The 72,089-nt window shown below is 32.7% G+C and overlaps 4 protein-coding genes and 1 non-coding gene across 9 annotated transcripts; 2 read left to right on the forward strand and 3 right to left on the reverse strand.

Moving 5' to 3' along the window:
* Nucleotides 1–13,089: 13,089 nt before the first annotated feature.
* LOC114184887 (uncharacterized) lies at nt 13,090–40,313 on the forward strand. 2 transcript variants are annotated; one of them, XM_085673985.1, is made up of 4 exons: nt 13,090–13,313; nt 35,114–36,769; nt 37,116–38,161; nt 39,790–40,313. In XM_085673985.1, exons 2-4 carry the CDS (start codon nt 35,282–35,284, stop codon nt 39,905–39,907), a joined length of 2,652 nt encoding a protein of 883 aa, XP_085530111.1. In that variant the 5' UTR covers nt 13,090–13,313; nt 35,114–35,281; the 3' UTR covers nt 39,908–40,313. The 2 variants fall into 2 exon arrangements, with proteins under 2 accessions (XP_085530111.1, XP_027928071.2); XM_028072270.2 differs by lacking the exon at nt 13,090–13,313 and adding an exon at nt 34,591–34,927.
* Nucleotides 13,135–18,717, forward strand: LOC114184251 (uncharacterized). Its single transcript, XM_028071536.2, has 4 exons — nt 13,135–13,313; nt 13,507–15,162; nt 15,536–16,581; nt 18,181–18,717. Exons 2-4 carry the CDS (start codon nt 13,675–13,677, stop codon nt 18,296–18,298), a joined length of 2,652 nt encoding a protein of 883 aa, XP_027927337.2. The 5' UTR covers nt 13,135–13,313; nt 13,507–13,674; the 3' UTR covers nt 18,299–18,717.
* Nucleotides 19,346–19,437, reverse strand: TRNAY-GUA (transfer RNA tyrosine (anticodon GUA)). The gene is given in 2 exon segments: nt 19,346–19,381; nt 19,401–19,437. It is a non-coding gene; the product is annotated as a tRNA-Tyr (tRNA).
* A 5,895-nt stretch (nt 40,314–46,208) lies between the features above and the next one.
* LOC146886032 (uncharacterized) lies at nt 46,209–48,400 on the reverse strand. Its single transcript, XM_085672961.1, has 2 exons — nt 48,171–48,400; nt 46,209–48,129 (listed from the first exon to the last, which is right to left on the reverse strand). The coding sequence occupies exons 1-2, from the start codon at nt 48,398–48,400 to the stop codon at nt 46,209–46,211; spliced, it is 2,151 nt and encodes a 716-aa protein (XP_085529087.1).
* Nucleotides 48,401–61,162: 12,762 nt separating this feature from the next.
* On the reverse strand, nt 61,163–65,050 carry LOC114184934 (CBL-interacting protein kinase 2-like). 4 transcript variants are annotated; one of them, XM_028072346.2, is made up of 3 exons: nt 64,839–64,986; nt 64,718–64,746; nt 61,163–63,149 (listed from the first exon to the last, which is right to left on the reverse strand). In XM_028072346.2, the coding sequence occupies exon 3, from the start codon at nt 62,754–62,756 to the stop codon at nt 61,362–61,364; it is 1,395 nt and encodes a 464-aa protein (XP_027928147.2). In that variant the 5' UTR covers nt 62,757–63,149; nt 64,718–64,746; nt 64,839–64,986; the 3' UTR covers nt 61,163–61,361. The 4 variants fall into 4 exon arrangements, with proteins under 4 accessions (XP_027928147.2, XP_027928145.2, XP_027928148.2 ...); XM_028072344.2 differs by lacking the exon at nt 64,718–64,746 and having other exon boundaries at nt 64,839–65,050; XM_028072347.2 differs by lacking the exon at nt 64,718–64,746 and having other exon boundaries at nt 61,163–63,108; nt 64,839–64,993.
* Between the last annotated feature and the right edge of the window lie 7,039 nt (nt 65,051–72,089).

The raw sequence follows: 72,089 nt of genomic DNA on the forward strand, positions 1-72,089 counted from the left end.
TGGTAATATATTTTTATTATTTGAATTATTATGTGTTATTTAGATTATTTGTTTTTGAATTTATTGTTTAGTATAACTTTTTTTGTAATTGGTTTATTGAGATTTTGAATTTTGTAATTAGTTTATATGAACAAATTTAGTTTGTTTAATGGTGAGATTAAATTTTGATTCTGGTTTTAGTTCTTTTTTTTTTGTCCAAATTACATAGTTAGGAACTAAAAGCCTAAAACAAAACAAATATTAAAAAAATACTAGACTACGGTAATTGGAATAATCGTAACATATAAATCATAATAGACTACGATTATCCTAATAATTGGTATAACCGTAGTTTATAAATAATAAGAAACTATAATTATAGAAAGAATCACATTTTATAAGTGATTTTTAGACTACAGTTCCAATCATAGTCTAAAAGATTTATTTTTTACTACAAGATGATAAACTACAAATTTATATTTATAACAGTTAAAGTTAAAGTAAGTTTGAAAATAATTATAGTCAATAAGCTATGTTGCATTAGTGAAAAAAAAATGTATTTTGGTTTGACAAATAAAAAATTCAATACAGATTTGTTTAGTAAAATCTTAGTTGTTAAACATTGAATTTAATCTTGAACTAAGATAAGTTAGTAAATAAAAGTTTTTTTTTTATTGTTTGGAATCATATAATAAAAGAATAGATTTAATGTAACTTAATACAGTAATCACGAATATTTAAAAATATTACTATTCAACATTTAACTTTTTTTTTTGATAAAATTGTAAAGCTTATCATAAAATTTTTCTGATAAAAAATTTCTAAATTCCACTGACTATCCAAATTCTTCACATTGTCTAAAAACTTATTGAGTTAAACTTATTAGTGAGAATTATTAAATTAATTAATTATTTTTATACCAGTTTGCTTTTTTTTTTTCTTTATTCATATATAAGTTAATGTGTGATTTTAATAAATAACTAGTTGAAAATCGACCTTTATTACTTTTTCTTTTTTCTTAAATTTTTATGTATTTTTTCATTAATTGAAGTTAAATTGATGATATAAACCATTTTCAATCAAAAAATGAATAAAATTTTTACTCAGATTTTTTCATTTGAAATTTGTTTTGTAATTCATTGTATGTGATGATTTGAGCTGGTTAAAATTCAAAACCGACCATGACAATGAACCAGTAGTATTGGTTATACGATTCATAGGACCATTCACACAACGACTAATCAAACTCTCTTCATACATCAACTTTGACTTCTAATTTCATAATGTCAAAACATACTCTCTGAATGAGACTCCCAACTTTTTCTTAGTGGGATTTACGATGTCTCACCAATGTTCAAACACCCTTCATTTGTCCATTATGCTTCTTTTTGTAATATTTTACACATAAAAAATAAAATAATTTAAATGTTTAGTTAGAATGATCTAATATATAAATTTTTAAAAATTATTTTAATATTTATATATAAGTTATGATTAAATTTAATTATTATTTTGGTTTTAAATTAGATTATTTTAAAAAAATGAAAAAAATTAAATTAAACCAAAATTTTAAATATAGAAACAGTTGAAAACAATAATTATTATTTAACATAACACTGATACGTGACACTTTATTGCATCATAATATAATTCTAATATAACACATGTTAGTTTATGTTTTTAAAAAGGTACAAATTTTATAAATTGATATGTGATATGTTTTTAAAGAGATACAAATTTTATAAATGAATATGTGACATATTTAGATACACGACGTGACATATACTTGAAAAGATCAAATTAAATCGTTTTGAAAATTTAGATAACTAAATTAAAAATTATATATAAGAAAACAAAATTGAATCAATTGAAAATTCGATGATTAAATATATAATTAAAAAGAATAAACAACTCCTTAAATTAACATTTTATTGATAAAAGTAGCTACACTATAAATATTGTTATGAACAAATAGTGGTCTCTAAATATTTTTTTCCATGTTAAAAGAAAAGTTGAGTATCATTTCAAACACGTAAAAGACCATACATTGTCATAATAATTATTTTGGGAAAAAAAGTATAAACTTTGAGTTTTTTTTTTCTTCTGGTCTTTTCAGTGGCACTTATAGTTATTGGCTATTTCTATAGTGCGGGTTGGTAAAGCAAAAGCAGATTGACATGTATGATGTATGGTTGGTTGGTATTTAATATTACGAGATCAATCTTCAAATAAAATATTTTATTATATTTGCAATCAAAGTCTCTAATGGGTGTACATTTTCTTTTCCTTTTTTTTGGTCAATCCTTCCTTTTTAAGGATGAAACATTTATCAGTTCACTTTTTTTCTTTGCATTTCGGTCACAATGTTTTTAATTTTTATATACTTACTCCAATGACATCTCATTTTTAGAGAATTACTTCCTAACCTCTCTTGTTATAAAAACAGATGGTACATATTTTATACACCGTGTGAACAGTTAAAAACAATCTTAAATAATAATCAATTTTAATGAATAAAATAGTTAATTACTATAATAGTCAATTTATATATTAATTTTCAAAATAAAAAATTATTGATTATTAATATAATCACTATTATGAATAAAATATTATAATTGGTCACTAAATTAATCATTAATTATTAATTAATTAGAAACGGATTTAGAAATTAATTTTGTTGTTAGTCAAAACCTTATAGTTAATATATTGAGTGACCAATTTATAAACTATTTTTTTTTTAGTCAAAACATTGATAACTAAATTTTAGAGATCAATAATAATTTTTTATTCATAATAGTAACTACTCTTGTAACCAATAATTTTTTAGTTTGTAAATTGGTATATAAATTGGTTATTATAATGACTAACAATTTTTTATCACTAAAATTGGTTGTTAATGAGAGATTTTTTTGTAGTACTACTCTTTTCTTACATATTTTGTTAAATTCTAAAGAAAAATAATAATTTTTCTTGTCTCACTTTATACTAAAATATTAGTTTCATATTTTTGTTTTATCTCATGAATCTTTTATATAACAATTTTTTATGAACATAAAATAAAAAAGTTAATTATTATATGCTTTCTCGTAATTTAGTTCTACCTGTGACTTAATTATTATAAATTTTTCTTTTAATAATTACATCTTTTAATAATTTATTAGAATTTAATTTTTTTTAGTTTTCAACTTCTTTTAAAGTAGGTATACTTATTTTAAAATTAAATAATTTTATTTTATTTTAAAAAAATAATAATAAAATAAAACTTACATATGAAGATGAAAAAAACATAAATTGAATTTCTTCGCCCATTTTGAAACATGATATTTAATGATGCAATTAACTTTTATTTTATTAGTCGATGATTAAATATACAAATTTATAATTTGTCAAGACCTATAATGAAGGGTGATTTTCATTTTCTAAAATATAAGTATTATCTTACAACATGCAATTCATGTTCATCAAAATACATAAACCATATTCATCACATAATATCATCGCCATCTCCGGTTATAACTACTTGCTTGCATATACAACTCACCTAACCTACGCACTTCACATCATATTTTTTTTATTTCCAAGCATAAGTGTATATATATATATATATATATATATATATATATATATATATATATATATATATATATATATATATATACTCTTATGAGAATTATAATAACACACCTCTCATTGTTTAAGGTTGACAGGAATAAGTTAAATTATCTCTAGTCTTATTTTGATTCTCTAAGTTTTATTCTCAATCAAAATTGTCCTTTAAAACATTGAGGCATAGAAATTTCCACTTATTTGCCTTTAAAAAATATACTGGCAGAAAATATGGATGTCGAAAACCATCTTTTGGGATGATATAACAATTTAAAAAACGGTGCCAATTAGTGTAGTTCAATTTGAAAAGGATTAAATATAGATAATGAAGCGTCTTCTGTGAAGCATACTTATACAAGTGAGATACTCCTTTAAAATAAGTAAAGATAAAAATATTTTTTTCTCTCATTTAAAAAAAAATAAAAAGAACTTTCCTCTCATTTAAAATTTTCTTTTAATTTAGTCAAATTAAAAAAAAAATCCTTAAAAAAATTTACTTTGACATCATAAAGTATCTTGGACAAATTAGATTTATAATTCACTAATTTATGATATTAACTTAGTTAATTTAATTATTATGTGTATTAATAGCATCATCTTCTTTACTCATTCTTCATTGTATCCGTTTTCTCTCCATCATTGTCTTCTCATGGCTTGTGAAGTGAAGAGGTGAAGAGATGTGCCACCGCAGGAAGAGGTGTGCCGCCACCGCTAGCCACAAGAGAAGAAGAGATAATAAAATGGTCATTTTATCAAACTTGTGGGGTTGCAGAAAAAAAAAAGAGAGGTGCAAGAAGAATCAGGTAACAACCCAAAATTGAGACAGTCCATGATCATCCCAGCCCAAATGATTTTTAAAAATAATACATGTGCTAGTGTGGACATTGCATAATTTAAATAATTATTTATTAAAAATATTTAACTTCAATTTTTTTTTGTATTTATTCTATTGTTAATACTCTAAATACTATTTTATCCAAATATATTATTCTGTTTGTTTAATACTAATTATTTTTTTTTAAACAATAAACATATCATGATAAAACAGTACTTATACCTTTTCTTTGAACGAAAATATAAATATTTTCGCAAACCTTCTTTTATTATTAGTTTTATCAATATATATTACATATTTGGTTGCGTATCTTATAGGTCGTATGACATTATATGTAGTATGGAACAATATTTTATTACGTTATTAAATTGTTCAAAATTTGTAAATAGTTTCTTAAATGATTGTTCGTAACATGTTATCAAACTCTTTTTACGATTAATTTGGAGTTTGACCACTCTAGTACTCGTTTTACTATATCAACTGTAGATATTAAAGTTTGAAAATGTCTTAGTTAGGAGTGCCATGGTCTTAATCAAAGTCATTTGTAGGTTATAAATGATTGAGCTTTTACTAAGAAATGGATCAACTTTCGATGTAAAAGTTATTCTTCTCTAAAACTTTTGATGCAAAATATTATAGACCGAGTTTGAATGATTTTTGTCTTAGAACAAGGTCATGTTTAAACTTTTATAAAATTTGACTAAGTTTTAAATGAACTAACCATTATTGGGATAAAATCATTTCATAATATATAAGTGGAGTGCAAATCTCATCTTACAAACTGGTTCTGTGGAATTGAGTTAAGCTTAAAACTCACTTCTAACATGGTATCATATTCAAGTTAGAGCATATCCTAACGAACTTTCTTAAATATTATTTTTCACCCAAATTTAATGTTCACGAATTCTGATAAAGAATATTTAGATTTTATAATTAACGAAAGCAAACAAATAGATTGGAGAAAGGATATTGAAGAACGCATTATTATTGGATCTCTCATTAATAAATGTTAGTATCCTATTATGATTTATATGCATAAATGTATAATTATGTGCGTGAACATGTAAAATTCATGAATCTTAAGATGCTATAGTAATTTTTTATTATTGTATGAAAACTACAAAATAATATACAATAAATATATGTTATACTTGGAATTTTTGTTGAAGATCGAATATTTTTTTTAATAGATTCAATTTATTTATTAGAAAAATCAACTTTATTTATATTAATATTTTATTGAGTATTTTGTTTTGAATCTGATTAATAACGAAACTGATTTTCTTAGCGAATCAAATAGCAGGTAAATATTATCTGTATATGTTTTTTCCATATTAGATGGGTTACTCCCATTTACTAATTTCGTAAAATGTAACATTGATCATATAACTTGTTGATTTCCTAATGTATATGTTTATTTTGTCACCTTTGTCACGAAACAAACTTATCAAGTTGATAAGTTTAAAATCTGGATGGAATGTGATTCATTTACTGTGATGCAAACCTTCAATAACCATAACATTCTACCTTGAAAGTTAAAAGGCAAATGATTGAAATGTTTTCATATGTTTATTTATAAAAGGTTGGGTACATATTTGCAAAGAAGGAAATAATTGTGTTAATAATTTAGTTTGTGTTAAATTGGCAAATAAACTTACACCCATATTGTGAGTATCATTTGAATAAGTTCTGTTTTAATGAAAAATTCTCACATTGACTATGTATGAGTATAAATATAAGGAATACCTCAATTGGAGATGATGATAAAGATGTACATATCTGCTCTGTCCTCGTTCTCATTCTCATACCCACTACAATATTCATTTTGTCCTATCCTTGTTCCGGTTTAAATTATTAAAACACTTGTAGTGTATTAAGTAACCTTATCACACTACACACTTTATATTTTTTTATTTTTTGTAATTGTTTGTCTTGTCATGAAATTTATTCACATCTTCAAGATAATTTTTTCTTTTATCACAATCTTTGTACAATGGCAGATCTTGACCAATAATGTTGGGGAAGCCAAAATAATATATTCAAAATTCAAAATTTATATATTTAATTATTGTCACCACACAATAAAAATAAATAAATAATTTAGTATAACTATACCTAAAAAATAATCACATGTATACGAAGAATTGTCCTTCATTCTTTCAGATTTTTGAACTCATCAATAATTGAATCAAAACTAAAATTTACAATTTTTTTAATGTAAATCTAAATACGTTTCAAAGAATTAATATAAAACATGTTCCTCTAGTTGAACAATATGATCATTTGTATCATCATTCAGGATAAGTAAAATAAGATATTGAATTAGTATTATTTTCACCGTCACACATAGCTTTATTTTTATCACTTTTAAAAAATAAAGCTATTCTTTTATTCTTCATCAATATATATATTTATTTATTTTTTAAGTTTAAGATTAAAAAATAATTTATCATTATTTAATTAAAAAATAAAAAATTAAGAGCTACTAAAAGAAAAAATCAATGACAATCAAGTCCCAATTAAAGAATGATTATGAATACATAAATACTACAATCCTTTTTCTGCTATAATCATAAAGAAAAAAGAAGAATACATGTGATAAAAAATAATGTTAACTATTAAACAAATATTTCAGTATCAAGTAATACAAGAATTACCTTTTTACTTCAAGAATGTAAGAGAACAAATGAGAGGAATTTATAGATCTATAAACATCAATTAGTAATGTGATTGTTGTAAGAATATTAAATAGTTTGCATCTTTCTATTTGTAGAGACTTGGTTCATGTTAATGGTACTTTGTGGGGAAAATCTCTGGTTTCAGTGGTGAAAATTTATTTAATGTACTTATAGCCAGTGATGTAACTGATATGCAAGAACACTTAGTCTCTCTATCAACAACCAATGCATTTAATATTTTACCCTATGTGTCATGTTTGTTTTATGTTTGGTCGAATTAAGAAAACATTCCAATATAATGGCATTGAAGTATTATGTGCAATTTATCTTAATTTCCCCTGTAGTATTTTTTTTTTTAATTTAGAGAAACGTGAATTGGTAATGTGATTGTTGTGGGAATATTAGATTAAGAAGTAGTTCCAACATGGAATGACTTCAGTGTTGAAGAAGACATTAAAAAGTTATACCATAATGGTAAGACTTTACTTTAAATGAAGAAGTCGTGTCATAATGGGACGACTTCAATAATGCAAATGAAGAAGTCATATTATATCGACACAACTTTAGTGTTGGTTTTGAAATGAAGAAGTTGTATTATAATGGCACGACTTTAGTGTAATAAAATAATGGAACAACTTCCATTTTAATGGATGTGTAGTTGAATAAGAATAAAAAATAGATATTTTTGTAGGTAGGTCACTTACATCGTTCTAGATTGTTATCCATGTTGCACGATATTGAGGTCAATATCTTTTTGTTTTGACTCTCATATCTTCTCTATATAGCTTATCAAAATTTAAAGGGTTAGTAGGAATAATTTGGCGGATAAAAAACAAATACATTTCCGACCTACTAGATTCAAACCAGCGACCTAAGAATGGCTATTTGGATTTACCAACTACAGTCCTCCGCTCTACCAACTGAGCTAAGGTCGGATTTGCTTATGTTTCATAATTAGTACAAATACTCTTAGTTTCTTACAACGTCTTCAAAATGAAGAATATATCGTTCCTAATTTTTATTTATCACTTAATTTTTTTATTACAGTAATTATTATGTTGATTTGATTATTATTACAAGTAGTGACACAAACGATTTTATGTGAATAATTCAAATTTATCATATAATTAACATTTAAAAGAGAATAATAGTTTACTTGATTGTCAAAGGTTTTTAGATTCTACGTGAAATTCTTTATGAAAGATCTAATATTTTCTTTGAATTTCTCAATAAAGAGACAACCAAACATTCTAGCAAAATGTTTGTCAACAAAGAATCCTCAATCTTGACCATACATAAAGAGATTATTGTGTAAATCGACATAATATCAATAAACTACAAATCATTTGGTAAATTAATTGGTAAATATTGTGATTTGGTTCTTCTTCTTCTTCTTCTTCTTCTTTTCTCTTTTTTTTATTAACAAATAATCCTAAATCTTAAGTGTCCGTAAAGAGATTATCACATAAATCGACAAAATGTCTACCGACCATAAATCCTTCGATAAAATTCATTGTTGGTAAATATCTCAATTTGATTCATCCTCACCTCTAAACCCTAAACTCTAAATCTTATTATGTAAGTAAGAAAAATGTCTACCAACCACAATTCCTTTGCTATTCATTATTGGTAAATATCGTGATTTGATTTCTTCTCCTCCTCCTCCTCCTCCTCCTCTTCCTTCTTCTTCTTTTTTATTATCTCAACAAAGATACAACCAACCATGTTAGCAAAATGACTACAAACAAACAAACAATCCCAAAATGTTAAGCGTACACAAAGAGATTATTATGTAAGTTGACAAAATGTTTATCGACAACAAACCTGACAGTAAAACTCATCGATAAATATCATGATTTATTGATGCTCATAGCAAGAACTTTTGTGCCAACTTTACTGATGAAACTTACCGTTGGAAAAATCCATCGGTAATAAAAACTTTAATTTACCGACAAATTCATTACTGATAAAAATGTTTGTTGGTAATTAATATTCTAATTTATCAACTGACTTATTACTGACGAAAGTTTATGTTAATAATTAAAATTCTAAAATTCATTAGTAAAATTTCATCAATAATTAAACAAATTCTTGTAGTTTGTTGACATTTGTAGGATTGATCAAGTGTGAGAGGTGGGTGATATGTTCTTCTTTACCCTTACATCAAGTGTGAGAGGTGGGTGATATGTTCTTCTTTACCCTTACATCACCTCTTTTTTTAGGGTTTAGAGAGAGAAATAACAAGTAATAAGAGAAAGACAAATGTACAAAAGAGATTTAGATTAATTTAAAATCAATTTTATGTTTAATACGAATTTACTTAGCCTTAGAGAAATTATTTACAATATTTTCTATGTATTAAATTACAACCATGCTACATGTATTTATATATTATTTGAAAAAAAAAACCTCGTGAACAATCTTTAAGAAATACTAACTAAATGTAAGAACTTAATACACCAAAAACACTTTAAAAGATTAAATAACATTCACAACTAAGGAAATAATATCACCCGTCAATGATAAGTATTCAAATATTTAAATCAATGTGTAAAGAATAAAATTTACCACACAAAACCTTGATTGATGGTTTAAATAAAAGTTTCAAACTTTTATACAATTATATAAATTTTATTGAAGTTTTTCATTAAATTAAGATCCTAGTTATTCAAAGTAATTGATATGTTTCAAGTTAATTTCCACTACTTAAAAAAAAAACATATTTCCTGTCAATTTTCTTTTGAAATTTTTTTCTTAGGAAACATTTGCAATTTTTGTTATGAATAATGGTTTGTAAGAATTTGCTACTATTTTTTTTTTTGCAAAATATTTTTCACAAATTTTTTTTGCATAAAATTTTGTAAGAAATACTTGCGAATTTTATAATTTTGTAGAAAGTAATTACCTACAACAAAATTACTTGCTAATTAAAATTCGTAAAAAAAAAGCCAAAAAAGGTTTTTTGTTACAAAATTTTATAACAAATTTGCAAAAAAAATTTCATAAAATATGAAAAAGTTCTAGTAGTGTTTGAAATATATTTATATAAAGCATTTCGGCTAGAACTTAATCATTTGTGTGAAGCTAATCAATTGTATTATTTTAGGATTTTTTTTTAAACAACACAACACTATAAAAACTAGGGGTGGCAAAACGGCCAGTCCGGCCCGTTTTGGCCCGTAAAAAATGGGTCGGACCGGACTGACCCGTCCACTTTTTTTTTTATTAATTTTTTTAAAACTTTTTTAATTTGTTTTTAATTTTTTAATTTTTAAAATTTGTTTATATTTACATATAAATTATTATTAAAGGCATATTTAATCAAATAAAATATTTTTAAAATTTTTAATTGATTAGTTAATGTTTTTAATTAGATAAATTAAAATAATTATTAAGTTTACATATTAAATTATTAAATTATAACTAATAATTGAAACGTAATTGGTAGGTGTAAATTATTTAAATTATAATACTATTACATATTTACATATATAAAAAATATAATATAAAAAAAATATTTTTAATTACTTTTATTTTTTATTTTTTTTAAAGCGGGCCAACGGGCCAGGACAGGCTGGCCCGTCAAGTTGACGAGCTGGACGGGACTGGTCAAAATGGGCTGACATGTTGAAATCTTCAACCTAACCTGTCCCTTTTAACACAGCCTGACGGGTTGGCCCGTTTGGTCTAGTCCGTTTTGCCACTCCTGATAAAAACTAATTTATTAGTTCTCGTTTAATTGATTAATTACATAAGTTATGCCATTTCATGATTGATTAGGTTAATGATTATAAAGAATTTGTACAACAAGATCTAGAAATCACTTTGAGCTAACCAATTATTACTATAAATAGTTTATTTAAGGTATTCAAAATAATGGTTTGTGTTAATTAATAATCAAGTATAATGTTTTAGAACCATTCTTGAAAACATCATTAATAATATCATAATTAATGATGATCATGCTTCTTATTCTGAGATAAGTTTTACTTCTTATGTGTATGATGAACACATATTCAAACAATTTATAAACATTCAGTACGATATTGTTCCATCACTAAAAGAATAAAATATTGCAACTTTGTACAAATGTTTTTTTAATAAAATATTAATTTTAATATTTTGACATCAATATTGAAGTGAGAAGAGTGTCTTTTTGTATATCACATTATGATGTTAAAAGTTTAAGACGAGTTTCCTTATTGAATTTTTTTTGTTTGTGTTTATGTTTTTATAACTCTATAGTAGTATTATTTTATGGAATACTATCAAATGTATTAGATAAGTGATTTCTTTCTTTTTAGAATTCGTGCACCATATTAAATGACATAACTATATTTTGACTCATGGATCAACTTGATCCCTCGCTTATTTTCTTATCGAATTGGATTAGAAAATAAATTATTCATTTCATATATGACAAAATTAGTTGATTCACGTAAAAAGATATGTAGATAACAACATATGGTTATGAATATGTAAATATGTATCTTATTCAATAAATCTATTACAAATAAAATTATTTAAACTCAATTTTATAATAAATTAATTCATTTAATCTATCATTCATGATGGATATCGTTGGCGATAAGATCCAAGTGGTGATTTAAATGTTCGTGATAACTGAAATTGAATCTAATTGCTTTAAGAGGGGAAGATTCATATGAAAAAGACTCTTTAACGCTCAAGTCAGTAAGGTAAGAGAGTTAGGATATTTGAAGTGAGTACAAGTATATAAGAGTGTTGTTAGGTAAGAGAGTTAGGATCTTTGATAAGGGTAAGTATAAATAGATTAGAGTGTGTATTCCATAGGAATTCTAGATGTATTTATAAAGTCTTTTGGACTACCTTGATCCATGTTATAAAATAAGTAATATAATATTGACTAATATCAATAAAATAACAACTTACTTTGAATAAATAAGAATAAATAATAACAATAACACCTTACTTGATATATGCAATATTCTTTAAATATATGGTATTAAGTAACATAATAACGTAATTAAACTATCCATGTTTAATCACATATAATGTCAATATATGAAAATTTGCACAAACAAACATATTTCAGAATATCTTTTAACCACTTTGGGTTAGCAAAGTTAAATAAGTTTTATTGAACGGTATCATTTAACATATTTGTTGATATGTACAAAATATTAAAGTGATTTTTAATAAATAAAAAAATTCATTTATCAACTTGTATGATTGTATAAATCTACTTTGAAAATTTCTTATATTGATTTAGATGATTTTTTCTAAAGATAATGAAATTTAATTTAAACATACAGATAATTTTTTATGTTTAAAAGTAATATGAAATAGGTAAGAGAGGAAGTTCTTGAACTAATTCTGACATAATGTAAAATGTACGATAAAAGGGAAACAATTAGCAAAATATAAATGTTTAATTAAAATAGTGGATGAGCTGTATCATTTTTAAATACAAATATAAAGTAATATAATTTTATTTTTAATTAATTAAAAATTTCAATTAAAATTACTGAAATCCAATTGAAAATTAAAGATATTGAAAGTGATGTGGTTTTTTTTTGAAACAGCACGACTCAAATTATTATTCACCCAATAACATAAAAGTATAGTATTTACTGTACTTTTTTAATATTTAACTACATCGGATGAGATTTCTGCACTAACCCCAAATTATGCAATTAATAACAGAAAAAAATCACATCGTAGTGTCATTTTCATTTTTAAATAGTGTTTTTAAACAATTTCATACAATTATATATACATATATAATTAATTAAATGAAACAAAAAATTATTGATGAAATCAAAGAAATCCCAAAATTCGTTCCGCTGCGAAAGAACAAAAAATGCAGAAGAAAAGAATGTAGGAGAGAGAAAAAACCAAAAAATAAGAAAAGAGAATAATACCAGCCGGCCCGGTTCACCGACTCCGGTCCAGTCTATCCAACATCCTCGACGGTTCGGTAACATCGCTTGTTCCGATTTTGTTTTTCATTTCAGTGCATTCTCTCTCTTTCTTCTTATCTTGTTTCTCTCTCTTCTTCTCGCATTGTTTTTCTCTCTCTCTTAATACACACCGAACAACCCGCGACGGAGGCTACGACCCGAATCGGACGACTCGACTCCAGCTCCGGACACTTTCATGTACTCCGCCCCCAATCTCATTTCGCTCCCATTCCCACCGATTTTCATCTTCTAGTTTTCACCATCGCAGAATCTGTGAGTCCTAAATTCCCATTTCCTCTCCCTTTCGATTCATGACACAATCACGTTGGACCAAACTTCTAAGTTTTTCTTCTTTCATTTTTCTGTCGCTTTTATTCTTTACAGCGACATTTGTTGCTAGAATAGCGTAATTTCAATTCCAATGCCAATTTCTAAATATTCTGAATTTTTTCTGTTTTCTTTTTAGGTTTGGGATTTTAGGGTTCTGAAGTTTTTGCGCCTAATCCTGGGAGATATTGATTGGGAGGAGGGGGAAAGGAACCCGGGATTAGGGTTTCCTCGGAAGCTTTGTTTTTATTGGGAGAAATCAAGAAGGTATATTTGGGACTAGGGAGAGGTTTAGGTTTAGAGGATAATGTGTATACTGTGTGTTATTCAGAAGTGGTCTCGCCGGGTTGCCACGATGCTACCTTGGTTGGTTATTCCGTTAATTGGTTTGTGGGCACTTTCTCAGCTTCTGCCGCCTGCTTTTCGCTTCGAGATTACTTCGCCTCGTCTGGCTTGTGTTTTTGTGTTGTTGGTTACTCTTTTCTGGTATGAGATTTTGATGCCTTGGTTGTCGGCTTGGCGCGTGCGGAGGAATGCACGGATTAGGGAGAGGAAGAGGTTTGAGGCCATAGAGATGCAGAAGTTGAGGAAGACAGCTACTAGGCGGTGCCGCAACTGCTTGAGTCCCTATAGGGATCAGAACCCTGGTGGGGGTCGGTTTATGTGTTTTAACTGTGGTCATGTTTCTAAGAGACCGGTTCTAGACTTGCCTGTGCCTCCGGGGTTAGGGATTTCCAATTCCAGTATAGTTAAGGATTTGGTTGGAAAAGGTGGCAAGATATTAAATAGCAAGGTATGGTCTGAAAATGGATGGATGTGCGGTCAGGAATGGCTGGAGAATGGCAATTGGGTTGGTGGGTCTATTCCAGGTAATCCCAACAACTGGAGGACGAGTGAGAGTACTGGTCTTTTTGGAGGAGCCGAGCATTGTTCGACTGAGAGGTCATATTGTGGTCTTTTATTTTTGGTCTGCAAGCTTTTGACTTCGTTTTTCAAGAGCATTAGATGGCTCTGGAGAAAGGCTTTTAGAGTTAGTTCAAGAGAAGAATGTTCATCCGATGCTGAACATAGAGCATTCTTGGCAAAGAGGGGTGAAAATGGGGTGGGCCTCGGTGAAAGTAGAGGGGAAAAAGCGCGTAGGAAAGCTGAGGAGAAAAGACAGGCTAGGCTAGAGAAAGAGCTTTTGGAGGAAGAAGAGCGAAAACAGAGGGAGGAGGTTGCAAGGTTAGTGGAGGAGCGTAGGAAACTGAGAGATGAGAAAGTGGAAGCAGAAAAAGATCACAGCAGATCATCAAATCCCAGTAAGGATAAAGAGCGCAGGAAGGAAGCTGAAAGGAAGCGTCAGGAGAAAAGAAAAGAGAAAGACAAGGGTTCCAGTAAGAGCAACTCTGACGCCGAAGAACTGGAGAGAAGAGCTGGCAAGGAAAGTGAGCGGAAGCGGGACTTCGACAAAAAGAGCGAAATGGATCGCCGAGAGCAACATAAATCTGGGTTAGAGAGTGGCAAGGGACAGAATATGGACAATGCACCTAATAAAAATGTCCCTGCAAACAATTATAACCGAGGAGGCACAGGAGCAAGGTATCTTGACGGCATGCGGGGCACTTTTTTGTCTTCTTCAAAAGCGTTTGGTTTCAGTAGGAGCAATAATATTCCAAGTACTGTGGTGAAGGAAAACAAGTTTAATAGTTCTGTAGATCATGTTCATACTGCTCCCAGCCGGAGAGAAATATGTCCTCCTGAGCGTCCTGCTGCAAAATCCAATTTAAATTGTGATGATAGGATCACTCACTCTGTAAGTTGTCTTGCTTCCTATATCCTTTTCTTTGCTCTTTTACAATACTGTTCTAGCAGCTTATGTTGAGTGTTGATTAGTGATGGAGTGCTAGTTACTTTTTTTTCCACATGAAAGAAAAACTTGTGGTTTTACAGATCAATACTACTGTCAAATTTCTGGACAAGGCTTTTGCTGTTATTTCATCTTGAAACGTGTCTATTGTCACTAACTTCTATTTTGTTTGATGACATTCTAAACTTTCAGTCTTTGAGATTTTTGAACATAACATAATTGCTTGCTATTACTGTATATAATCACGATGCTCTAGTTAATAATTGCTTGCTATAAGTTTATATTAATTGCTTACTAGAAATCTATATGTTCCTTGCAGGTACTCCCGGAATCACAGCCATGGAGTACAGGACCTAAAAAATCATGGCAGCAGTTATTTACTCGATCTTCATCTGTTTCTCAATCTTCAAATTCCAATGTAATATGCAGACCAAATTCGAAAACTCAAGCAGAAACCAAGAGCCCTCAGTTGTCTGCCCAGTCACCAGTTACGCAAACATTTACTAATCCTATTCAATTTGGTCTTCCATCACCATTTAATATTTCTACCCATGCAAGTGTACCAACTAGTAGTAGTCTAGGTTTTTCTCCTGCAATTGAACCACTTTTTTCTCCTGTTGGAAATACATCGCATGTCTTTCGACAAGATGAACCGGAGCTTTTTGAAGACCCCTGTTATGTTCCCGATCCGGTGTCCTTGCTTGGGCCTGTTTCCGAGTCACTTGATAATTTTCAGTTGGACTTGGGAACTGGCTTTGGGACAGAGAATGCAGTAACAAAGCCACACTCTTTGAAAAGCATATCTGCCAGTTCTGATGTTAATAAGCCATCTCCAATTGAGTCACCATCATACCGGGAGAAACAGAGCTGTTCTAATTGGTTTCCCAGTACCCCCATGGGCCAAGACAGGCGTGGTTTTCCCCTGGATGATGCAGCTGCAAATGAGAAGGGAACGTGGCAGATGTGGAGTTCGTCTCCACTTGTTCAAGATGGTTTAAGTTTAGTAGGTGGCCCACGGAGCTGGCTGCTATCCTCACAGAGGAACACACCAAACAAGGATGATTTTGTGGTTTCATCTTCTCAGAATGCTATGGCTTCGTTTTTTAACAAAGAAGATAGCATAATATCCAGTATCCATTCTCCACATAATGTTTTTCTTCCCAATGGCCATAGTGGTGAGAACTTCAGCCCCGTTACTGGTTCGTCTGGATATGATCCTTGGTCACAAAGTGCTCTCTTCCCACCATTGTCAGGTGGTCTTATAGGTCAGGAGACAGCCACTAAAAATGATATGATATATGGTAGCCCAAGTGAATCTGCTAGTAGCCATGGGCTTGATGGTTCTCCGGCTAACTGTTGGTCCAAGTATGTATGAACTATTTGCCTAGCCTATATATTGGATAGATAATGTGGAATTTCTGCTTTACATTGATCATTTATATTGTTGAGCGTTTTAATTTGATGAAACTTATTTAGCAAAAAAAGATGAGAAAAAACAATTCTTATTTTTCGAAATGAACTGTAGATCTGTGTAAACATTTATGGGCAATTTTGTGGGAATTCTAAACCTTTTTGCTTCTTTTGTTTCAAGTGTCTCGGTCATGTTATGTAGGTGATGATACGTTGGGAAAACCATTGGTTTCTGTGGTGAAAATTAATTTTATAATACTTAACAAGTGATGGAATGTTTGAATGGAACAGCATGTGTTTAAGTATGTATGTGCTGTGTTGATCTTATTTGTCCTCTGTAGTCTGTTTGTTGAATTGTGTGGGTTGCTTATTGATGATACTCCGACTCCATGTATCTAAATATATCTATTACTAATTTAGAGTAGTGCTTGTTGTTTGGGTGTTTTTTGAACAGATTGAATTCTTCCGTACAGAAAACTAGCTTATAAAGAAGAAATATGTTAATGTTTCCAACGAGAGTGAATTACTTTTTTAGTTTATTGGTAATGGTTTGACTGGAGGTATATACCCAAAACAGCATTTTCATCTCTAACCATGCTTTATCAGAGAAGAGCGAGGTGTAGAAAATGAAATATAAATACGAAAAAAAAATATAGCATCACAGCTTTTGTCAAATTTCCATGATTTTGTCTCTTCTGCTGTCCACATACCACTCATGTATATGAAAGGTAATTTAAGTGTTTGATTGAAATGGATTCCTGTGACTTTGGACATCGTTGGATGTCTGATTTATAACAGAATAAAATGTATTTAGCTCCAAATTTACCCTTTTTATGTTCTTTAGATTTACTAAAAGTGGAATATTTAATTGTCAAATGATATTTTGGATTCATGTGTGAGATCTGTGTGATATGTATTGTGATTTATTTGTTCATGAAATGAATGCGGTATGCAATGGTACGGGACAGAAAGGGATTTAGTTGTTGGTGTTTGACAGTATATTTTCATGTCCTTTTCTTTACTCGTCTGTTCTGTTTGATTGAGTCGTCAAATGTTGTGTGATTGTGTTCCTTGATTAGTTCTAGCTGTCATCAATTTGTTTATCCTTTCAAAGTAATTGTTTGAGAATATACTATCAGCTAAAATTCATACTGGGGACTTGTTGAACCTGGAAAATAATGAAATAAAAACTAGTTGAACGAAGAAAAAAAACAAAACTAAAGAGACCCTCATAATTGAACAGTAAAAGAATCTCTTGTCCCTAAGGTAGAATTTTGGGGAAGTCTAGATGCCTCAAATACTTGGACTACTACTACTAACTTTTTTTCCTCCTCTTATGATGTGTTGGATTTATTTTTTCTCCTTGATTATGCAACTTGGGTCATTCCTTCCTCTCTAATACAATTTTTAGTGTTAATTTAGACTGTTGAAAAGTGTTGTTTGAAACTAATGGTTTTGCTTGTGATATGAGCTTTTATTTTCAGCATCTAAATGAAGTTTTCTGAGTTGTTGTGACGGTAGATTTAACAGCTTTGAATTTTGTTTGCTTTGCAGAAAGGAATGGCATGTAGATGGTTCTGTTGAAAGCATAGGGAAATCAGCTGTTTCAAGGCCATATAGTGGAGGTCAACAGCCAACCTCGGATGTACAGTCGTTTTGGTCATTTGATTAAAAAGATGATAGTGACAGGTTATGAGGGATTTGACAAACAAACACAAGTGTTCTCTTGAGGCAAATAGCCTCTTTTGGGGGACGAGTTTAGAATACTGAACCCATTGTATCTTCCTTTCTTCTTTTTAAAGGAAGATTGATGTTTACATAATGTTAACAGCATCAATAGGAATACATGTTGGATTGGATGCACTCTGAGCAAGGTAACAAGAGAGGTTCTGGTGCCCTCATTTCTTTGGAGAATGGTGCTTCACATTCCCATGTGTCACGATCTTCAAATATGTATCAATTGATGTTCTTAATCACAAATTAACTCATACTAACATGACTAGCAGCCAATGTGTTTGTGTACATCATCCTCTCATTATTACCTTTCATTATTATGAATCCAGCTGCATCTTTGACCTCATTGTGAACAAATTCGACTGTGATTCTACCTGACCCATCCGATGTTATAATTTATTTTTTTTCTTACACCCACTTATTTACTCACGCATGAGAGATTTTAAATATTTTGATTCAAATTAAGTTACACCATATAAGAAACTATCTCCACGTATTCACATTAACGAATGTAAAATTTTCTGTAATATCCGTTTTGAAATGATAGAGTGAGGGGGGATTTTTATTCTGAGTCAAGTTGTTCTTGAGAAAAATTTTGTGGCACAAATGGCTCTGACGCAAATGTAGTTTGGACGTAATAATTATTAATTTTTATTTTTTTATGAGAATTAATTTTCTTGTTATTTATTCATAAAGCACTTGCTGTTGAAACATAAAAAAATTAAAACTAACTTTATTTTTCTCTTTAATGCAAGATGTTGAATCTTTTATAGAGAGAGCAGAGCAGAATGTGGTTTTGTTTTTCACATAGAATCATGCAAAATAATGAAGGTTAATATATACTCGGCATGCGCACTAAATGATTAGAAGAACAAAAATCAACTAACATCTATAATTTTTAATTACACATGTACATGTCTGGAGACTACATAAGAAAAAGATAAAAAACAATCTGGAGACTACATAAGAAAAAGATAAAAAACAATCCGACCTGCCGGATTCGAACCAGCGACCTAAGGATGACTATTTGAACCTACCAACTACAGTCCTCCGCTCTACCAACTGAGCTAAGGTCGGATGTGATGGACTTTTCAAGTTTTAATTATAATATTACAATAACACACCTTGTAACATGCTTTAAACCTGACAAATTTCGATTTATCGGATATAAAATATAGATCCTATTATAAGATAGAATTATTTTTATATTTTCAGGTTACGTATATTTTTTGTTTTTTAATTTTTAGTAAAAATTAGAATTAGTCACACTTCTAAACTTTGAATCAATTTAGTATATTTTTTTAAACTTTGAACAAATTTAGTTTCTCATCTTTAGAAATACATGGATTTAATTTCTTAAATCAAGTTTTTTAAAGTTTATCAGTTAACATTGACAAAAATATTTCAAACAGTGTAAACAAACTCATATACTATCATGAAACGCGTTTGAACGTCAAGTAAACTTTATAAAATTTGGTTAAGAAAATTAAATCTACTCATTTTTAAAGTTGAGAGACTAAATTAGATCAAAGTTTTCAATATAGACTAAGTTCAATATTCAGTGAAAGTTAAAGGACCAAAAACATATTTTAATTATGTCAATTTCAATTTGTTTTGTAATTTTTTTCATTATCATAGATTTTATCATCCGCATTTTAAAGTTATATCACTAACAAATTTTAGGGATAAAAATTCATTACTCACTATAATGATCAATTTAGATATCAATTTATAAATTACAAAATGATTGGTGTCAATTGGTTTCTAAATAGACCATTAACATTAGCTATCAAGATTTTAACTATAAAAAAAATTAGTCACTAAATTTGCTCAATTAATGGCCAATTTAGATAAAAATTTAAATACTAAACTTTTGTGTAGCTAAAATCTTGGTAGCTAATTGTAATAATCAATTTAGAGACAAATTTATAAATTATTTTAGTTACTAATAATTTTTAGTTTATAAATTGATTACTACAGTATCTAATTATTTTTTATCATTAAAATTAGTCATTAGTTAGACATAATTTTTTTTATAGTGTATACATTATTTTTTTCATCAATCCAATGTTAAACTACTAATGTGTGGTGAATTCAATAATACATACACCTTAAATATTGAATTTTTAATTTAGGAGAATTTTACCACCAAGATTTCAATTTTGTTAATTTATCCTGAGATTATGAGATTATAAATACTTTAACTTTTATTCTTTTGGATACTAATTTATTATCAGGTGCTTGATATGATCAAAACCAATACCAATTGCTTTAGAAGGAATCGAAGAAAAATATATATGAAGCATAAATTGGTATAGAAAATTTATTAAAATAATAATTTATTAAATTTGCGTATGTTTATGTAGTAAATTTTATCTTCTACTGATTGTTCAACAAAAAATTTCTTTATTTTATTTTTTATATTATCAGATGAAAAATTATTTTTTAATAATTAATTCGGAGGAAAGTATATTAGAATAGCTTTATTCTAAGCTAATATTGTTATGTATTCATATGAATCTACACAAATATTTCGATAACTTTTACTGATTTATGGTAATTATTTTTCACAAAATAGCTAATTAAGTAGTGCTAAATCTAATGCATGCAAAATCTTATTAAATTAAGGAGAAAATATTTGCATAATCTTTTACTATTAAAATGTAAATAAAGGATAGCATAATTTTGTTACATCAATTATAACCTAATCATAATCTTATTTTTATGTATATATTTAATTGAAGCCCAATTTCATGCATGTACGCATGTATATGTTTCACAATGAATAAAACGAGGCACGCAATATTTCTATAATGACGTCCACTATGCAGTTGTCACTAACGCGTGGGTGTAGTTATCACGATATTTCCCTTCAGGAGTAATATATAAGTTGGTCTTATAATTTTATTTGAATTTTTAAAAAGATTTTTAATTTTTAATTTGTTCAATTTAGTTTTTTAATTCTTTGAAAATGTTTGATTTGGTCCTTTGTATTAAACTGATGTTAACGCCCTGTTCGTACAGTATTAGATGTCATGTTATTGTCACATGATAGTGTTTAGTGTTTATTTTCAATTTAGTCCATTTATTTATAATTTTGATCCAATTTGTTATTTTTTTCTTAAATGAAACAATTTGGTTCCTTTCACATTTGAGACCAAATTAATAATTAAACTTAATTACAACTTATATATACATTTATATATACATGTTAATTTAAAAAAAAAAACTATATATCAAATCACTTTACCTAAATATTCAAATTACTTTTATTTTTTACATTTTTGCATAAAAAAAATCCCTATTTAAACTTATAATATTTTAAAAATATTAAAAATATAAATATAAAGTGACATTTTTCATATTAAAAATATGTCATTAATCATTTAAAAATTATAAGTGTCACTTTACATTTACACTTTTAATATTTAAAAAAAAAATTATAAGTTTAAATAGGGATTTTTTTTATGTAAAAATGTAGAAAAAGTAATTTGAATATTTAGGTGGGGTAATTTGATATATAAACATTTAAAAAATATTTTAACATGTTTGTATAAATTGTAATTAAGTTTAATTACTAATTTGTTTTCAAATTAGAGATGGAGTAAAGTGCTTCATTTAAAAAAAAAAAGAACTGAATTGAATCAAAATTATAAATAAGGATACTAAATTGAAAACAAACATGGGCATGTGACATTAAAATGACATGTGACACTGTACGAATACGACGTTAATGTCAATTTAACAGAAATTACCAAAATGATTATTTTTAATAAAGTAGAGGACTAAATTGAATAAATAAAAAATTAGAGGTCTTTTTGAAAATTCGAATAAAATTAGAACACCAAATTAGGTATCAAACCTTTCCTTTACTCTTACCATTTTTAGCATGTCTCATATTATTGTTACGACAATTTTATGTTTTACAATAACTTGCACTCAAATTTCATTTCATATTTCATCCATAGCCAATTGCCCTTGATCATACCTTGTAAAAGTCATACCTTGTAAGAGAACTATAAAGGATTATTCCATTAATGAATGATGCAACACCATCATAATTCTCATATAAACTCGTAATTAACCAAAGAACTAATCTTTATTTGAAACTATGCACCAAATTTAAAGAGTTGACCGGCAAACATTTAAAGTTCTTAGCACTACAAGATGAGATGTTAGGATAACCTTTTATATGAGAGCAAGTGAATTGGTTTTTCAATTAAACATTATAGAACATTTTTCAATTGTTCTCATGTTGGTTGTGTAGTTGAATCTAGTTCCAACTTCTAAGATGGTGTGCATAAAATTGTACCATAAATCCATTGAAGGATAATTGTACTTGTGACTATAATACTTGTGCAGTCTCATCATCTTGTTATGTTTTCTTTGATAAGTGTGATGATTACTCATTTTTCATGCTTGTTATAATCTCTTATTTGTCTTTATATCATGCATTTTGTATTATTTCATGAAAATATTTAGGATTTTAATATTTTTTTAAGATAGATATAATTACCTTTTTTGTTGGATTATTATGTAGAAAAGGAAGACTGAAGAAGAATAAAAATTACTTCTTAGGACCTTCTCGCCCAGCTAAAAGATAGCTCGTCTAGCCAAAATAAGGTTCTTTCGTCCAACCACTAAAATCCTCGCCCAACGAGTAGAATACTCGCCCAACTAGTAAGAGTAGTTAGTCTTGGCATAAAAGCAACTTCTCACCCAATAACAGGTTATGCTTGCCCAGTGATAAGACGCTTTTTGGTAGTGGTTGAAAAGTCAAGTTCTGGATGAAATGAAACAATTTTGGTGTGGGAATGCAACAAAAGATCATGAGATAGACAACACATTTGAAGCTTAAAGCACTTCATTTTCCTTCATCCATTCCACTATTTTGATCCATTTTTGAATTCCAAATGTGTAGGAGTAGCTAAACTCCCTACTCACTGGGATTGGATGTAATGTATCTATCTATATAGATTTTTCATATGCAATATAATCTCCTTTATTACTCTTGTATTCTATCTTTAATCTTCATGTGCATGATTGACTATGTATGCTATTTTTTGGTCTCTAATTATCACGAAATGTTTTGGGACCTAGATAATGATAGAACAACCATGGGGTTTGGGTTTAGACATAGAGTATAATCCTTTGGTCATTCTAAACATCTTTTCTTAATGTAAATCTTGTATTAAGATAACTACAAGATTAATATTTTCACATAAAGGTTTAAAACTTGTGTATAGAGAGTTAGGACTTGTGAACTGATGATGTGAATGCTTGAGTATGTTAAATATATATTGTGTAAATTATTGCATTGAGTTTAGTTCATTAAATCCAACCTTAGTGAATCTTTTGTCTTGATCACTTTATATATCATGTTAATTTAGTAGCTTTTATGTTGGCAATTTAATTTCATCTGTAATCAAATTTGAATCCATTAATGTTCATATTCATAGTCTAAATTAGTGAATAAACACAATTAACCAAACAAATGCAAATCCATTGAGAAAATATATTTGGACTTTCATTTTACTACTTATACAACTGATACACTTGTCAAGGAGTTAACATTCTTTGGTAAAATTATATGATTAATAATTTTTTATGCTTGACAATGAATCTTAAAGAGCTCTATCCATGAACAATGCCCATTTTTCATCTTTAAAGTATCATGTTATTAACGGTCAAGATATAATAAAATTTGGTTTTTGCAAGCATTGATTATAAGGAAAGAAGATAAAAGGATAAGAAGGGGAGACGTGACGTAGTTTGATGAGACAAATAAAGTTTGGAGACATGGTTAGGATCAAACCTGAACCTAAACCTAGCTTTGATACCATATAATAAAATTTACATGCTTCATTCTTATTAATTGGTGAAATATATACATGAATACATGCGTGAAATGTACCCAATAGTTAAATGTATATGCAAAAACATGGTTACGATTACACTATACTTAAGGTAACAATTACGCAAAAGATTGTGTATATATATTCTCTTATAATGTAACAAAACTATGGGTTCTCTTTCATACATTTACGGTGAAGGAAATGATTGTATTAATAATTTAGTTAGTATTAATCTAAATATAAGACTAACTTTCCTTAATATAAGTTACCTAATTTTAATGGCTTCTTTTAGAAATAAAACAGGTTTATTTAACTACTATTTTTCCTAACCTTGTAGGATTTAAATATTTTCTCATAAGTTAACTTCTTCATATTTGTCCTGTTTTTTTATACATATTACATATTATCTTGGCATGCTTGCACCTTAATAACATATATGTGAATTTAAATAAAATCAAATATATTATCACATAAGTTGAAACAATGTGAAGTAATTTTTAATTTTAATTATAAGAAGAAGATAAATAAACCTAATATGATTATAAAAAATGATATTGCTAGTCATTGTTGACAATCCATTAACTATTGTAACGTTATTAGCAAAAATGACTAAATTAAATAAAATTAACGAATATTAGAACCGAATTAAACAAAAAAAATAATATGACCAAATTAAAAAAATTGAACGAATATTAGAACCAAATCAGTTTTTAAGCCTATAACTAACATTTAAAAGAGAATAATAGTTTACTTGATTGTCAAAGGTTTTTAGATTCTACATGAATTTCTTTATGAAAGATCTATTATTTTCTTTGAATACCTCAATGAAGAGACAACCAAACATGCTAGCAAAATGTCTGTCAACAAATAATCCTCAATCTTGATTGTACTTAAAGAGATTATTGTGTAAATCGGTGATTTGGTTCTTCTTCTTCTTCTTTTTTTCTCCTTTTTTTTTTCTATCAATAAATAATATGTAAAAAGATTATTATATAAATTGATAAAATTCATCGTTGGTAAATATCTCAATTTTATTCTTCTTCTCCGCCTCTAAATCCTAAATTCAAAACCTTATTATGTAAGTAAGAAAAATGTCTACCAACCACAATTCCTTTGGTAAAATTCATCATTGGTAAATATCGTGATTTGGTTTCTTATTCTCCTCCTCCTTGTCTTCCTTCTTCTTTTTGATTATCTCAAAAAAGAGACAACCAAACATGTTAGCAAAATGCCTTTAAACAAACAATCCCCAAATCTTAAGTGCACACAAAGAGATTATTATGTAAGTGATAAGTGTCTCCATGACATAAAAAAACATAGTAATTTAGACACTTATTCAATGCTTAAATTGTTTTCATTGAAGAAAAAGACCATTCTTTAGGGATATCATTGGACTTCTTACTTAGTTAATTGAAAAACAGGGAAACTAATGAAATAACACTATTTTGTAGGAGAAAAGTGAAATAAATCAAGCAATGAGCTAAGCCACCAGAAGGGAGCTCAATTGTAACTGTAACATCCCGACCGTATATTACTGTTTTAAATAATTAAAATAGGGATATAAGTATAAAATCGCATTTATGATAATTTCTTTTCCCAAAACGTGGGAAAATTTAAAACTTTATTTCAACGCGCCAATTATAAAATCCATACGGCGTTCAATTATTACAAAGATTAATTGTTCATAATATTCATTACAAAATAGTTCATGAAGAAAACTAGAAAAAAAAAAACTCCCATAGCTGGTCTCCACTTCGACTCTAGGCATCCACACGCTCACCTGCATCAACATCTGCTCCTATGTAACAAGTTACATGATCATCGCCAAACACACACAAATAGGGTGAGCTCAAATACAAGAAGGACAATTACACATGACATATTTAAAACATTTCATAACTATAACCCATGTTAGCCCCAATCTTCGATCCTTCACTTCCAAACTTTCTGTTGGACGCATTTTGATTCTACACCCTTTGATGAGTACACTGATCGATCTTTGTTGCACGAGTGTCTACTCGTCCCTTCGACTACAGGCCACCACCTGATAGTCTACACGCGGGAATAAATTTGCCACGGCCTTACACCGCGACATCAAGTGGAGTTCCCCAAAACGAACAGAAGTCTGTAGTTGTTCCCAAACTACCAAAACTCTATCAGATGCACTGAAGAGGGCAATCATCTGAAACCTCGCAGTACGAGCCACGATCTCGCACACTCCACTAGACTTCCTAAACCACCAAGCTACAACCTAGAGTACACCCCAAACAAATAGGCGTCAGTAGCGTCATTGCTACTGGTTTTTGGCACTTTTATTATTGTTTATTGCTCGTGCGATATTTTGGGGCAATGATTATGTATTATTCCTGCTTTATATTATTTGGTTGTTCAGAATTGTGTCGGACTATGATCCAGTCATGTGATTATGACTGGATAAGCATATTTCATGTTATGGATTGTATGTATAGTGCTTGGGGTTCTTTGGAACTTGCTTCAAAGTGCCAAAAACCAGTAGCAATGACACTACTGGTGTGGCGCCTAGCAGCTTGGGGTGTGCTGCCTGGCAGCTTGGGGTGTGCTGCCAGGTGATAAGGGAAAACAAGAGAAGCTTGGAATGCATGGCGTCTGGCGGAAAATGTAATCCTGCCAGGCAAAAAAGATCTGGTAGAGGCTCTGGAAAGCGTATGGCGCCTAGCGGCGTGAGGTGTGTGCCAGGTGGTCTGGATCCAAGTTCCGCCTAGTGACGGGAGAGGTGCGCCAGGCAGTTTTGGGTGTAGAGTTGGATCGCGAGGGGGATTCCTACACCGCTTTGGATGAAGGTCATGAGGCGATGCTTTGGTGGGGCCCCAGTTACGAGTGTAACTTGTATTGGGGTAACACGTGGCCACTCTAGGTTGTAGCCTGGTGGTTTAGGAAGTATAGTGGAGTGTGCGAGATCGTGGCTCGTACGATGAGGTTTCAGATGGTTGCCCTCTTCAGTGCATCTGATAGAGTTTTGGTAATTTGGGAAAAATTATGAACTTCTGTTCGTTTTGGGGAACTCCACTTGGTGTCGCGGTGTGAGGCCATGGCAAATCTATTTCTACGTGTGGACTATCAGGTGATGGCCTGTAGTCGGAGGGTCGAGTAGACATTCGTACAGCAAAGATCGATCAATGTACTCATCAAAGGGTGTAGAATCAAGATGCGTCCAACAGAAAGTTTGGAAGTGGAGGATTGAAGATTGGGGCTAACACGGGTTATGGTTATGAAATGCTTTAATTATGTCATGTGTAATTGTCCTTCTTGTATTTGAGCTCACCCTATCTGTGTGTGTTTGGCGATGATCATGTAACTTGTTACATGAGAGCAGATGTTGATGCAGTTAAGCGTGTGGATGCCTAGGGTCAGAGTGGGGACCAACTATGGGAGTTTTTTTTTCTAGTTTTCTTCATGAACTATTTTGTAATGAATATTATGAACAATTAATCTTTATAATAATTTAACGTTGTATGGATTTTATAATTGGTGCGTTGAAATAAAGTTTTAAATTTTCCTGCATTTTGGGAAAAGGAATTATCATAAATGCAATTTTATACTTATATCCCTATTTTAATTATTTAAATTAGTAATATTCGGTCGAGATGTTACAGTAACATCCCGTCCGGATATTACGAATTTAATTAATAAAATAAGATATTAATATTAAAACCTCATTTATTAAGCTCCATTTTCTAAAACACGTGAAATATAAAAACTTTATTTCATAATAAAAACCAGCTCATAACCAATTATTATAAAATTCAATATATTATCAAAAACCGTCTCATAATAAAACCAATTTCTATAATTCAATTGATTACAAGAGAAACCTTAAAATTCATAAAATAAAATCTCTATAGAAATGTTCTCATGATAGCCCATGCTTCGGTTCTATGCCTCATCAGATCCACCTTCAACATCATCTGCTCCCGTGTATCGCGTACACGATCATCACCAAAACACAAGCAGATAGGGTGAGCTAACAGTTTAAACCATACACATAATATGAAACAATTATAGCAACACGAACACACCAAAGGAATTTTCATCTTTTGATTCCATAACACATGGTCACTACCATGTTACCTGTGTTTTATGTCTTCTAATGAATACCTCAAGATGTCTTCCTGCCACACCTACCAGCCACAACTGGCAGAACACATGCGGAAAACCATGATACGGACTACACTCCGTAACGCCATGTGAAGTTTCCAATATAAATATCATTCGTAACGTCCCAAGACTACCAAACCCGTTGGTCTCATACCAAGGAGGATAATCTATTTGGACCCGTCGTACAAGCCACAACTCACACACTCACACTGGCAACACTCGCCAACCTGAGCCACAATTCAAGAGTTCCTTGTGTTCATCCGTCATCCTGAGCCACAACTCGAGAGATGCCATTCCGAGCCACAACTCAAGGAACACCAGCAAGCCGACCTTTAAGGTATCATTGAAGCATTGTAGACCCCGTGCATCCACACCACACAAGCAATTACTTTGACCATGGACCCAAGATATACGATGCTCCTACGAACATGCCCGCTCGTGGTCATGCCTTTACGAATCTCCCACTCGTAGTCCAATTCTATGGACCTCCCCGCCCGTATTCCAACAAACGTGATCCACTAGTTACGAACCTCCATGCTCGCAACATCTCTCAAGTGTGAGTAAGAAACATACGAACCTCCCCGCTCGTATCCACACACGAGAGTATTAGGATATGAACCTCCCCGCTCATATCATCACGTGTTCACCACCAACCATGAACCTCCTCGCTCATGACCCAAACATCTCCTGGTTCAAGTCCCACAATACAACATACAAAACGCAAGCCACACAATCACATTACACTTTACGCTCTCGCCTGGCGTTGCCTAAGTGCCGCCAGGCAACGTTCCAGCGCATACCGCCTAGCGGAGCCTTCTCGTCGCCAGGCGCCAAACACAAGCAGAGCCTCTGATAAAGGGCTATCGCCTGACGGGTCACTCCTCACTGTCAAGCGCCACGCGTTCCAGGGACTCCCCTAATACTCCTATCGCTTGGACGTCCACTCTACACCGCCCGATGCTACACCAATAGTGTGATACTACTGGTTTTAGGTACTCTAATTCAGTTTCTAGCATTCACCCATTCAATTCTCAAACATCCAGAAATCAACATACACATTCATATACTCCAAATTACAACATCACAACACATATGCATATTTCAAGTATAAGCACACATTCCTCTCTTTTATAATTCATGTATACTCACATCTTAAATCAATTCCAACACACACGTTATTTTCCCCTTCTCATTTTCCCATCCCTTTGCATGCTTACAATTCACATACACCACATAAGACACAATCAAAGCTATATACTTATTTCACATGCCCTCAAAATTCCATTACCTTTAAAGTATGATTATCATGTTCCCATATTTGTCCAAAACTCATCATGGTCATGCAACACTCGATCATAGTGATATCATCAATAGTGGCATTTTCACACATTTATAACATCATACATTCGAGCTAACATGTATAGATTTATATATTCAACATGGCTAAGCAAGTACTACCAAAACATATTCATCAATCGCACACACACACACACACACACACACACATATATATATATATATATATATATATATATATATATACACACACACACACACATTCACCAATCAAGGCCATATCAACACTTAAGCATCCATTGCTAATCATACTCTTAAGGAATTCAAACTACCAATCATCAGTAACATATATCTCTAGCTAAAAAATCCAATTCAAATCTCCACCATTCAAAGAAAAACATGTTAGGAATCACCTTTCAAAATTTCATATAAATCAGACGGTTAACGAATCGGGAAATGCAGTTTTACAAAAACTGCGCATACTAGCAAAATTTGTGGTGCCCAACACCCAGATATCAGGGACCTGGCGGTACAAAACATAATTGTTGCTCTCCAATTCCTCTCCTCTCAGTAATCACCAAAAGCATCCTCCAAAAGAATCTTATTTTTCACAAACCAAGGTTTGAACCCACAACCATGTAAAGGCCAAGTCAATGTACCACCATCAAGTTAATTCATGTTTATTGACATTTCATATGCACCATGCCTTATAACCTCTTATCCCACAACCATGCTTATATGCAAAATAATTAAATAATAAAAATAACCCATAAATGGCATTCACAAAACTCGAACCCAAGTCCTCGCCACACCGTCAACATGCTCTACCACTTAAGCTACCATTGTTCTTATCTTTTCTCTCCACATTAAATAACTTAGGAATTCCCACTATCGCATTTATTAATTAAATACTTATTTTTTATTTAATTTTCTTGGATCTTACATCAACCACAACTTTTGAAAGTACAGAACAATCACAATGAATCTTTTGCTGAGCCTAACAAATATTGTTGAGATGCACATGAGCTTGAACCAGTGATGAGGTACATTACATGGAATAAGCAGTGAAGTAAAGCCTTGAACATCAAAATATCAGAAGAAGATTATGTGGTTGAACATAAATGTAAAAATACTCAGAAAAGAAGTTAATGTGGTTAAGCCCATAAAACTTGGCTAAGCACTGCCCATTTCAAACCATAAAACAGTGCCCCCTTTTCTAGTTACACTACTAAAAATTCTCATATTATATGAGAATTTTCTTACAAATTTGTTAAAAAAAATTGCAAGAAAATACTTTTTCCTACTATGTTTCCTAAGGATCTAAATTGGTAGGTAATTCCTTCATGGGTAATTATTTCCTACATAATTATAAAATTATTTCCTACAAAATTTGTTGCAAAAAGTGTTTTATACAAAATATTTTGCAAAAAAATTGGTACTAATTTCCTGCAAATTTTTTTCATAACAAAATTTATAAGTATTTCCTACAAAAAAAATTCAAAACAAAATTGACAGGAAATATGAGTTTTTTTAGTAGTGTTAGATAATCAAATTTGTGGGTAATAGGCTTCCTCTCTCTGTAAATTTCTTAAAAATATTGTTTAAGGAGAGACAAAATAGAGGTTGAGTGGATTTGTGTGTATTAATGGGTTCACTCTCCATCATGAGTGGCTAAAACTCAAGGAGCAAGGTTGGATGTAATTGATCTTCCCCTTTTCTATTTGCTATTTATCTTCTTAAGTATCAATTGTTGTTTTGATTTAGTAGACTATGAATTGTTTTATTTTTCTCTTTTGATTTAATTGTTTCAAATTGAGTTGGGAAACTAGTTTGAATTGTGGTCCAAACACTTTGCTATACATGTATTAGTGCCTAATTGGTAGCTAAAGGGGACATTAGGCAGAAGAGTCTGGAACATTAAAGTAGGGATTTATTCTACTAAGAGTTAAGGAATCACCTTGGGTCTAAATTTCCCTAGGTTCTAGATTATAGGGATGCACTTAGATCTACCTGTAAGAGCCCTTCCAGAGCATTGATTCAGGAATAATTTTTGTGTGAAAGAAGTTATTAAAAAATATAATTTGGGGAATGGAGAAAAACATTCAACCTTGTTACTTGTTTTTATTTTAATTTAGCATTTTTCTAAGTTACAACTTGACATAGTACAACAAAGTAACTTCATAGTATAAATATTGGCAACGCTTGGCAAATTTTTGTGGATATGACTCTTGAATACTACTTCAATACAACAATACACATGTTGTAATTGATTATTATTAAAAAGTTATTAGTCAGTTGAAAAAATGTCTACCGACCACAAACTTGTTGGTAAAATTCATCAATAAACATCATGATTTATTAATGCTCATAGAAGGAACTTTTGTACCAATTTTTTTTAGGAAATTTACAGATGAATTTTTTTTTCAGTAATAAAAACTCTAATTTACCGACAAATTCGTTACCAATAAAAATGTTTGTTAATAATTAATATTCTAATTTACCTACTTATTTATTACTGACGAAAATTTATGTTAATAATTAAAATTCTAAAATTCATTAGTAAAATTCCATCGATAATTAAACAAATTCTTGTAGTTTATGAACACTTTGTAAGACTGATAAGTGCAAAAGATGGATAAGATGGATGATATGTTGTTCTTTACCCTCATATCACTTTTTTGTTTCCCTATAGTGCAAATTGAGAAGTATTTTGGAATATACCTATTTTTCACTAGTTGAAAACGAATGAGACAACCATTTACAAGGGCATCCTAAACTGATTGATCAATTGGTTTAAGCTTTTCAAACCAAAATTTTAAAAAGAATAATTTTTTCTAGTAAACAAAGGGGAATATTAATATATGCGCCCTCAATATGAAGTTTATTTTGTCTAACAATTACACGACCTTGTAATTTAAAAACTATAAAAGAACAACTCCGAGATAAATTGTAAACAAAATAAATTGTACACTACCAATAAAATTTAATAGGCGGTTTTCAACTTTCTTAAACACTTAATATTGTTGGAAAATCTTTCTTTGAAGTTATTAAGTAAAAGAGTGAGAGTATTGCAAAACACATATAAATATAATGAATAACAAGTGATAAGAGAAAGAGAGATGTACAAAAGAGATTTAGAGTAGTTTAAAATTAATTCTATGTTTAATACGAATTTCCTCAACCTTAGAGAGATTATTTGCTATATTTTCTATGTATTAAATTACAACCATGCTACACATGTAATTATATAATATTTGAACAAAAAACCTAATGCAAGAACTTAATACACCAAAAACACTTTAAAAGATGTAATAACATTCACAAATAACGAAATAGTATATCACCCATCAATGGTAAGTATTCAAAGATTTAAATCAACGTGTAAAGAATCAAAATTACCACACAAAGTCTTGATTGATGGTTTAAATAAAAATTATAAACTTACAAAATTGTATAAACTTTATTGAAGTTTTTCATTAATTTAAAAAATCCTAGTGATTTAAAGTAATCGGTATGTTTCAAGTGAATTTTGAAATACATTTACAGAAACATTCAGGCAAGAACTTAATAATTTTTGTGAAGCTTATCAACTGTATTATTCTATGATATTTTTGTAAACAACGAAACTTTATAAGAATTGATTTATTATTTCTCGTTTAATTGATTAATTATAATAAATATTTGTTTGAATCTATACTCATTTGAATTTATATTTCGTTTAAATTTATATTTGAAAAAGAAAAATTTTCAAATTTTATAATTTTATTTTTTAAAAAAATCAAGTAAAGTCATTTTACTTTATATTCTATTATATTTACATTATGATATTAAAAATTTAAAACGAGTTTACATATTAGATATTTTCTTTTTAGTGTTTGTATTTTTATAACTCTATATTAATATAATTATAGGGAATACTACTCAATGTATTAGATAAGTGATTTCGTTATTTTTAGAATCTTCTTGCACCATATATAAATGACAACTATATTTTAACTTATGGATCAATATGACCCGTCACTTATTTTTATTGAATTGGATTAGAAAATAAATTGTTCATTTCATCATTGAAAAAAAATTAGTTAATCCACGTAAAGAGTTATGTAAATAACAATACATGCTTATAAATAGGTATCTTATTCGGTATATCTATTACAAATTCGGTACATCTATTACAAATGAAATTATTTAAATTCAATTTTTTAATATATTAGAGTGACTTCTAATAAATTAAAAAAAATTCATTTATCAACTTGTAAGTTTGTATAAATCTATTTTGAAATTTTCTTATATTGATTCAGATGAATTTTTCTAAAGATAATTTATTATGTTTAAAAGTAGTATGAAATAGGTAAGAGAAGAAGTTCATGAACTAGTTGTGACATAATGTGAAATGTACGATAAAAGAAGAGAAAAAAATTAACACAATATGAATGTTTAATTAAAAGAGTGAATGAACTTTATCATTTTTAAATAAAAATATAAAGTAACAAAATTTTATTTTTAATTGATTAAAAAATTCAATTAAAATTACTGAAATTCAGTTGAAAATTAAAGATATTGAAAGTGATGTAGTTTTTTCTGAAACAGCACGACACAAATTAATATTCATCAAATAACATAAAAGTATAATATTTACTCCAATAGGATATTATTTTAATATTTAACTACTTGGGATGAAATTTCAGCACATATCCAAATAATGCAATTAATAACAGAAAAAAAAATGACATCGTCTGTCATTTTCATTTTTAAATAGTGTCTTTATAACAATTTCATACAATTATATAATATATATATATATATATAATTAATTAATTAAATGAAACCCAAAATTATTGATGAAACCATACAAGTGCCCCAACTCCAAAAATTCCTTCCGCTGCAAAAGAACAAAAATTGCAGAAGAAAAGAATGTAGGAGAGAGAAAAAAACACAAAATAAGAAAAGAGTATAATAACAGCCGGCCCGGTTCACCGACTCCGGTCCAATTTATCCAACATCGCGACGGTTCGGTGACATCGCTTGTTCCGATTTTGTTTTCCATTTCCTTCTTCAGTGCATTCTCTCTCTTCTTCTTATCTTGTTTCTCTCTCTTCTTCTCGCATTGTTTTTCTCTCTCTCTCTTAATACACACCGAACAACCCGCGACGGAGGCTCCGACCCGAATCGGACGACTCGACTCCAGCTCCGGACACTTTCATGTACTCCGCCTCCAATCTCATTTCGCTCCCATTCCCACCGATTTTCATCTTCTAGTTTTCACCATCGACGTCGAATCTGTGAGTGCTAAATTCTCTCCCTTTCGATTCATGACACAATCACGTTGGACCAAGCTTCTAAGTTTTTCCTCTTTCATTTTTCTGTGGCTTTTATTCTTTGAACTGTACAGCGACATTTGTTGCTGGAATAGGGTAATTTCAATTCCAATTTCTAAATATTCTGAATTTTTTCTGTTTTCTTTTTAGGTTTGGGATTTTAGGGTTCTGAAGTTTCTGCGCCTAACCCTGGGGGATATTGATTGGGAGGAGGGGGAAAGGAACCCGGGATTAGGGTTTCCTCGGAAGCTTTGTTTTTATTGGGAAAAATCAAGAGGGTATATTTGGGACTAGGGAGAGGGTTAGGTTTAGAGGATAATGTGTATACTGTGTGTTATTCAGAAGTGGTCTCGCCGGGTTGCCACGATGCTACCTTGGTTGGTTATTCCGTTAATTGGTTTGTGGGCACTTTCTCAGCTTCTGCCGCCTGCTTTTCGCTTCGAGATTACTTCGCCTCGTCTGGCTTGTGTTTTTGTGTTGTTGGTTACTCTTTTCTGGTATGAGATTTTGATGCCTTGGTTGTCGGCTTGGCGCGTGCGGAGGAATGCACGGATTAGGGAGAGGAAGAGGTTTGAGGCCATAGAGATGCAGAAGTTGAGGAAGACAGCTACTAGGCGGTGCCGCAACTGCTTGAGTCCCTATAGGGATCAGAACCCTGGTGGGGGTCGGTTTATGTGTTTTAACTGTGGTCATGTTTCTAAGAGACCGGTTCTAGACTTGCCTGTGCCTCCGGGGTTAGGGATTTCCAATTCCAGTATAGTTAAGGATTTGGTTGGAAAAGGTGGCAAGATATTAAATAGCAAGGTATGGTCTGAAAATGGATGGATGTGCGGTCAGGAATGGCTGGAGAATGGCAATTGGGTTGGTGGGTCTATTCCAGGTAATCCCAACAACTGGAGGACGAGTGAGAGTACTGGTCTTTTTGGAGGAGCCGAGCATTGTTCGACTGAGAGGTCATATTGTGGTCTTTTATTTTTGGTCTGCAAGCTTTTGACTTCGTTTTTCAAGAGTATTAGATGGCTCTGGAGAAAGGCTTTTAGAGTTAGTTCAAGAGAAGAATGTTCATCCGATGCTGAACATAGAGCATTCTTGGCAAAGAGGGGTGAAAATGGGGTGGGCCTCGGTGAAAGTAGAGGGGAAAAAGCGCGTAGGAAAGCTGAGGAGAAAAGACAGGCTAGGCTAGAGAAAGAGCTTTTGGAGGAAGAAGAGCGAAAACAGAGGGAGGAGGTTGCAAGGTTAGTGGAGGAGCGTAGGAAACTGAGAGATGAGAAAGTGGAAGCAGAAAAAGATCACAGCAGATCATCAAATCCCAGTAAGGATAAAGAGCGCAGGAAGGAAGCTGAAAGGAAGCGTCAGGAGAAAAGAAAAGAGAAAGACAAGGGTTCCAGTAAGAGCAACTCTGACGCCGAAGAACTGGAGAGAAGAGCTGGCAAGGAAAGTGAGCGGAAGCGGGACTTCGACAAAAAGAGCGAAATGGATCGCCGAGAGCAACATAAATCTGGGTTAGAGAGTGGCAAGGGACAGAATATGGACAATGCACCTAATAAAAATGTCCCTGCAAACAATTATAACCGAGGAGGCACAGGAGCAAGGTATCTTGACCGCATGCGGGGCACTTTTTTGTCTTCTTCAAAAGCGTTTGGTTTCAGTAGGAGCAATAATATTCCAAGTACTGTGGTGAAGGAAAACAAGTTTAATAGTTCTGTAGATCATGTTCATACTGCTCCCAGCCGGAGAGAAATATGTCCTCCTGAGCGTCCTGCTGCAAAATCCAATTTAAATTGTGATGATAGGATCACTCACTCTGTAAGTTGTCTTGCTTCCTATATCCTTTTCTTTGCTCTTTTACAATACTGTTCTAGCAGCTTATGTTGAGTGTTGATTAGTGATGGAGTGCTAGTTACTTTTTTTTCCACATGAAAGAAAAACTTGTGGTTTTACAGATCAATACTACTGTCAAATTTCTGGACAAGGCTTTTGCTGTTATTTCATCTTGAAACGTGTCTATTGTCACTAACTTCCATTTTGTTTGATGACATTCACTAATTTTAATTGCTTGCTATTACTGTATATAATCACGATGCTCTAGTTAATAATTGCTTGCTATAAGTTTATATTAATTGCTTACTAGAAATCTATATGTTCCTTGCAGGTACTCCCGGAATCACAGCCATGGAGTACAGGACCTAAAAAATCATGGCAGCAGTTATTTACTCGATCTTCATCTGTTTCTCAATCTTCAAATTCCAATGTAATATGCAGACCAAATTCGAAAACTCAAGCAGAAACCAAGAGCCCTCAGTTGTCTGCCCAGTCACCAGTTACGCAAACATTTACTAATCCTATTCAATTTGGTCTTCCATCACCATTTAATATTTCTACCCATGCAAGTGTACCAACTAGTAGTAGTCTAGGTTTTTCTCCTGCAATTGAACCACTTTTTTCTCCTGTTGGAAATACATCGCATGTCTTTCGACAAGATGAACCGGAGCTTTTTGAAGACCCCTGTTATGTTCCCGATCCGGTGTCCTTGCTTGGGCCTGTTTCCGAGTCACTTGATAATTTTCAGTTGGACTTGGGAACTGGCTTTGGGACAGAGAATGCAGTAACAAAGCCACACTCTTTGAAAAGCATATCTGCCAGTTCTGATGTTAATAAGCCATCTCCAATTGAGTCACCATCATCCCGGGAGAAACAGAGCTGTTCTAATTGGTTTCCCAGTACCCCCATGGGCCAAGACAGGCGTGGTTTTCCCCTGGATGATGCAGCTGCAAATGAGAAGGGAACGTGGCAGATGTGGAGTTCGTCTCCACTTGTTCAAGATGGTTTAAGTTTAGTAGGTGGCCCAGGGAGCTGGCTGTTATCCTCACAGAGGAACACACCAAACAAGGATGATTTTGTGGTTTCATCTTCTCAGAATGCTATGGCTTCGTTTTTTAACAAAGAAGATAGCATAATATCCAGTATCCATTCTCCACATAATGTTTTTCTTCCTAATGGCCATAGTGGTGAGATCTTCAGCCCCGTTACTGGTTCGTCTGGATATGATCCTTGGTCACAAAGTGCTCTCTTCCCACCATTGTCAGGTGGTCTTATAGGTCAGGAGGCAGCCACTAAAAATGATATGATATATGGTAGCCCAAGTGAATCTGCTAGTAGCCATGGGCTTGATGGTTCTCCGGCTAACTGTTGGTCCAAGTATGTATGAACTATTTGCCTAGCCTATATATTGGATAGATAATGTGGAATTTCTGCTTTACATTGATCATTTATATTGTTGAGCGTTTTAATTTGATGATACTTATTTAGCAAAAAAAGATGAGAAAAAACAATTCTTATTTTTCGAAATGAACTGTAGATCTGTAAACATTTATGGGCAATTTTGTGGGAATTCTAAACCTTTTTGCTTCTTTTGTTTCAAGTGTCTCGGTCATGTTATGTAGGTGATGATACGTTGGGAAAACCATTGGTTTCTGTGGTGAAAATTAATTTTATAATACTTAACAAGTGATGGAATGTTTGAATGGAACAGCATGTGTTTAAGTATGTATGTGCTGTGTTGATCTTATTTGTCCTCTGTAGTCTGTTTGTTGAATTGTGTGGGTTGCTTATTGATGATACTTCGACTCAATGTATCTAAATGTATCTATTACTAATTTAGAGCAGTGCTTGTTGTTTGGGTGTTTTTTGAACTGATTGATTGAATAGAATTACAATTCTTCCGTACAGAAAACTAGCTTATAAAGAAGAAATATGTTAATATTTCAAATGAGGGTGAATTACTTTTTAAACTTATTGGTAATGGTTTGACTGTTTGACTAGAGGTATATACCCAAAACAGGATTTCCATCTCTAACCATGTTTCATCAGAGAAGAGCGAGGTGTAGAAAATGAAATATAAATACAATAAAAAAATATAGCATCACAGCTTTTGTCAAATTTCCATGATTTTGTCTCTTCCGCTGTCCACATCCCACTCATGTATATGAAAGGTAATTTAAGTGTTTGATTGAAATGGATTCATGTGACTTTGGACATCTTTGGATGTCTGATATATAACAGAATAAAATGTATTTAGCTCCAAATTTACCCTTTTTATGTTCTTTAGATTTACTAGAAGTGGAATAGTTAACTGTCAAATGATATTTGGGATTCATGTGTGAGATCTGTGTGATATGTATTGTGATTTATTTGTTCATGAAATGAATGCGGTATGCAATGGTGCGGGACAGAAAGGGATTTAGTTGTTGGTGTTTGACAGTATATTTTCATGTCCTTTTCTTTACTCGTCTGTTCTGTTCGATTGAGTCTGTTTGATTGAGTCGTGAATTGTTGTGTGATGGTGTTCATTGATTAGTTCTAGCATTCATCAATTTGTTTATCCTTTTAAAGTAATTGTTTGAGAATATACTATCAGCTAAAATTTCAAACTACGGACTTGTTGAACCTTGGAAAATAGTGAAATAAAAACTAGTTGAACCAACAAAAAGAAACAAAACTAAAGAGACCCTCATAATTGAACAGTAAAAGAATCTCTTGTCCCTAAGGTAGAATTATGGCGAAGTCTAGATGCCTCAAATACTTGGACTACTACCTTTTTTCCTCCTTATGATGTGTTGGATTTATTTTTCCTCCTTGATTATGCAACTTGGGTCATTCCTTCCTCTCTAATACAATTTTTAGTGTTAATGTAGACGGTTGAAAAGTGTTATTTGAAACTAATGGTTTTGCTTATGATATGAGCTTTTATTTTCAGCATCTAAATGAAGTTTTCTGAGTTGTTGTGACGGTAGATTTAACAGCTTTGAATTTTGTTTGCTTTGCAGAAAGGAATGGCATGTAGAGGGTTCTGTTGAAAGCATAGGAAAATCAGCTGTTTCAAGGCCATATAGTGGAGGTCAACAGCCAACCTCGGATGTACAGTCGTTTTGGTCATTTGATTAAAAAGAAGATAGTGACAGGTTATGAGGGATTTGATAAACAAACACAAGTGTTCTCTTGAGGCAAATAGCCTCTTTTGGAGGACGAGTTTAGAATACTGAACCCATTGTATCTTCCTTTCTTCTTTTTAAAGGAAGATTGATGTTTACATAATGTTAGCAGCATCAATAGGAATACATGTTGGATTGGATGCACTCTGAGCAAGGTAACAAGAGAGGTTCTGGTGCCCTCATTTCTTTGGAGAATGGTGATTCACATTTCCATGTTTCACGATCTTCAAATATGTATCAATTGATGTTCTTAATCACAAATTAACTCATACTAACATGACAAGCGGCCAATGTGTTTGTGTCCGTTACAGTCTCATTATTATGAATCCAGCTGCATCTTTGACCGCATTGTTCACAAATTTGAGGGTGATTTTACCTGACCCGTTTTATCTAACTGTTTTACCTCTTTTTTTTTTTCACACTTGTCTCCTCCCTTGCGATGAGAGGTTTTAAATCTTTGATCAATGTGTTAAAAAATTATCTAAAAAGGATCTTAAATAGGGTTCAAATCAAATTACTGATTGCTGCTTTCTTCACCATATAAGAAAGTATCCTGAGATGAGCACGGACGTTGGATCTTTATCATATCCCCACATGTTCTCATTTACGGATGTAAAATTTTCTGTAATCTGTAATATCCGTCCGTTTTGAAATGATAGTGAGGGAGGATTTTTATTGGGTGTGCCTAAAGTTGTCCTTACAGTCAAATTTTGTAGCACAAAGGTCTCTGCTGAAAATTTAGTTTGGACGTAATAATTTTTTATTTTGATTTATTTATGAGAGAATTAGTTTTCTTGTTATTTATGCATAGAGCACTAGCTGTTGGAACATAAAAGAACTAAAACTAACTATTTATTTTTCTCTTGAATGCAAGATGTTGAATCTTTTGCAGAGCAGGGCGTTTGGTATAAGCAAATAGTTGTTTTTCATATAGAATCATGCAAAAAAATTAATGTTACTATATACTCATATACTTCTAAATGATTAGAAGAAAAAAATTGTAACTAACAAGATCAAAATCTTGAGACCACACAAGAAAAAATTTTAAAAAATTCAAACCTGCCGGATTCGAACCAGCAACCTAAGGATACCTATTTGAATTTACCAACTACAGCCCTCCGCTCTACCAACTGAGCTAAGGTCAGAGCATGTTTTAAAGATGACAAAGTTTTAATTATCATAAACAAATTTTTATATGTTTTACATCTGGCAAAATTTCGATCTGTCGGATATTAAATATAAACCCTCCACATTATAAAATAGACTTACTTATATATTTTACCAGTAAACTTTTATTGTTTTGTACATTTTGCATTTTTTATTATCATAGATTCTATCATCTACGTTTTAAAATTATATACACCTTATTTGTTTTCATGAATCCAATATTAAACTACTAATGTGTGACGAATTCAATAATACATAGATCTTAATTATTCAATTTTTAATTTCGGGAATTTTACTACCGAGATATCAATTTTGTTAATTTTATCCTGATATTATAAATTTTTTCTTTTTTCTTTTTTTGGATACCAATTTATTGTCAGCGTGTTGATGTAATCAAAACAAACAACATTATTGCTTTAGAAAGAATTTAAGAAAAAAAATATGAAGTAAAAATTTGATTAGAAATTTTATTAAAATATTAAAAATGTATTAAATTTGCATTTGTTATGTAGTAACTTTTATGTTTTATAGATTATTTGACACACAAATATCTTTATTTGATTTTTTATTATTATCAGATGAAAAGTGATTTTTTATTAATTAATTCGGAGAGAAGTATATTAAATATTAGAGTACTTTTATTCTAAACTAATATTATTATATATTTATATGAATGTATACAAATATTTCGATAACTTCTACTTATTTGTGGTAATTATTTTTCACAAAAATAGCTAACTAAATAGATTCTAAATCTGATGCTTTCAAAACAAAATATTTGATTATTTTAAACTAATATGTATTAGATTAATGTAATTGTATTTTTTTTTATTTTTTTTATAACTTTAAAAATGCTTATTTGACTATTTACAAAATTTTAAAATGTACTCGTTATGTCACAAAAACTGTCTTGATAAAATTTACATAAATTCGTGGCTGCAATTAATATCTTATTAGATTATAAAAAATGTTATGCAGAACAAAACACAAGAAAGTAAAGCATTAGTTTAATATTTAATAATATATATTGTATTACAATTTTTAATCAATTTAGCATGCTATATTTCCTTTTACTTTATTTATTGATATTCTTAATGGAATCAAGATAATTTTACAAGATTTTGGCTGGTATTTAATTTGGATACCAAATCCTATAGTTGGTTGTTTTAAAATGCTCATTTAGTACAAGAATAGATAAAATTATTTAAAAACAGAACTTGTATAATCGATATAAAATATAAATATTTTATTATTTAAGTATGAAGTATGCTGGGATGTTAGTAACCAATTGAATTTTTAAAAAGATGTTACATGTGACCATGTAAAATGAAATGTGTAATCACGTTATAATATGTTTCTAAATTTATATAAGATAAATATATATTGTTTCAGGTGTAGGGACCAAGAGCCTACCAAAGAACCTCTTCAAGCTTACTCCACTTCTCACTACAGCGATAACTTCTCCAAGAAAATTCATTCCTTTGCTCGATTGGCTGGGATGACGATCGGGGTACCTGTCTATAGGGTTCCGATGCTTAAGTCAGTAATGAACCGATCGGCGTATCAATATAACTGCTGTAATAAATGCGAATTAAAAGATCTTTACCAACCTACCTTTGGGCCCTATTTATAGTTTTCGGTGTGTGCCTGTGATTAGGGTTCCTTAATCACGGCCCAATGATCCTCTAATCAAGATTACTGACCCGTTTAACTAATTAATCCGATTGATTGATTGTTTGACCGTGCGACAGATGACCGCTTGACTGTGTTAGTTAATCCGATTGAACGATTCGTGTATGTCTGTTCGGCCGACGGACGCATGCAAAGGACTAGGTGAGTCTAAAGAGATGGATCCACCGATGGTTGATCGACCGATTGTCATTTGTTATGTTTAGGTGCTGCTCGTGCTTGTCCGATCGACCGATGTGCTATTGGGGATCAGTATCACTCGTTTATGTATTATTGATGGACCGATGGGCCTGAACGTGGTTGGCTTGTGGCTTATTTGTATAACCGTTTGACCGATGGTCCTACACTTTATTTACCAGGCCGCTCGACCGATAGTCTTTTAACGATGTTATATGATTAGCTTGTATAGTCGATTGGCCGATGGTCTTACGCAGTTTATTTGCCAGGCCGTTCGACCGATAGTCTTATATGTATGAGTTTTTCTAACCTTGGCCGATGGGACATATAGTACACAAGCCCCCCCAGCCTCGAGCGATGGAAGGGAAGCGAGGAGGTTTACTAGGACCGTCGTGCCGATTGACCGCCGGCGTCTCTCAACGGTTATCTTGCATCGTAGATCGTGCCTGACAGTTACGATTTGAAGCGTCGCAAAGTATGGGCCGTCGATCTGCGCGTGATCGTATGGTTCTGAGGCTGCCACGTGTCACTGGGTCCTCCTATAAATTGGTCTGTGTGGCTGTCATTATTTTCACGTTTTCCTCTCTCTTTCTAGCTGAGCCACCGATCGAATTCTTCTATTTGCAGGTAAAAAATGTCCTCCAGTGCATCGAGTTCAGATGGTTTGTCGGGTGGGACGGTCGGGGTGTCCGGGGGCGGCGGGTCGATCTCCGCCTTGTTCAGCTCTTCTGATTCGGGGACTTCACTCGGGGGAGCATCGAGCTCAACGGAGTCTGCCATCCTCCTCAGCGGCAGCCCGGAAGCCGAGCAATCGGTCGCCGAGGCGGCGAATCAGGTCGTTGCTTCGGATGCGAGTGGGGACGTCATAAGCATCGACGTTCGCGATGAGGGGGAGCAAGCTAATCTGCCAGAGATAAAGGGTATGATTGGGCCCCTTATGAGCCGCGTACGCATGCGACGAGGTTCCGATGGGGCAATGACCTTGGGGATCTGGTCGAGCGGACCCAGGTTTTTGGCGACGAGGTGGAGAATGGGTTCCTTCGGGTCAAGGTGTGTGCTAGCAACGAGAGGGTCTGCCACGGAAAGGGGGCGGCGAAGCTAGAGTTCTTCTACGTCTACGCCTGTCTCTTCCACGACTTGGGCCTGACTGTGCCGTTTGTCGACTGGCAGATGGCGGTCCTCCGCCAAATCCGATGTGCGCTGACCCAGATACATCCGAACGCCTGAGCGTCAATGCAGGCGTTCGACGTTCTATGCCGAGCGGCCGGTCTGACAGTGACCATGCCCTTGTTTCTGCACTTCTACAAGACCCGGCCGACGGCTTCGAAAGGCTGAGTCTCTTTTCTCGGGGCGGACAAGAGCTTGTTTACCCTTTACCTCGCTTCCTACAAAGGTTTCAAGACCGGCTTTTTTAAGGTCGCGATTCCCGGTCGAGGAAGGAAGTACATTTTCGATGAGGAGGGTCGGCCGAAGTTCCCCCTATACTGGCCGTCCTCAAGACCCTACCCAACAAGATCCCCCCGCGGCCGCTGATTCGATGCCTCCGCTCCTCGGATTTGCCGAGGGCGGTTTATGGTTAGTTGTTCTGATCTTTCCGATCGTCGTAATGGATGCAATTGATTTACCTGTTTTCTCTTGTTTCGCAGATATTATGGCTCGGACAACCGTCTCCAACGCCGAGTTCTTGGCTCGCGCTAAGACTCGTCGCAGAGAAGAGGATGCCGCTGAGGAGGTCGCCCCCTTCCAGAGCGTTCCCGTTGCCCCTTCGACAGCTCCTACTCCTGCTACCACTGCTCCGACCGGCGCCTCGGGCGTCGCCACCAGGCCCCGCTTCGTCGTGAAGCCCCCCGGTTCCACCGCTGCTGGCGCTGCAGTGGACAAAGGCAAAAAAACTAGGCGGGATGACTCTCCCACCGACCGGTCGTCCAAGAAGAGCAAGAAGGCCGAGGCTTCTGGGTCACTGGCCACTGCCCTCCTTGACAATGAAGTTCGGCTCGACGAGGAGGTCTCCTTTCACTTGGGGCCTCGCGTCAAGGATATGCTTAAGGACGTGTCAGAAGAGGAGGCTATCCGAACGGCTGGGGAACTGACCCTTAGGCTGGCTGCGATCTACACCAAGTTTCCCCGTCCCGACCGGTGCAGGATGGAGAGCCTGGAGAAGGAGCTCGCAGCAGCGAAGGTGGAGCTCCGGGAGGTGAAGGCCTTAGCGGCTGACTTGAAGACTCAGTTCGACTGGCTGAACAGAATCAAGGCTGAGCATGCCAAGTGCGCCGGTCTACTCAAGGCTACTGATGATCGGGCAAGGGAGGAGCAGACTAAGGCCAAGGAGGCGACCGAGGAACTTCGCAGGCTTCAACAGCGCTTTGACGACTTGACGTTGGAGCACCTGGCCGCTGCCGGATCGGCCACCAATTGGCAAAAGAAGGCCAAGGAGTACCAAGCGGAGCTACGAGTGGCCGATGAGCAAGTTTTCGCTCAATATGAAGCGGGCTTTCAAAGTGCCGTCGATCAGGCCGCCTTCTACTACAACTGTTCCCCCGAACGGTTCGATGTGCACTTGGGGGTGGTGGATGGGAAGCTCGAGAAAGTCTTTGAGCGGCTGGACGAGGTGAATGATACTCCTGCCGATAATTAAATTTTAATGTGTATATTTTGACATAACCGATCGCGTCCGATCGGCCGCGTGGTCGATCACATTCGATCGGTTATTAGGCCATTTTTTGACAAACAATTATATGTAAATATTAGGCCCCTTCTTATTTTGTTTGTTTGCTTTTCTTTCGATCGACTTTTCTTTTGTTTATTGTTTCGCATAGGCGATCGGCCATTTTTCTTTTATCGTTCTTCGCTGGCGGTCGGCCATTTTTCTTTTATCGTTCCTCGTTGGCGGTCGGCCACCTTATTGTTTAACGTTATTTTCGTCAATTAGTTGCGCCTGGTATCGAACTAGTGGGACGATCGGCACGAAATTTTCAAGTTTCTTGCAATGTTTTCTTGATTATTTGACCAGAACGGTGGACCTTTTCGCGTTCAATTTTAATTTTTTAGATCGTACGTGTAGTACCTTGATCGGCTTGGACAGCCCGTGTCACTTATATACCCGTGGGGTTAATCAGATCGCTTGGATCAATGCTGACCGGGCGGGACTTCCTCTTGAAAGTCTGCGCCTTGACCGGTCAGGCTTTGTTCGGGTCCCGTAGGGAGCTCCGTCGGTCCGTCTGTTAAGTGAAGTGACATGAAGCGCTTATTTTATTCCATGTGTTCGGTATTTCTCTGCCGCTCAGGTATTCTAGCCGATAGGCTCCGTTCTGCAGGCTTTCGGTTACGCGGAATGGACCCTCCCAATTTGGCGCTAGCTTTCCTTGTGCTGATTTTTTGCGTGCTTCGTTGGTCTTCCTCCACACCAAGTCTCCTCGGATGAAGCTCCTTGGTTTAACTTTCGCGTTATATCTCCTTGCCACCATCCTCTTGCACGCTTTCACTCGCACGACCGCTCTCTCTCTGCGCTCGGTCGTCCAGTCCAACTCTTCGCGCAGGCGTCCACAGTTTACATCGAGATTTTGCATGTCTCGCCGAAGAGTCGGTTCTCCTACCTCAACTGGCAGCATAGCATCCGTTCCGTACGTCAGATTGAAAGGTGACTCTCCCGTTGTCCCGTGCGGGGTACACCGATAGGCCCAAAGGACCTGCGGGAGCTCGTCTACCCACGCTCCTTTAGCTTCTCCTAACCTTTTCTTCAACCCCGTCACTATGATCTTGTTCTTGGCTTCAGCCTGCCCATTGGTCTGGCGATGCTCGACCGAGCTGGTCACGTGGCGTATCCCCACTTGCTTATAAAAGTCCTTCAGCTTCTTGTCGATAAACTGGCGGCCGTTATCGGTGATAATCGTGTGGGGAAGGCTGAAGCGACAGGTGATGTTTCGCCAGACGAAGGAATGGACCTGCCGAGCGGTTATGTTGGCTAGGGCCTCTGCTTCGACCCATTTGGTGAAATAGTCCACTGCGACAAGTATGAACTTCTTCTGCGCTCGGCCGACTGGGAAGGGCCCGACGATGTCCATACCCCACTGTGCGAAAGGCCAAGGGGCTGTCAGGCTATGTAGCTCGTTCGGAGCCCTCTTGACATCGTTTCCATGGGCTTGGCAACCTTCACACTTGCGTATCATGACTTCGCAGTCTTGCTCCATGGTCGGCCAATAATAACCCGCCTGGAGTATCCTCGCTTTCATCGCCCTCCGACTGGTGTGCATACCACAAATGCCATTGTGGACTTCATTCATAACATACTCGGCTTCCTCTTCCGACAAGCATTTGAGGAGCGGCAGTGTAAAGCCCTTCTTATAGAGGTCTTCTCCGATCACCACGAACTGGAGTGCTCGTTGTCTCTCTATCGGTTTCGCCTCTCCCGTGTCACACCTTCTTAGGAGTTCTCGGACCTCCCCCGTCCAATCTGCTGACCGATCTGCCGCCGCGCATTCTCCCGCTGAGGGTCTCATTAGGGTTTGCCTGATGGTTGTCTTCAACTGACCCTTCTCTTTCCCTTCCGCCAGCTTAGATAGCCTATCGGCTCTGGTATTTTCCGCTCGGGGAATGTGGTGGATGGTAATTTCTTCGAACTCCTTCATGGCTTCGACCACCTTGTGATAATACTGAAGCAGCAGGTCGTCCCTAACCTGGTACTCCCCTTGTACCTGCCCGACAACAAGCTTTGAATCGGTGTTGCATTTTAATCTTGTCGCTCCCAAGTCTTTTGCCAGCCTTAGCCCGACAATCAGCGCTTCGTATTCTGCTTGGTTGTTAGAGGCTTTAAACTTGAACTGCAAGGAGTGCTCCACCGTGAAACCGCTCGGTCCTTCAATGACGATTCCTGCTCTGGCATTGCGTTTGTCCGACGACCCGTCGACGAAGAGAACCCACATTTGCTCCGAATAGGGGATCGGCCCGTGGAGCTCGGCCACAAAGTCTGCTAAATGCTGTCCTTTGACCGACCCTCTAGGTTCGTACTTCCGAACTCGGATAGCTCGACTGACCAGGCGATCATTTGTCCGGCCAAGTCGGGCTTCCGGAGTATCTTGGCTATGGGATGATCGGTGCGGACGATCACCTAGTGACTCTGGAAGTATTGGCGTAGTCGGCGCGCGGCTGTCAATAGCGCCAAGGCTATCTTCTCAATCAACTGATACCTCATTTTCGCGCTTTGCAATACATGACTAATGAAGTACACCGGCCACTGCTCGGGACTCTCCTGTACCAAGGCCGCGCTGATCGTGTCGTCCGACACTGACAAGTATAACTGCAAAGGCAAGCCCTCTATGGGTCGGCTCATGATAGGGGGACGGCTGATCATCTCCTTTATCTGCTGAAACGCTGTCTCGCACTGATCATCCCACTTATCCGCGGTCTGCTTCTTCATGATCTTTAAAATCGGTCGGAGCTTCTCCGTGAGTTTGGGCAAGAACCGCGCGAGAGAGGTCAATCGCCCGACCAATCACTGGATTTCCTTCAGATTCCTTGGGCTCCTCATTTCGGTGATGGCGGCGCACTTGTCGGGATTGGCCTCGATGCCCCGGGCGGTCAACATGAATCCCAGAAATTTTCCGGCCGACACCCTGAAGACACACTTCTCTGGGTTGAGACGCATGTTGTACTTGCGCACTTGGTGAAAGACCTCCCTGAGGTCGCGCGCGTGGTCCAAGGCTGTTTGAGACTTCACGACCATGTCGTCCACGTACACCTCCACGGACCGACCGATCTGCCCCCTGAAAACCCGATCCATCAGCCTCTGATAGGTGGCCCCTGCGTTCTTCAGGCCGAACGGCATGACCTCGTAGCAGAAATTTGCCCGGTCTGTTGTGAACGCTGTTTTAGATTTATCTGGACCGTACATAGGGATCTGGTTGTACCCTGAGTATGCATTCAGAAAGCTCAGGAAGTTGTGCCCCGAAGCTCCATCCACCAGCCGGTCGATGCTGGGTAGGGGGTATGCGTCCTTCGGGCAAGCCTTGTTGAGGTCAGTGAAGTTTGTACACATCCTCCACTTTCCGCTTATCTTCTTCACCATGACTACGTTAGCCAGCCACGTAGTATACTTGATTTCTTTGATGAAACCAGCCCCCTCCAGCTTCCTCACCTCCTCCTCGACCGCTCTCCTTCGCTCCTCTCCCATTTTCCTTTTCTTCTGAGCAACCGAGCGGGCTTCCCTGAAGATGGACAATTTGTGAGACATGACGTCTGGATGGACGCCTGGCATGTCGACGGTCGACCATGCGAACAGATCTTTGTTTTCTAGGATCACCGCCCCTAGGAGCTCTTCTTCTTCCGATTTCAGTGCTCCCCCAATCTTCTTGATTTGTCCCGGGTGCTTCTCCTTCAGGCTGAATCCGATCCTCCGTGTTCGTTCGGGGGTCCAAATCTGTCATGGCCACCTCCGAACGGTGCTGCTTCCGAGGATGGCTATAAGGAGCGATCTTCAAACCGGCGGCGTAGCATTGTCGGGCGATTTGCTGATCTACATGCACGGTGCATATTGTCCCTTTTTATCTGACGGGAATTTCATAGTTAAGTGTAGAGTGGAGACGATCGCTCCGAAGGCGTTCAAACAAGGTCTTCCTAGCAACACATTGTAGGAGGTGTTAGCTTCAACTAAAAGGAATCTAACCCTTACCTCTCGGCTGTCCTGCTGCGAGCCGATCTTGGTACGAAGATCCAGGTAGCCCCTCGTGTCAACTCGCTCGCCCGAGAATCCGACGATCTGCTCGTTATAGGGGACGATCAGGTCCTCGGAGAGGTTCATCTTCTGGAAAGTCTTCCAGTATAAGATGTTGACGGAACTTCCCTGGTCTACTAGCACCCTCCCGATCCCGTATTCGGCCACTTCGATTGAGATGACCATCGGGTCATCATGATCAGGGTCGGGTGCCTTAAAGTCCTCGTCCGTAAACGTGATGGGGGGCATCGACCGGACCTTCTTCTCCACCAGATGAACCGATTTTAGTGCTCGAACATGTCTCTTCCGAGCAGCTGAGCTCGATCCTCCTCCGGCGAAACCTCCGGAGATAGTATTGATATAACCCCTCAAGGGTTTATCCTGGCTCCGACTGCGGCTCCTCCTTGGGCTTCGATGCGTCCGTGACAGTCCTCTCCTTCGCCTCTCGGGCTCCGACTCTCTCCGCTTCTCCCACCGGGCCGGGGGGCCCTTCGTGCGGGACTTCTGTTTCGCACCGGACTTCACGGAGGGCGATCCTGCCGAACATACTTTTTCAAATGCCCCTGTCGGATGAGCTCCTCGATCTTGTCATGGAGCGTGTGGCACTCTTCGGTGGTGTGACCGATCGTCCGATGGTACTGGCAGTGCTTGCTCCGATCGACATCGGGAGGTGGAGGCTTCTTCCTGGCCACTGGAAGTGATTCGGCATTAAAGGCTTCTTGCAGAATCTTAGCCCGAGGGACGACCAAGGGAGTATACGTAGTGAACCTAGGTGCTTTTCTCTCGCTGGGTCGGTTCAAGGGTTTGTTCGGCCGAGGGGTGGTCTTCGGGACTGCAGCATCCTCCTTCTCCCTCTTCTTCACCCGGAATTCTTGCATATCCTCCATCTGTATGAACTTGGTCGCTCGTTCCCTCATCTCCTCCATCATCTTCGGTCTCTTGCGGCTTATCTTGTCCGCAAAGACTCCTGGCTGGAACCCATACGAGAAGTGATGTCGAGCGATCTCGTCGCTGAGATCCTTTATCTTGACCGACATCCGATTGTACCGATCAAGATAACTCCTCAGTGATTCCCCGTCTTCTTGCCGGATGTTCACTAGGTTGTCGACCGTCAGAATGGCCGGCTTCAGGGGTGCGAACTGCGTGCCAAATCTTGCCTTCAGAGTGGCAAAAGAATCAATACTACCGAACGACAGCTCGGAAAACCACTCCAACGCCTCCCCCGTGAGAGAAGTCGAGAAAACACGGCACCAGATGGGGTCACTAACTGCGTGGAACATCATCTGGTGCATGAAGACCCGCATGTGATTGTCGGGATTCGTCGTGCCGTCGTACTTGTCGAATGTCGGCATTTTCCACTTCTCCGGTAACGGCGTCTCCAGAATGTACGGGGTGAAGGGGGAGAATCCCGACGCAGGGATCGGTTGTCGTGACGGGCGGCCTCCATCGTTTGCTCCCGAGCTTTCAGCCATCGTGTGCGACAGATTTTCCCTCGACGCCTGCGTCTTCTCAACCCGAGCAGGCTGTGATTGCTCATGTCTTGTTGGTGGAGGGCGACTCTCCACCCGTTCGGCATCTCGATGCTGCTGCACCCGACTTAATCTGAGCGGATCGGGTACGGTAGGCGTCGATGGGATTCCTTCTTCCTTTCGCCTTAGGGCGGCGTTCTCCTCCCGCAAGATCTGCATCTGCACTTCATAGTTCCTTTGCATCTTCTCCATCGTCTTCTGCATCGCCCTTATCATCTCCCTAGTGTCTGCTTGATCATCTGTCACTCTTCCTCCGTCCATGTTGCTATTTCGGTTTCTTGTGGTCACCATAAGGGTATACTGCTTTAAAGAAGACTGCTCAGCCCCACGGTGGGCGCCAAAATGTTTCGGGTGTAGGGACCAAGAGCCTACCAAAGAACCTCTTCAAGCTTACTCCACTTCTCACTACAGCGATAACTTCTCCAAGAAAATTCACTCCTTTGCTCGATCGGTTGGGATGACGATCGGGGTACCTGTCTATAGGGCTCCGATGCTTAAGTCAGTAATGAACCGATCGGTGTATCAATATAACTGCTGTAATAAATGCGAATTAAAAGATCTTTACCAACCTACCTTTGGGCCCTATTTATAGTTTGCGGTGTGGGCCTGTGATTAGGGTTCCTTAATCACGGCCCAATAATCCTCTAATCAAGATTACTGACCCGTTTAACTAATTAATCCGATTGATTGATTGTTTGACCGTGCGACCGATGACCGCTTGACTGTGTTAGTTAATCCGATTGAACGATTCGTGTATGGCTGTTCGGCCGACGGACGCATGCAAAGGACTACGTGAGTCTAAAGAGATGGATCCACCGATGGTTGATCGACCGATTGTCATTTGTTATGTTTAGGTGCTGCTCGTGCTTGTCCGATCGACCGATGTGCTATTGGGGATCAGTATCACTCGTTTATGTATTACCGATGGACCGATGGGCCTGAACGTGGTTGGCTTGTGGCTTGTTTGTATAACCGTTTGACCGATGGTCCTACAGTTTATTTACCAGGCCGCTCGACCGATAGTCTTTTAACGATGTTATATGATTAGCTTGTATAGCCGATTGACCGATGGTCTTACGCAATTTATTTGTCAGACCGTTCGACCGATACTTATATGTATGAGTTTTTCTAACCTTGCCGGTACATATATGATTTTAAAATTAAAATAAACAAGTTTGAAAAGATGAAAGTTCAACGATAAATTTTGTGAAATTAAAAATGCCTTGATTGATTTTGTAAAAATGCAAAAAGTTTAATAATAAATGTATAGTTTAGATATAAGGCATATTTTACTATATATCGAAAGTCACCTAGCATTAGTATATTATTAGACCATTAATGATTTGATAGCTAATTGATAGAAAGAAAAAATAGATAATTTTAAATAATAAGATTCACATCACTACAAGTTTAAAGGCAAAATTCCCAAATAAAATAATATAAAAGGTTAGTGGTAAACTATACTTGCTATAAATTATTGATTTCTTATATTAATTAATCCTAACCATGATATTTTGGGTCATATATAGATTATTTCTAAGTAATTATTTAACGTTTATATATTTAGCATCTTGATTTATCATTAATATTAAATGTATCATAAAATTTATAATTTAAAGTTATTTTTAAATATATAATATTTGTTACAATTTATGAAGTTATTAACTCGGAGTTGCATTATAATTCTTTGAGATCTAATTATATAAAAAAAAAATTCAAAACCTCTAGAAGATACAAGTAAGAAGGCAACAAATTGGTACGATAATGCGTTTCCTTTATTTCATATTCATTTTTTTTTAAATTTATCTAAATCCTCTTTTACCTATACTTAATGGATATAATACTTTTATCTCGTATCCATGTCTTTTTTTATTATTTCAATATCAATTAACTTTTTTTGTAATATACAAAATATGACAAAAATTCATTGGATATTCTGACTAAAATTTTGTAAGATGTCACGATAGTTTAAGATCTATTCCAGGTTACATTTTCATTTAGTTGGTGGTGCAGTTTTTTAGTATAGTGTCAAGCAAAATATTACGGCTTCATCTATTATGACTGCAAAATTTGTAGCGTGCTATGAGACATCAAATCAAGGAATATGGCTAAAGAATTTTGTCATAGGGTTGCACATTGTAAAAGGAATTAAAAGACCACTTAAGTTATAGTGTGACGACAAATCAGTTGTATTATATTCGAACATAGTAGGTGCTCGAACAAGTCAAAGCACATTGACATCAAATTCTTGGTTGTTAAGAAAATGTGCATAGTGGATAGATTTTTATAGAATACATAAGGACAAACTACATGATGACAGATCCTGTTATTAAAGGACTTCTACCCAAGGTCCTTCATGAGCATGTTGCTTATATGCATGGTGGATCTTGACTAAAATTATTGGAGGAGCCAAAATAATATACTTAAAATTTATATATTTATTATTTTTACTAATTTAATAAAAAATAAATAGATAATTTAGTATAGTTATAACTATAAAAGAATTATCCATTATTTTTTTATATTCTTGAACTTATCAAATTATTCAATTATAACTAAATTTTTCAGCTATTTTTTTTCAATATAAATAACCATATTATCTACAAATATTCATTTTCCATTTTATTAATGTGCACATATGATTCAAAAGTCATCACAAACATTTTATTTTATTGTTATGCGGTGTTCTGTTTTGATCTTCACTTCTCTTTTATCAATTTTTTAAAAATGGATTTATTCTTTTGTTTTTCCTCAATATACCTATTTAAAAATAAGTTTAAGACTAAAAAATAATTTATCATAATCTAATAAAAAAAAATATAAAATCACATAATACATTACTTACTCTTCTATATTCATAAAAAATAATATACAAAATGTCATGAGATAAAAAATAGTACTAAATATTAAACAAGTATTTTACTATTAAATGAAATAAGTTTTTTTTTTCTTTAAAAATGGAAGAAAAGATATAAACAATGAGAACAAAAAATAATGAGTATCTATTTAACTTTTTTTTTCTTTAATAACAAAAGAAATTAGATAAAAGTGAGAGATGACTACAACATATGAAAAACTCAAAAGACAATAAAAAGAAAAAATAAAAATTATCTTAATAATTTTTTTAATTTATTATATTTGATTTTATATTTTTCTATTTATTAATATTAAATATTATACTTTATAAAAAAATAATTAATTTAATTTCATTAATTCTTCATTATAATACTATTTAATTTAAATAATTTTAAAATATATACAATTTTAAAAAAATTGAAAAAAAAATTTGGAAAAGTTTGGGGGGGGGGGGGGGGGGGGGGGCGTGGCCCCCGCCTGCTCTTTGATAGCTCCGCCGCTAGAGATGGCAAATAAACCCGTGCCCGTGGGTATCACCCGAACCCGTCCCCGTTTTGACGGGGAATCCCCGCTTTGACTGGGTATGGGTATGGGTAATACCCGAAATTTTCAACTGGGGATGGGGATGGGGATGGGGATGGGGATGGGAATATATATATACCCGCCCAAATACCCGTCCCCGCTTAAATTACTAAACTATTTATAATTTATTAAATAATCTAAAAAATATATATAAATAAATAATATATTTACACATAAAATATAATATAATATAATATAATATAATATAGTATATATACATATAAATAAAATATACTTTTATATATATATATATATATATATATATATATATATATATATATATATATATATATATATATATATATATATATATATATATATATATATATATATATATATATATATATAAAAGCATAAAATATCTACGCATATACATATAATATATATACATAATAATATAATATATATTATTATATTTATATTATTATATAATATAATATAATATATACTTAAAATAAATATATATCTATAAATATATATATATATATATATATATATATATATATATATATATATATATATATATAAACATAAGATATCCACACATATAATATATATACATAGTAATAATAATATAATATATAATATAATATAATATATATAAATAATTATATATATATATATATAAACATAAGATATCCACACATATAATATATATATACATAGTAATATAATATATAATATAATATAATATAATATAATATATATATATATATATATATATATATATATATATATATATATATATAACATATTTCTCATTCTCTTTGTTTTTTGTTATACACTTTGTTTACTCTCTCAATTGTCTGATTTGTTTTTCAAGATTTAATTTTGAAGGTAATTTTTCTTCTTCTTATTACATAATTTTTACTCTCTGTACATGGTTATGTTCAAATAGGTGTTCCTCAATTTCATTCTATGAAATAATTTACACATTTGATTATCTTTATTTATTTATTTATTTATTTTCATGAAAATGTTTGACTCTTAGTTTGTAGCTCTTCTTTTTGTTACTTTGGTTATACACTTTTTTACTCTCTTTTAATTGTTTGGCTTGTTCTTTAAGGTTTAAGCAGATCTTCAAGGTACTTTTCCTTTTATCATAATCTTAATTATACATTTTTTTTTCCGTTATGTTATGTTCAAATGGATATTCTCAAATTTGGGTCACACATTTAATTATTTTTACTCCTTTATGATAATTTTATTTATTATTTATTTTTTGTTTCATGATAATGTTTAATTCTCAATTTTAAGTGCTCAATTGCATAAATCCTTAATTTAATTCAAGATCAAAAGATGAAGAATCTATGTTTAAATTTGAATTATTATTAATTTAATTTTGTTATTTGTGCTATTTCGTTTAAGTGGTATAATATAAATTTTTAATAGTATAAAAAATATTTGAAATATTTTTAAACTTGATTATTGGTTTTCCTTTTATATTTTGTTAAAAAAGAAATTAACCTTTTTACTTTGTTTGATTTTTTTTTGTTACGTATGTTAGTTTCTAGAGAAAATGAGCACAGGAGATCAAGATTTGCAGGTACCAAGTCCACCACAGTGTTCACAACAACCAATTCCCTTTCAAAGTTCCAATAATGACAGTCAATCTCCATTGAATCCATCTACGCAAACACCTTCAGAAGTTCATGATGAAATACATTCAACAACACAAGTAGAGCCTGAGAAAGGGAAATTGAAAAGTGTTGTGTGGGAACACTTTGAAAAGATAAAAGTTGATGGAAAATACAAAGCTAAATGTAACTATTGCAAGAAACTGCTTGGTGGAGAAACAAAGAATGGAACAAAGCACTTGCACCATCATACAAACATATGTATTCAAAAGAAGGCTTTAGCAAAAGGAAAAGGGGGACAAAAAACACTTTTTTCTAAGATTTCAAGTGGCAAAAAGGAATTGGCTTGTGGAGCTTATAATGAAGAAAATGCCAAGAGGGAACTTGCAACAATGATTATATTGCATGAATATCCATTGTCAATAGTGGACCATATTGGTTTTATTAGATTCGTGACAACAATTCAACCATTATTTCAACTTCCTTCACGAAATACGATAAAGAAAGAGATACTCGGCATCTATGAACATGAAAAACAAGTTGTTATGAAGTTGATAGATACAAATAAAGGAAGAATAGCAATTACATCGGATATGTGGACTGCAAGCAATCAAAAGAAAGGGTATATGTCTATCACAGCTCACTATATTGATGACAATTGGACATTGCAAAATATAATTTTGAGGTACACCTTTTTTAATTTATAAATTTTCCAGTAATTTTTTTTATGCACCTCTAGAAAGATTATATGTCTTACAAAATATTGCTTAATTTATAGGTTCATTTATGTTCCCGCACCTCACACAGCTGATCGACTTTGCAATGTATTAGTTGATTGTTTGTTCGATTGGAATATTGATACAAAATTGTCTACTATCACTTTAGACAACTGCAGCACAAATGATAGCATGATTGAAAAAATTAAGGATAAGTTGAAGTTGGACACACTCATTAAGAAAGGGTCTTTGCTTCATATGCGTTATTCAGCACATATCCTTAATTTGATTGTGAAAGAAGGGTTAGCCATCCTAAAAGAAGGGGTGGAAAAAATTCGAGAAAGTGTAGCATATTGGACAGCAACTCCTAAAAGAATGGAAAAATTTGAGAAAACAGCTAGACAATTGCGAATTTCTTTCACTAAAAAGTTAAGTTTGGATTGCCCAACTAGATGGAATTCTACTTACAAGATGCTTGATATTGCCATATGTTATAAGGATGTGTTTTTTAGGTTAAAGCAACGTGAAGCTCAATACACTTCTTTGCCAACTGATATGCAGTGGGAATTTGCAAAGGATGTTTGTCGAAGGCTAAAATTATTTAATGACATCACAGAAATCATTTCTGGCTCCAAATACCCAACTGCCAACATCTTTTTCCCAAAGATTTGTGAGATCAAGATTGCAATAAATGATTGGGTTAAATCTCCTGAGATAACCATTCAAAATATGGCAATACAAATGTTAAAGAAATTTGAAAGTTACTGGAGTGTTATTCATGATATATTGGCAATTGCTTCAGTTTTAGATCCAAGGTACAAGATGGACATGTTAGAATATTATTTTTATAAATTGTATGGTAATGATTTTGATCTGAAACTTAGTAGGATTCGTCAAATGTGCTATGATTTGGTTTTGGAATATCAATCAAAAAAGAATGAAACTTCTTCTTATAGAGCTACATCATTGGAGTTGGGAAAGGATGTTGATAATGATGCGAATGAATTTTTAGAGTTTATGGCAAAAAAGAAAAAATCTAGAACTACAGTTATGAAAACAGAGTTGGATTATTACTTGGAAGAAGATAATTTGCCGGTTACACAAGAATTTGATATCCTATCATGGTGGAAAACAAATGGGTTAAAGTTTCCAACCCTTCAAGCAATTGCAAGGGATGTTTTAGCTATTCCAATAACAACTGTAGCTTCTGAATCTGCTTTTAGTACTGGTGGTCAGATATTAACTTCTCACCGTAGTCGACTTCATCATATTACTATAGAGGCTTTGATGTGTACAAGAAGTTGGATATGGAACTCAAACCATCTAGGTAAGTTACTCAAATTTATTAATATTTTTTGTTAGTATTTTTTGTGAATTCTCATCTAATATTCTACATTTGGTGTTTGTAGGTGTTAAAAAATTAAAAGGAAAAGATGTTCTCATGATTGAAAATGAATATGATGAAGAAGGTACATTATATTCTAGTAATTAAAATTTTCAATTTCAATTATTATATCATATCTAATTTTTCATTTTTTTTCTATGTGTAGGTGGATCGAATGCAAATGAAACCACTGATCATTTGTAAAATTAATAAATATTTTGGTTATTATAAAATTTTAGTAATGTGTAATTTTTTAGCTTTTATATAATTATTTGAATTTTATTTAGTTGTTATTTGATACTTTAATTTGAGATTTATACTATTATAATATTTTTCTTAATATTTGACATCATGAAAATCAAAAAGAGTATGTTATTTTAATATTGAATATTTTGATAGTATCATGATTCCGTTGGTGTGATTTTTAAATTTTTTTTATAAAAAATATTTAATTGATATATGGAACAATAAAAAAATGGGTATGGGTATGGGTATAAGAAAATACCCGTTACCCGGTGGAGATGGGGATGGGTCAAAAGTTGTATACCCGTTGAGTTTGGGGATGGGGATGGAGATGAATTTTTATTATGGGGATGGGGATGGGATCATAATACCCGTACCCGCCCCGCCCCGTTGCCATCCCTATCCGCCGCTGCTCATATGGGTGTTTTACTTTGAGGAATCTAAGGTTTAGTAGGAGTTAGTCACTTTTTGTGTTTTATGTTCTATATTTAATTTTAAGTATGCATACATAAAATTAAATATATGGTTTATTATTCAGAAATTACATTTTATATATTAAGGTTATTATATTGATCATTGAGATAAGGTAAGTACTAGTTGAAAATAGACCTGTCCAGGTCACCTTCATGTAATATTTCATGTTACACATTTCATGATGAGTGCATGTCATTTGGTTTTATTAGCATTGGTGATCATTGTCAGATTTAGTTGCGATTAATGCAATTAACACTATTTTGATTATATATGTGAATGTAAGGATCTTTTGAATATACTCAACTCAAGGTATATCATGGTATTTTTGAGCTTATAAAGTCTAACACACTTATATTTATAAGGTTTATAAGATATATAGTTTGAGATCACTGAGAGATTGCTAATAATTTGAGATATATATATATATATATATATATATATATATATATATATATATATATATATATATATTATAAATAATTAAATATGTTACGATCGTTATATTTTATTAATCAATTCATTAGAGTGATCTGATTAATTATATATTTGGTCAAGTATCTGTCATGAAAATATTAGCCGTCTAATATTAACAATTTAGATACCTATAATATTGTAATTTGATTGAAGAGATAAGAATATTAAATTTTGAAAAATAATAACTTATAGAGGTTACATAAAGAGGTACATTTATGTTTCTTTCTCTTTCTCCCATAGAAAAGAGAAAAAAAACCCTCAGGATACTTGATTGTTGGAATGTTGGAAGACCAGTTACATATATGAATATGCAAGTATACTCGTAATTAAAATTAAGATTAAATATGTCTTTTATTTTTAAATTTTTTTTAATTTTTTTTCTAAACTAAATTATATATTTATTTTGTGTCTATATTGTAGGTAAAATATAATATAACATGTGTCGTTTAAAGAAATTCAAAAATATTTTTAAAATATTAAAAAATTAAAAATAATAAAATCAAACCAATTCAAATTTTAAACACTTTTAAGTTTTCTAAAATTTAAAAGTTTTTCATCGCAGGAAAAATCAATTATACAGAATTTTAAAGTAATTTTTTTTATTATTATACTGATTCAACTGATCCTTATAATTTATCTCGCTTTATTTTATCGTTAGTAAACGTATGGTGCCTATAAAAGATAATGCTATTATTTTTTAATCGGTTAAAAAAGTGATACCAGGTCTAATTTACTATAAACTGAAATTCAAGTGCAATTTACTTTAATAATAACAACATCAAAAATCTATTATAATCATAACAATGACTAACCACAGTTAATATTGAATAATAATAACGATACAATAAAAATAATAATAACAAGTGACACAAAAAATAATAATAACAATAGTACTAATATTGTTAGTTTTTTTTATCTTTTTCTCAGCACTAATATTGTTAGTAACAATGATAATATACCTACTACAACTTGATTATAAACAGAATTTTGAAATGTGATCAGATTTTCAAGTTCTAAGATAAGATGCCAAATTTTAAATATAATAAATGATCTAAAAATATATTGTATCCACAGTTGGGACATAAAAAAAGTTTGTGATGCATAAAGTAAGATAAGATTAAATAATAGTAGGACTCTTATAATTTATTTCTAATACTAAAAAGCATGGTATGTTACATTACCAAGTTGTATAAAGATAAATACTTAAATTTGACAAAGACATACTTCACATCCTTTATCAAATTATAAAAAGCAAACAAATTAAACATGTTTTTTTTTATCCTAGAAAAATAAATTATATTTTGTTTTATTTTATTTCTAACATTTAAAAATTGAAAAATATTTTTAGTCTATACAAAATAAGTTAATTTTGATTTTAATTCTTGTATGCTTTTAAACTAACCACTAGACATTAATTCGAGGAAAGATAGGCAAAAATTATTTTTCGGTTCATAACATTGGCCAATCAAAGTAAAAGAATAGTATATGATTTTTTTTTCAATTTTCACCCAATCGAATTTCAGAGTCACCCTTTAAATAAAATATAATGCATAACTAATCATAACACGTCAAAATCAATTCCCAGGCAAATTGGGATTGGAAACAAAAAGAAAAAAAGAACATGACCTTCAATATTAAGCAACTAAGTATAAAAAAATCTTATTAAGGATGGAATAAAGCACCCAAATTGGTGAATTTTGCAATTTGTGTTCACAATTATTCAATTATCCATCAAATAAGACTGAACTACTTCATGATGCTGTTATTGACAAGAAAAATATGAAAAGAAGCAGAGAAGATGAAGAAGCAAAGGATGAAATGTTGATGAGGAAACTAAGCGGTATGAGAAGGTTGGTGCTCTTCCTGAACTACTTCATGATGTTGTTGCTCTTGCTGTGGTTGTTCTCCTTGCCATGTCCAAACAATGTCTTGAAGTGCTGGTCTGATATCTTGTGTAAAAAGCTTCTGATACTCCATGGTATCACCATTGGACTTTCGAAGTTCAACCATGTGGAGGTGTGGGGTGATCTCAAAAATCTCAGCATCAACACCTAAACTCCCTTTTCTGCCTTCCTTACAACCCTTCAACTTCAACAATCCTCCATCTTTCTTCCTTACTTTCAAGGAAAGCTTCTTACAAATTTCTTCCAACTTAGAGATTATACTCAAAGCAGGCTTATTTGACATGAACCGCATCTCTTTCATGGGAACAGTGTCCTCAAACATACCAGATAAATCAAAACCAGTTGAGAAGGAGATAATATCAAAAGCATTCAAGTTACAAGGCTTGGTCAGTTCATGCTTTGACTCTGCAATAGGTGGATCATCATTCTCGCACGCTTCAAGTATTCCATCAGCATTCAGGGGAGCTGGTTCTTGGTTTTCTGTTTCTGTAATAGCAGGATTCTCCAACCCCACTTTATACCAAGAATATTTCATAATTCTGGCAATTGATATCCTGGATTTTGGGTTTGGATCCAATATTCTGGATAATAACCGGCGAATATCTGGTGCAAACCATTTAGGAAATTTGAATACCCCTTTACTGATTTTCCTGTACATCTCCATCAGATTTGAATCATGGAATGGAAGATGACCAGCCAACAGAACAAACAAGATTACCCCACATGACCATATATCTGCTTTAATCCCATCATAGCCCTTTCTGTTTATCACTTCTGGAGCAACATAGGCAGGGGTACCACATGTAGTATGGAGCAATCCATCTTGGCGTTTGGAATCAGTAAGGGCACTCAACCCAAAGTCTGAAACCATCAAATTATCATTTTCGTCCAAAAGTAGATTTTCTGGCTTCAAGTCTCGATGACACACACCCCTGCTATGGCAGTAGTCAACAGCGCTTATCAGTTGCTGAAAATATTTCCTAGCAGCTTCCACCTTCAGCCTTCCTTTGAGTAGCTTGTTGAAGAGCTCACCACCTTTTGCATGCTCCATGACAAAGAAAATTTTGGTTTTAGTGGCCATTACCTCATAAAGCTCAACCACATGTCGATGTCTGATTAATCTCATTACTGAAACTTCACGCTTAATCTGATCAACCAATCCAACTTTCAAAATTTTTTCCTTATCAATTACCTTAATGGCCACACTCATGCCAGTTATCAGATTCCTACCATGGTAGACCTTTGCGAAGGTCCCTTGTCCTAATAACCTACCAAGTTCATATTTTTGCAGAAGCACACCTCCCTTCTGTTCCATTTTCTGCATAAGACTAATGCTACTTTCGATAGTATAGTATACCAAGTATTTACTGAGTGTCGGTGCTTTATTCCAGTGATGTTCAAAGCTCAGCCATCTTCACAAACATCATGTTTTGACATCACACGATTGCTCAGGTTTCCAGCTTCCTCGGGCAAATGAGCATAAAACAAATATTCACAGTGGTCTAAATATCCAATCTCATCAAGGATTAATAAGGCTAGCAAACATGGTGCTACAACTTCATTAACACTAGAGAGGGAACTCTTAACTTTCAACCACATCTTTCAGCATTCCCTGGTTTTGGTAAAGGACACTAGATAATACCAAAGATGAACTCCTTAAAGCAGTATCTGCTTAGCTTTCAACCACCCAAAAGCAAAATATTTAAGGAAGGCACGTCTGAAAAAACGAAGGCAGAAAATTTAGTAGGCAACCTTAAACAATTCAATCCAGCTAAATAAAGTTAGAAAAGAACTATGCTTAAATCTCTTGTGACACGTAAACTTCAACCCTTTCAGTATTTATGACTTCTCTCTTATGCTAGTGTTTTAACAATCTGGATGCATAAAAAACAAACTAAGAAAAGGAACAAAAATGAAATCCCCTAACAAAACAGCAACAGGTGACTTTTAATCATAAGATTTACAGGACTCGACTCCTGGAGGACAAATTAGCCAATTGATTAATTACAGTTTCCTCTAACATTCTAGTTAACTAGTTTGTTCTATAGATATTAGGAATAAGTGAGTCAAAACATACAAAGAAAACGCGTTTTACAATGACAGAAGTACATGCCTATATGATGTCAAATTAGAAATTATTAGATCCATCTAAGAGGTGAGCATGCTTCGTCGAAGCAATCAATTTTTAATCAAATAATCATTTAGCTGGTTAAATAAGTAAACACATTTGCCAATACCAACACACTCATGGGCTTGACACTTGAACAATGACAATTCTAACCGGAGACCATACTTTAAATGTCATCAGCAATGATTTCATACCAAAGCAAGCTAGGCAAAGAAGTAAAATAGCACACACATATCCATGGGATTTTCTTAAAACGTGAGAATCAGGTGAAACTCAGAAGGCTAGGAAATTTCAGATGGTGAAATTAGGTACTACAAGCTTTCATATGCATGTGTTTCTACTTCCTATCAGATCATGACCTAACTTTCATAAATCTTCCATTATGTCTACCTAATTCCTTGTTTGTTTCACATGTCAATGATCCTTGTCGCATCATATTTTGAAGGGAAAAACATTTGTAGTTGGTCCAATGCAAAAAAATTAAGTAGATTCAATTTACAAAATCGATACAGCGCAAAAACTATTTGGAGTTGTTTCAACTAAAAATTAGTTCTAGATTCAAAATCAATTTCTTTTGTGAGAACATTTACCAAAAGTTATATTGTATGGCATTTCAACATGATTTTAGATGAATCCACTTGAATCCAAACAAGCACAATTATTATCCCTGCTTTACGATTGGCAGAAACCTTCACCGTATGCAGCAATTTAATCGAAGAAGAGACAAAGTAGCAAAAAAAAAAAAGTTTTACAAGGAAGAAACTCAGAAATTGTGAATCAGAATAAGAAGTAAACCATCAGCAAAAAAAAAAAAAAACACCCTCTACGCCATCCCACACCAAAACACAAAAACACAAAACGCAAAAAAAACAGTGCAGTCTCTACACAAGAAATATACCAAAACAACGAAATTGCTTCAAACGAATAAGAAAAAAATTCAGTGATAACAAGTAAACGATCCACCAGACACATCACCCCAACCAAAAAAGAAAAATAGATGAAAACCGCACACTCTGTACACCACCCCGCATAAGAATACTGATGGGTACAACGAGAAAGTGAAAAAGCTTTTGGCTTTGCAAGACGTTGAACCAAAAGTGAGAATTAATAAAAAAAAAAAAAAAAAACTGTCGTGAAAAATCGAAACGATCTCAAACCTGAAGCCTAGTATGCAAAAAGCTTGAACCTTTCATGCAGAAAAAAAAAAGAGCACGTATTTATTTATTTCAACAGAAAAATGATGCAGAAGAAAAACACAAGAGCTGAGTAGGGTGTTACCTGTGAGGGGTTTGAGAGTTATCGTTTTTCTGTCAGTGGCTCTGCAATCGGAGTGAAGCAGAGAACTGAGCAATTAATAAGAGATGGTAAAGAAGAGAAACACAAAATTTGCTGTCGTTTTAACGTTTGTGGCAAATCTTAATTTCCGTGTGGGCGCAACTTCTTATATAAACTCACTTGACCTGATTTGTTGCTGCTACCTTTGAATTTGTAATTTGATAATTAAGTTGCAAATTTAAATTTCAAGAATTAAAAGATAACAGAAAATAGTGGAAGATATTATTTTAACCACAAAATATTTTGATAGAGGTTATACTTTGAAAATAAGAAAAATATTTTTTTTCTCTTTCTATTAAATTTTGATTATGTGCTTTTATATTAAATTAATGATGACAACCAATAGAGATAAATTTAGTATTTTGTTTAATGTTTGTGATGGTTAAAATTAATATAATTAAATATTGAATTAAAATAAAATTTAATAGAGTATATAGTGTACAGCTATACTAATATAAAAACTGAAAAAATTTTATACTTACTTTTTCATTTACATATTTTTTTATAATTTTATCTTTAATGTTGTCATGACTGTTTTTATTGTGATAACTGTTATTAGAATACTTCCAGGTAATTGCTTACTATGACTTGTACTGTATTGTGTATTTCGTGATATTTATCTTTCACTAATGGAATCTTTTATAAGATGGAGATTTTTTTAGTTAAAAAAAATAATATTAGTTTAAGTACATAAAAACAATATTCGCACCGGTAGGTTGAACAAAATCATTAAATAAAGTTAAATTATATAATTTATCTAACTAATCATTTGTTAAATATATTATATTATAAACCAATCATTCAAAATAAAAATTAACATTGATAATGCTCGAGGACATACTTTGACATGTTTACAAAGAATAGCATATTTTATGATTTAATGAAATATATATTGCATTTTATACACGTGTTTTAAGAAAAAAAAAGGATTTATATACTCTTTTAAAATATTACGTGAAAAGCATAATTATTTAATTAAAACATCTTAACAATCTACTATTATGTGGAGCACATCAAAAGAAGAAAAAAGAAAACCAGAAGTTTTGAAAGGAATAAGTCAAAAGTCATGAAGAAATTAAACAAACTTAAAAGGAAGGAACCACACATATTCCTAAACAAATCACAATAAGCTAAGAATATTATACTAAACAAAGTTAAGTCTAGTACGAAAGTAATTTATCAACATAAAAGTTTCTCTATGTGAAGAATAAAAGGTCGTAGAAGAACAAAGTGATATACATTTTCTCCATGTCGCATGCAGTTACTAAGTACAATATTAACTTCAATGAACTTTGTGATAACGTTCTATGAATCAATTACATTCAACATAAATATTAGGTTAACATATTCTGTTGATTCTCGTATTTTTATTAATCTCAATTAGATCAATATTTTTGTAAATAAGTGATAATTAGGTTCTTTCTGTTAGTATAAAACTAATATCGTTAAGTAGGTATCATGTGTCAACTCCTCGTTTTTTTAAATTTTTAAAGTTTTTTTCACTTTTTAATTATTTTTTAAAAATATTTATGCCACGTGTTACATTTGTAGTGTGCCACGTGTCAATCTAATATGGTGACACGTGTCAAATTATTGTATAAATCTTTGTCCTCATATTTGTTAATTTGATTTGATTTCAGTCCCAAATTTTTTTAAAAATTTTTAATTTCATGAGCTCCAAATTTAGACCAAATTTAATTTTTATATAAATGTAATGATGATACTTTTATTACAAGTGATATTTCTATTACATATTTTTAACAATATTTAATTTATTTAAATTTATATTTTAGATTAAACTTTAATTAAATTTTATTTTAAAATTATAAATATATACATTGATAAATTTATATTCGAAATATTTGTATAACATTATATATCAATAATTTTTTAGAGTTGGCTTAAAAATAACAATTTTATAAATTCAAATGTAAAATTTTAAAACAATTTTATAACAAATTAAAATAAATATATTTAAATTTTAATATTAAATACAATTAATATTATTAAAATATTTAATAAAAATATCAATTTTAATAAAAATAATTATAACATTATATAAAAGTAAATTTTGTTTAAATTTGGAGCGCCTAAAATTGAAAATATTTAAAAAAATTTGGGACTGAAATCAAATCAAATTAACAAATATGAGGACCAAATTGAGATTCATACAATAATTTGACACGTGTCACCATATTAGATTGACATGTGGCACACTACAGACGTGACGTGTAGCATAATTTTTTTTTTTAAATTAAAAAAAATTAAAATTTTTAAAAAATTCAAATAGAAATTCAAAATTTTTTTAAAAAATAAAAAAAAAAAACGAGAAGCTGACACGTGACACCTACTTAATGGTGTTAGTTTTAATACTAATGGAAAGGACCTAATTGTTAATAATTTACAAAAATGTGAACATAATTGAGACTGATAAAAATACGAAGACTAAATTGAGATTTTGGTAAAAAACGATGACTGGCGGAGTATTTTAACCTAAATATTACTCTAACCAAATCTATTTGTATATTTTGTAACAGATAACTACCAAAAGTTCAACTGCAAGTACAAAGTTAACACTAATGTACTTACTTATCATCAATAAAAATATCTCCATTAGAACATGACTAAAATTACCACGTGAAGCATAGAGATATCAAAATAGGTTTTAATCTGTGAGTCAATTTGGCTCACCAAATGTTCGAGCAAGTTAGGTTGAGAAAAATTCAGTTTTTTCAAAAGTAGGTTGAATTCAACCCGACTCACTTAACCCATAGGTTAAACGAGTTCGAGCTGGTTTAAGGTGAGTTGACCCATTTAATCCACCAACATTTTTTTACAATTTTTTTTAATTTTTTTTTATAATTATTTACTACTCCTAATTATATAGGTTCACAATTTCACATTTTTAAATATGAGAATGTTATTCAATAATGTTTGAATAGTTTGAATGTTTAATTAATTTGATTGTCAAGTTATATACGTTGATACTTTAATCTTTAATTATAATCTTTATAGTAAATTACTCAAACAACCGTCTTATAAAAAAAATTTCTAAATTAGCATCACAAAAATGTGTAGTTTTTTCATTTATATTTTGTTGAATAGCATGACAAAAAATGTGTAATATTAGTCATGTTTTCTTGGACTATATGGACACTTTCTTTGAAACAATTCATCATATATTGGTGGTGAGCATGATGAAGACATTAGTTCTTGATTTTAGTGTAATTGTATCTCATGAGTTGCTTAAAAAACTATTTAAATATTTAAATACTTAAAAATAAATAAATATTTTTTTTTTATTTCTATCTCATGGTAAGTCAATCCACTTAATCCAACAACCCATGGTGAATTGAGCCGGGTTACAAAATTTCTGACTCACCATAAAGTGATCCGGATTGGACTCACTCATTTTTAATCCGACTCCTGATGAACAAACCCGTTTAAGTCGGGTTGGCTCACTTTGACATGAAGCTCAATTAATGTTACACGTTTACAATGAAATAAAGAGGGGTATCAATTAACTTCAATAACTCAATTTCAAAATACTATATTAAGTTCAAAGATAGAAATAAGTCATAACTCCTTGTGATGTTGACGCATAAACTTTCTAATAAAAATTTTCAAGTCTTTAACCAAGAAAATAAATCATTTATAAACATGAAAACATAAAAGAATTGTCTCCAAAATAAGTTGAATACAATCCATTATATATTCTAACTTTGCTTTTCATAAAACTATAATTGATCCACAACAAGTATAAAAAAATTGAGATACTTTCAAAAAGAGGTACATTGAGATATATGATGAAAAGATCATTACTTTCAAATATGAGAAAATTCTTGATACGTATATCAAATGAATAGGATATGAATTCAATGTAGAAGTAAATAGATGCATTAATTGTTCATGATTCTAGTGGTTATCTTACAAAAACGGAGATATCATCAATGAATAAAATATGAGTTGGAGGTGCTTATTCCTTTGGTACTAAGTATGGGAACAAGAAATTTGTATTTTCTTTAAGATCATATGCTTCTACTTAAAATTTCATTAGTTAAACAGAACAACAAGGGTCAAAAGTAAGGGTGAAAGCAAATTACCTTCCCTTACACCTTATTTTCACGAAAGATAACCAACCATACACCCTTTTATATAAAATGATAGCATTCTAGAGTGTAATATAAATTTAATCCAAACACAAAATTATCAAAACTTATTACTGAGCTTGAAGATCAACAAAAGGAAAATTCAATCAAAAGTTTTTTATATCAAAATTAATATCAATACTAACACTTTAAACTCTTCAATCAAGCATATTATAATGGTTTTCAAGGTAACATATATCTCAATTAAATGTTCCTACCTTTAATCAAACCACGTTGTTACAACAAATTTTTTAGAGTAATTAAAGATATCACATTAGTGAGAACTTGGATGATGAACTTCAAACTAAAGTTAACAACAATAGCTTTAAAATCTTAAATATGATTTACTCTATGAAATTTATGTCTTGTGTTTTCTTCATTTGTTATAATTCTTGATTAAAGATACAAACTTTGAATTTGATGTAACTTTGAAATCACTTTATATAAAAGTACAATGATTACTAAACGAGAAGTTAGCTGCAATTTTGTTATGTTTGATTGTATGATGTTTACATAAATAAATATTTTTGTAATAAGGCAACGCAACCCAAAAAAACTATATATATATATATATATATATTATTCTTTGTTGATAAAAAAAATAGATATTATTAGATGATTTAGCTAGGTTTTATGTTTTTCTGTTATATAGTTAGTTATTGTTGTAGATATAGTCAAACCTATCCAACTTAAGAATGAGTTTAATTTACATGTGCTTGTATAATATGTATTAATTATTCATTATAATTTTCTCTTTACTATTTAAGTGTGTGTATTATGTAAATGTGTTTTGTTGTTGTATATGTTTATCAAGAAAATTTAGAATATATCATTCTTTCTTATTACTACAATATGTCTTTGATGTTTCCTCACATTCACCAGACATCTAATGTTCTTCACGTATTGTGTTAACTTATTTATTGGATTCCCTAACAAAATGGTACTAAATATGATATTTTTCACATCTTAGGTAGTTAGTTTCTAAGTAAGATCAATCTCCTTTGTGTAGATAAATATTGTATTATATTAAGATGCCATAGATATTGGAAGTAAAAGCTAAAGTGTATGCATAATTAGAAGAGGCGATGATGATGGAATTCACTGATGCTAAGATGGTTCTTACGGTGGTTGTAATGAACATTTCACCATGTGTAGGTCATGGGAGGATTATCAAAATCTATTACAACTTACCTATTAGTCTTTATAAATGATGAATGTTATTAACTTTAAAAAAATTATATTTTAAACCTTTTTTGTAATTTTTTCATTCTTTTAAATACATTGCCATAATTTTATGAGGATCATTATATCTACCATCATTGTTTTGAAATATAATTTTTCTCTTTTATTAATGAGAACATCATTGACATTATTTTTATAACTTATTTTAAAGTTTTTGTATTCCCCACATAACAACCATTATTATGAGGATTTTGATAATCAAAATTAACACTGACATTTATAGATTAGGATTTACATGTTGAACACCATAATTACAAGTATTGACTTATACCTTTGTAGTGGCTGGATAAATAATTGATGGTCGAACAATTGCAAAATATATATATATATATATATATATATATATATATATATATATATATATATATATATAGCTACCAATAAATTAATGACTCTGGACGAATTATTGTAAGGCACATACTTTCTTTTTTCAATGGTAAAATGTTCATTTGTGGAAATATTTCTCAAGAATTTTGGTTAAATGTTCTATATAATATTACTCAATGAACTAAATCTATTATTGTCAAAATGAATTGAACAAATAATTCATATTATATTTATTATGAATAAGAGTTATAAATATCTTCAAATTATTAGATTCTCTTTTAATATGGATTTCGACACTTCATGCATTTATTTCCAACATTCATATTTTTTGTATTTCTTTTATTTTTACAAGTGAAATAGTGGATGAATAAAAAAAAGGAAATGAAGAAGATAGTTGAGATGAATGTCTTATAGAAATGTAAATCGCAATAAAATAAATTACTCAAAGTAGAACAATATCTTGTAAAGTAAATTAATAATCCTTTCCCCTCCTTGAAAATTAATTGACACAAAAAAAGTACATATATTGAAGTAAATGTCTTAAATGACCCACATATTATCATTTGTTCTTGTTAATTCCATTGTTATCACATATAAGTGCTCTCTCGACTTAGTTTCAATCCTTGTCTCAATTGTCATATTCTAAATGTCTCTTTGATCAAGTTTTTCTCTATGTCTTTTATCTCGATAAGACTTCTTTTAATGTCTTAAGAATACTCTATCATTTTTTTTCCGATCTTAACATATTTCTTTTCTACTCTTTGCATGTCATATAACTGTTCTCTCGACTTAATTTCAATATTTGTCTCAATTGTTCTATTCTACATGTCTCTTTGCTCTGATCAAGTTTTTTTTTTTTTTATATATTTTATCTCGATCAAACTTTTTTCAATGTCTTAAGATTACTCCATCATTTTTTTTCGATCTTAACATATCTCTTTTTCTACTCTTTGCATATCAATTTACTTATATTTATTTCTTCAATTTGATTTCTCCTTGATGTCCTCATGTAATTATTAACATTTAAATTTAGGACAACTATAATTTTCGGAGAATTCTTCAACACATTATTTTTATTTATGTATTAATCTTTATTATAAGTTATATGTTCAGAAGCGAAAATACATTAACTAAAGAAAATGAAATACCAAAATTTTGTATTTTTTTAACAAGTGTTGTTATGAACGGTTTTCTTGGTTTATGTGGTTGCACTACTTTTACCTAACTGTAACACACCTTCCGAACTAAATATGTTTTACTTCAAACGGAAACAACATTGGCAAATTCATCAATACTACCACAAACATGATACAAAAGTACACCACTAATTGATAACATGTTATTATTTTCCTAAGCATATACATATAGTTGGTAGTCACTTACGGAAAAACATCCACACGAAAATAGTTACCTTTGGGGTCCCTACACTACTATTATTAGAGTTTAAAACATTTTAAAACAAAATATATAATTAGAT

The sequence above is a fragment of the Vigna unguiculata genome, chromosome 5 (assembly GCF_037176805.1).
Source record: "Vigna unguiculata cultivar grain cowpea cultivar isolate G323 ecotype 2 chromosome 5, ASM3717680v1, whole genome shotgun sequence".
Lineage (NCBI taxonomy): Eukaryota > Viridiplantae > Streptophyta > Magnoliopsida > Fabales > Fabaceae > Vigna > Vigna unguiculata.

Coding starts and splice junctions, on each gene's coding strand:
- LOC114184251 (XM_028071536.2), top strand. CDS start 13,675: ATGTGTATACTGTGTGTTATTCAGAAGTGGTCTCGCCGGGTTGCCACG. Junction 15,163..15,535: donor ATGATAGGATCACTCACTCT/GTAAGTTGTCTT, acceptor TGTTCCTTGCAG/GTACTCCCGGAATCACAGCC. Junction 16,582..18,180: donor CCGGCTAACTGTTGGTCCAA/GTATGTATGAAC, acceptor TTTGCTTTGCAG/AAAGGAATGGCATGTAGATG.
- LOC114184887 (XM_085673985.1), top strand. CDS start 35,282: ATGTGTATACTGTGTGTTATTCAGAAGTGGTCTCGCCGGGTTGCCACG. Junction 36,770..37,115: donor ATGATAGGATCACTCACTCT/GTAAGTTGTCTT, acceptor TGTTCCTTGCAG/GTACTCCCGGAATCACAGCC. Junction 38,162..39,789: donor CCGGCTAACTGTTGGTCCAA/GTATGTATGAAC, acceptor TTTGCTTTGCAG/AAAGGAATGGCATGTAGAGG.
- LOC146886032 (XM_085672961.1), bottom strand. CDS start 48,400: ATGAAGAAGCAGACCGCGGATAAGTGGGATGATCAGTGCGAGACAGCG. Junction 48,130..48,170: donor TTGCAAAGCGCGAAAATGAG/GTATCAGTTGAT, acceptor CGCTATTGACAG/CCGCGCGCCGACTACGCCAA.
- LOC114184934 (XM_028072344.2), bottom strand. CDS start 62,756: ATGCAGAAAATGGAACAGAAGGGAGGTGTGCTTCTGCAAAAATATGAA.